Source organism: Triticum urartu, chromosome 3 (genome assembly GCF_003073215.2).
Source record: "Triticum urartu cultivar G1812 chromosome 3, Tu2.1, whole genome shotgun sequence".
Taxonomy (NCBI): Eukaryota; Viridiplantae; Streptophyta; class Magnoliopsida; order Poales; family Poaceae; genus Triticum; species Triticum urartu.
Window position 1 is genome coordinate 543239986 of NC_053024.1, and position 71615 is coordinate 543311600.

Consider the following 71615-nt stretch of genomic DNA (forward strand, 5'->3'; position numbering starts at 1 on the left):
AGGTTGAGTACTTCGCACGCACCCCAGAGTTCGAATCTATCAAGGGAATGCGGAGCCCGAAATCTGACAAGATCGATGGCAACTTCTAGGAGATAAAGCTTGTCGTGGAAGGACGGATTCAGAGCAAAGCTTCATGAGGGAGAGCTCAAGCTCCGCTGCCACATCATCATCACTATGGCCCGGGGAGAAGAAACTCAGAGCTATCACTCATAGAGCACTCACTATGTCTGCATGTCGCTTTATTTAGCGCCAATGACACCAAACACGGGATACCTAGGGTAATATGCATATATTTGAGGGACTCTGGGCCTCCCCGCCTCGTCTCTAAGGCAGCCGGAGCGACATGCGAAGGAGAAGGTCAGGGGAACCCTCACGAAGGATGGAAAACACTCACTTATGGGCAAGTCTTTTTTCTCTTCTATCTCAAACTTATTTGCAGTTAGTAATGTATTGGTGGATTGTAGGATGATTTCAGTCGATAAGTCTGTTTTAAACCTTGAACTCCTAGTACCTGAAATGGGCACCATGTAATTTGAACATGGTCAATCCCGACACTAGACCTGTTTGTCCCTCTGAGAGAGGAGGATCCCGATAGGGATTATTTTCCTAACTAATCATGCACACATGTCATAATCATCTTCTTCATTCCTATGTCCTTTGATCTCTTGAGTTGCCACTCACCCCTTCCCGTGCCTTGCGCCTAGCTACATGCACTCAAGCGGTCATGTGCACGAGCCAAACCACATGTAGAATTTGCCATCTCTAGTGGGAGCTCTTATTTGACACTCTTTGTTTAAAATAGACGTGCACAACACACGGGGCTCCTTGAATGAGCCGACCCAGTAACGAGTGGCACTCTGTAGTGCAAATAGTGGAAAATTCCAAAAATGTCGTGCAATGAACTTCGGTGTCTTGTAGGCAGCGTAGCAACATTGAAACTATCAAGACCGACAGATCAAAACATTTTTTGAAATGTCAAACAAGATTTTTTCTTTAAATGAAATATTTTTATAACATGAACTTTAGCGACTTTGTGAAAAACTTTTTAAAACGCAAACATTTTTTGGATATCTCAAATATTTTCTTAAAACACAAATATTTTTGAATCTTTGAACATTTCCTGAAATTTTGAAAACGCAGTCATTTTTGAGAAAAAAAGGGAATTTTTCTTAATGCTAACAAAATTTTAAAAAGCAAACATTTTTATATCTATGAACAATTTTTGGAAAACGTGAGCAATTTCTGAAATTATAATAATTTTGGAACATGAACAATTTTGAAATTTTGAACTGTTCTTTTAATATATTAAATATTGTTTGAAATTTGAAAAGAAAGAAATGGAAAAAACCCAAACAAACAGAGGAAAAAAAGGCAAAACCCAGAACAAAAACAGGAAAACCGGATTCTAAAACTAGAAAAAAGAAAGATTCACATGTTGCTCTAAAAGCTGGCCCATATCTCGTTCGCATGTGTGATCTGGCGATTATTTGATGCACGAAAGTTCCGGGAGCAACTAACTAATGGATGTCGTTGGGAGGTTCCCACAAGGGTCATTTTTCTGGACTGAAAGCACGTAAAGTGGTGCGTCTAGCCGCCTCCAAGTTTTGCATGCTCGGCAGTCCCTCTGGACTTTTTTTTCTATACACGTTTTTGGGTTTTACATGGTTTGGCTTTTCGGTGTTTGCCTGGTTTTCTCTTGAACGAAAAAAAGGATTTTCCTTTGAAAAGCAGTGCTTTTCTGCAAGAAGCACAACTATACCCCTTGGAAAAGGCAAATGTATGTCATATGCTTCCCGAAAAGGAAAAAAACAAGCATAGATGTGTTGCATGAGAAACCTGACAATTATACGTCACATGCTTCCGCGAAAAAGAGAAAAGCACAACTTTTGAAAACACAATTGTGCTTCCCTGAAAAGGAAAATTCAGTGCTTGTGTTTCCATGAGAAGCACAACTGTGTTTCCTCGGAAATGAAAAAGCAAAGCATGTGCTTCGCAAAAAAGGAAAAAGCACAAATATGCTTCCATAAAAGTTGAAAAAGCACAATTGTGTTTCTAGATTCCGGCTTTTTTGGGGGTTCTTTTTTCTGGTTTTCATTTTTTTATTCCATTTTATTTTTTGTGACAAAATTGTTGAAGCCTATGATATGAAATATAGTTTCGGAGATATCGACATGGGAAATGCAACGGTGAAAACGGTTCTTGATTTAGATGCATGATTCAAAAGATAAAAACATTTTAAGAAAATGAATCCACCAAAAAAAACTCTTAGGTTGCGACAACTGACGATACAATGTGTCATTTGTCAAGACCAGGGAAAGATGGAGTAACTTTTACAAGAGATACCTGTTAATCACTGATTTCAGGAAATTTCATCTCTGCTTGCCCACTCGAAGATGTGCAACATCACAACCGCCATGGCTGACACTAAGGCCCGTTTGGAGCCCAAGACCTGCTTAGTTCCTGCCGCAGCCCGGAGAGCTTCCCCAACGCCGTCACCCCACACCTGCGCTATCGATTTCTCAAAAACCTTCACTGTCGTGGCCGATGCAGCCGCCCGCCCGCCAAAACGCTTGCACACAGCGCGAGGGGCGGCACCGCGCAATGTTGGCTCGTAGTTTCTTTCTACGCAACGTTTTTTTTAGCATCAGTATAAACACAAGCGCTCATATACACGCGCATACATTCATCCCTATGAACGCACACACGCACACCTTATCTTTATGAGCACCTCCAAGAGACTGAGCTAGCATGTCATCTTGAGATTTACGAAGTCACCGTAGGCGCTTCGTCGTCGACGGGAACGTCTCCTCCCATTGAAAGCGCATCGCCGGAAATTTTAAAATAAATCTAGGAATAACGCGAGCACCAGGATTTGAACTCTGATGGGTTGGGGATATCACTGTCCACCTAACCAACTCAACCACAGGTTGATTTGCCTTTCTACGCAATGTTCGTTGTGTAGAATTTCTGTTCTTTCATAGTAGTATTAAAAACACGTACAAATAAGGTCATTTCCAATTTCCAAACCGTCGCGCCATTGCGGACAGTTCCATTTGCTGATTTGCGATCGTTATCGAACTGTTTATATACAACAAGAATAAATCAATGAAAAAACTGGTGGAATCAATGGACGTCTAGAAGCTAGTATTATCACGCACGCGTCACGCTCACGCTCGGCTCTCGAATGCCTCGCCCCCCACCTTGATGGCACCAAAACCACAGCCGCGCGCGGCCAGTCCGCCCGCCGCCGCGCCGCGACTCCTCTGCTCTGGACGTTTCAGCGGGCAGGCGCCGAACTCGCACGGCCCGTCCTCAGTGATGGTCACCATCGCCGGGCCCTTCCTCCCCGTCGGGACAGCCGCCGGGGCCTGGCTAAGGTGGACCTTCTTCTTCGCTGCCCCGACGACCGCTGGCTCGGGCGCGACGCGGCGCTGTCTGGATGCGGCGCGGACAAGGTCGTCGGCGCGGTCCGAGCTCTTCCGCAGGTGCATGGTCGTGGCCGACCTGCCGAAGCCGCGGCCGCCCATGACCGCCCCCGCCGGCATCCGGCGCGCGCATCCGGGCATGCAGCCCACGTAGAGGTCGCACGCCCTGGACAGCGCGCGCATCGGCGCGCCGAGGCAGAAGAAGCACCCGCTCGTTTTCCCGCCACCCTTCTTCATCCTTGTGCCTGCGTTGGCTTCGCACAGAGAAACACAAGATCGAGCACTGTAGCTTGCCTCTGAACTTATGGCCGACTGCGTTATGAGAGTGTACAATGGCACCTCGATCACCTCGTGATATATATACGCTTCCATTACGTCGACGTTGCCCGTTCCGCCCGCGTAAACCGCCGCCTGGTGTTGACCTTCTTGCGTTTACGTTCATATATCCGTGGGGTCGGCAGGTTTCTGTACCGGCGGATAAGAGGGAAATGGTCAGAATCTGCAATTATTTTGATGGATTCGCAGGAATTTGTCCACGGGTTTGGAGGATAGGGTCGAGCAACAGGTGGTATAATCGGCTGGCCAACTCGCACGCGCTGCGTCTGTTGATCCAGTGAATCATCATTGCATACGTGCACTACATACCGTACATGCATGTTAGCCGTTTTTTGCGTGCGTGTGCGTGTTTGCAATTCGGCCGGCAAATATACAATAAAACTTTTCTACCGTTGCTTGTTTCAGCGCACGTAAACCATAGGAAGACGGCGACCTCTACTGTTTCTATTGTCTGCTATAGTAAGCCATGTCTCCTAAGAGAAGCTGCCATCACTTTTCCTTTTTTATTTTTTATTTTCTGGTTAGTAACTTGCCCCTTAATTTTGGCATATAGAGGGCCAAAGAAAAAGCGGACGACAAAGACACACCACCGTTAGATTACATTTAGTACACATCAACCTAACCTTAAAGTATCTCCAACCGCCGCGCAACAGGTGGCGCGCAAAAAACATCTTTACAACATTGAAATAGTCAGTTTTTGCACACAGCTAAGCGTTGGCTCCAGAGGCCGCTACAAAATATAGCGCGCGAGCCGCTCCAGCAGGCGCTGCAAAAAAAAGGCGCACACGCCCAGCACAAACAACATATGCACTCCAAACAAAACAAAGAAGATTAAACACACAAAATCAATAATAAATAGTTCAATTTTATTACAACTCAAACAAATAGTTTATCTTTCAATACAACAAATAGTTCAACAATACAACATCAAACATACAAATCATCACCTAGAGCCAGGGCTCCTCCTCCTCCAAGAAAGAAAGTTAGGGTTCGTGCCTCTCGCCGGCGCCGATGTAGGTCCGCCTCGTCTCCGGTGGACCTAGGGCCATGGAGCGCGGTGGATCCTGGCAAGGCCCGGCGGGAGGGCTCCGTTTTTAGTCTTTTTTTCAATCTTGCTAAAGCTCGTGTCCTACTCAGGAAGGCGAGACGGCAGCGGCTCCCTGAAGATGGAATAAGGTCTCCTCGCCTAGCCCCCGTTCCGGCGGTGCGTCTAGCATCGTTGATGGGCGTGTGGAGGTGTTTCTCCGGCAGATCTATCTTTAGTGGATTTGCTCGGATCTCGTCGTTGTTCGTCTACGTTCGTGTGTCTTCGGTTTGGATCCTTTCGATCTACATTATTTTTCATCGACGGCGGTTGCTGTTGTGGGCTGTTGGATCTATGTGGCCTTAGCACGACGACTTCCCGATTGTCTACTACAACAAGTTGTACCCGGCTCTGGCGATGGAGGGGCGATGACGACGGCGCGTCTTCGGCTTGCTTCGGTGCTTGTAGTCGTCGCTAGGTGGTTTACGGATATGGATGTAGTTTTTATTTCTGGTGTTCGTTGTACTGCCATGATTGAAGATGAATAGATTGGAAATTTATCCTAAAAAACATACAAATCATCATGCTCTTTGTCGGCCATTTCATGCCGACAACTCCTCGATGAGACCCTTCTGAAGATCATCATGCGTTTCGGCACGTCGAATGGCATGATAGGAGGCAACAAATCAGGCCACCCTCGCCGCCCTCCGCCGCACTCGCACGGGATGTCCCAAAAGCTCATACTAAGAGTACTCTAAATCTTGACCACGCTCATTGTCGATGATCATGTTTTGCATGATCACACAAGCGTGCATGATGTACCAAAAGCATCTTCTAATCCCAAAATCTAGCCGGTCCTCTCACAATAGCAATTTGGGCTTGCAAAATCCCAAAAACTCTCTCCATATCTCAATATCAAATTCTTCTTCGAAAGAATCATATGACAAACTCATCTACAATGTTGAATTTAAACTAGTCTATAAAAACTACAAACAACATGCACCAAAATCATGTTGAAAATGTGAAGTTGAAGCAATACATACCTTGCAAGCGTTTTGTTGAACACCTTGTGGACGCCGAGCGACGGTGGGCAGCCGGGCGCTGTTCGTCGGAGGAATGGTGCGCGCGAAGGGCGGCGGCTAGAGGGAGACAGAGGAAGTAGCAGCGGCGCGAGGATAGGCTGGGAAGCGCCCTCGGGCCGCCGGAGCAAATGGGGTGGTGCGGGCGGCGGCGCCAGCGACTGGATTGGTGATAGGTGGAAGTCGCGGCGCGGGCGCTCGAGTTTGCAGTGCACGGAAGCGGGTGCACGAAATAAGCGGCGCGCGATGCCGTTTCGCCCCGTGCACTGAACCACTTATGTCGTGCGCGCGTTTTTTGCACCTTCACTGAAACGTCCGGAGCAGCTGTGCGCGTGCAAAAATCAGTATTTTTCTAGCACGGCGCTTATATCACGCGGCGGTTGAAGATGCTCTTAAACAAAGCAATTAGGGACGGAAGCGTTAACATATGGAGATGTGGATTTTGGAGGAGTGTTCATGTTTCTCGAGGTCAACTTTGAAAGTTAACCTTTCTTTATTTTCTTCTTTTTGACAATGAGCCTTTCTAAAAAGAACTTTGAAAAATAATCACGTTGCGGCCGTCGATTTTTCTTCTACTAGATGGATATGTGCACCCGTTTGCGAGCCAAAGCACTACTAGTTCTCTGATCTGCCGGCCGCCAGTCCATATCCCCTACCGCCTATTGTACATCACTTGACCAACCATCCACCCCACTCCACCCTCCACTGCGGCACGAGATCCCGGCGATGTCTTGGCTCACGCGCTCCATTGTGGCCACCCTGTCCTCCGCCCTCTCCGATGACGAAGACTACCACTCCGAGGCAGCCTCCGACCACTGCTCCAGTCGCCGCGACGATGGATCTCCCTAGGGAAAAAGGCATGCCCTTCCCTATTCTTCAGCCGCCAACTCTCTTCCTTCAGCTCAAGCTAGGGATTTGGCAACGAAGTGAGAGCAATGTGAGCTAGGGATTTGAGTGAGAGCGAGGAGAGAATTGAGGATTCTTACCCCTAATGTTTGTCTACAGAAGATGGAACTCCTTAGGGGAAAACATGTGCCTTCCCTATTCTCCGTGACCAATTCTATTCCTCCATCTCAAGCACGGATTTTTTTTTTCGCGGGCTCAAGCAAGGGATTTGACAGCATAGTGAGAGTGATGTGAGCTAGGGATTTGAGTGAGAGCGGGGAGAGAATTGATGATTTCTACCCCTAATGCCTATTTACAAAAGACCACCCCTCGGATTAAACTTAAGGGCTGTGTTGTAAACAGCGAAGCCTTCCCATGTGTTGTCTGTGAACCTTTTTTCCCGCAAACATCAATGACTATTGGCCCCACGCCGACTCAGCACGCTATGTTGGCCTCGTTACGATGAGAACTTGCAGAATGACCAATGTGCTCATAAAACAAGTAAAGTGACTACCTCATCACATTTTGAGAGAAAATTACAAATGGGCTCATCTCGTGAGAGTTCAGTTCTCTTCAACCAATAAGGCAAGCTCATTTCCAGTTTCAAACCGTTGCTCCATCACCGCAACGTCATGACCAGCTAGCATTTATACGACCTGTCCTGCCAGAGATTGGAGACAGTTCTATTTGCGTCCATTATTACAGTACTAGTTAAATGCCCGTGCGTTGCTACGGGCAACAATGCAAAGTGTGTGCATTTGTTATTCTACTTTGTTTGCTATGTGCAATAATTCGAAGTCAATGCGAAATATGTGTAGGTCTGTTATGTTATTTTGTACATATGTTTAGTTTATATTTACCTCATAGCTATATATGCAAACATATTTCATTTGTTCCCTCCCTCTTGCCATTATGTGTAAAAATACCCCACGTACATGTTGTGTATGGTTTCTAATAGCACTACGATTAGCTGATGGGCACGTCTTTATCTCCCTACCTACCACCCCTCATCAACAAATGAAAACTCCGACGACATTTAGCAAATGAAAACACTTGACACGCAAGGGAGCGACAGCCAACTACATTTATATGGAAAATCATTTTTCACCAATAAATAATAATAACAAATGGAAACTCCGACGACATTTAGCATTTTCGACGCTGACTCTCAAACCGTCTGTATCTTTCAGGATCGAGCGGTCCGAACGCATTTTACCATCAATGCGGTACCCCATCCGCCCATGGACCGGTCCGGACATTCGACTTTCCGCAAACCGAAACCCAACCCGGAGGGCTTTGCGGGCGTCCGGACCGTTTTCACCTAAGCATCCACACCCGGATCCAACCCAGAACCCTCTCCCGCAATATCTCATTTTACCATCAATGCGGTACCCCATCCATCCATGGACCGGTCCGAATATTCGACTTCCCGCAAACCGAAACCCAACCCGGGGGGCTTTGCGGGCGTCCGGACCGCTTTCACCTAAGCATCCGACACCAAGATCCAACCCAAAACCCTCTCCCGCAATATCTCTTCAAAGGACTTGCCGCTTCCCGTGCCGCATTCATGCAGGCCCGGAGTCGCAGCGGACGACAATGATGACGCGCGATGTGTCCGGATGGGAGGGCGCCCCTGACCGACACGACCAGACTGGCGCCACTTCAATGTGTAAGCGTTATCTCGAGAAACCAACTCCGGCCGCTGTGCCATATTGAAGCGGGCTAACCGCCTATTTTTCTGGCCGCATCTCTTTGAGCACGGATCTGGCACCATCCAAATTGCACTCTCCACATATCCGCGCACCACCCCCACTCCCCTCTTCCTCCACTCAACTGCGATTGGCAAGTCCTGGATCTTGGCACCGATGGGCGGATCCTGGCTCCACCGCCCTTGCTCTCGAGGGCCCTCTTTCTCTATGCGGTCGGTTCCTCGGAGAAGGAGGAGACCGTAATTTCCTCTTGCGACGAGCAGGACCAGCCACAACAACAGCAACCACACATGCATCCATGGTGGCCACGGCCGTGCGGAAGTAGAGAGGATAATCCGCGAGCGCCAACGGGCCGCCGGGAGACCCTGTCGCGACGCCGCGCCCTTCCGTCGCTAGAAGCCCAACTCCGACGACTCCGACGACAGCGCCCGACCGTCAGGTAGCCCAGTGATGCATATGAGGTCACCATCAAGTATAGGGTAGTTTAGATATTTTTTTATTTTATTTAGTTCACTGGACAAAATATCGTCTGGTTTTATGTAAAAATATCTAAATTTGAATGAAAGTTATTCACTTTGTTTAAATTCTATCAATTTTTTCTTTTCGTTAAATTTTGTTTAAAATGTGAACGGACGGTTGCGGCTAGCTTTGAATGACCGGCTCCCATATTAGTGTCCAAACATCTATCCGGACCGGTCCGCGGACAGATTTAGTGTCCGTTTTAGAGGGTCCATGTTGAAGTTGGAGATGCCCTTACTCTATTTTATAGTCTCACCTGTCACAAATCACGTGTCGATGTTCCTTAACCTTCTACACAAAACAAAATAGCGAAAAATGGTAAACAAATAAAAATGGTGCATTTCTTGTCCAACCAAGAATGAACACATTTTATCGTGATTGTTCTTGTTCATTTTTAGCTGCCGTATCAAAAAGTGAGTTGTTACCTGGACAATTTCTTGCAATAACATGATGGTGTTATGTTTATTTTCTGGGCACGGTAACAGGCAGTGATGGAGGAGGATTTGGAATATAAATAACCATGTTTAGTTTGGTGATTAGATGCATAATTATAGGGGTACATTAATTATCCTTCAAAAAATAACACACTGCACGATTGCAGCATGGCTTCCAAAAATAATTGGACGTGGTGTTTTCTTTAGGGCTGGAATCGACAATGCATATAGGAAGTAACAAATATATCAATTTTGTTAAAGCACATCTAGATGTGTCATAAGTATTGCACATCTAAGTCCTATATCATTGATACGCGAAGATTTGTGTGGATATTTTTTTTCCTTTTCCTTTTCATTTCTATGCTTATCTGTGTCACTTAAATGTGCAATAATTAAGACACATCTAGATATGTCTTAGACAAACCCAAAATATATACACCTACAAATTTGGAATTTCTCTCAAAAACCAATATACCTAATATTAAGGAGCGGAAGGAGAATATAATTCAGTGCAAACAAATGCAACCATTCTCGTTGCATTCAATGCAAACTACTTTGGTAATCATTCATCAACCGGGTACAACAATGCAAACTTCAAACATATACTCAGCCGTTTCCAAAGAAAAAAAAACATATACTCAGGAAAGTGCACACACCTTAATATAAAGTGTGTTTTCACATAAACTTGTTGGACCCTTGTAATTTATTTTTGTTATCCTTCCTGATGCAGTGCAGCAATGCGCCATGATGATTTCCAAACCTGACTACTGATCATGCATAAGCTCTCTGCTGCTCTAGCATTATATGCGCTAAGCAGAGATGCAATTAGCTGTTCATAATAAGAGTTATCTTATTCGTTAATATAAAAACCAAGAAGAAATGACTGCTGCTAGGACTCAAGTCAGTAGAAAATCTGCACAAACAAGGCATCAATCTCTTCAGCTCTATTGCTCTTAATAAGTGTACAACAAATGCTCTTAGAGAAGGGAATATACGAGTAGCAAAGCATTCAGATTCACATCCAGCACAATCAAGGAATTAACAAAGAGCAAAAACATATGTCCAGGAATCGCAGACAATGGTGATCTGTTCATACACATTTTTTTTAGAAAAGAAGGATGACCCTCGGCCTCTGCATCTAGAAGATGCATACGGCCACTTTATTGATTATTCTCGAGGACTTTACAAAGTATTACAACAATATGCCTGAATCCGTCATCTTGGCAACATATGCCACTACTTCTATCCATATGATGAAGGGGTGCTACCTGGGCCAAATACCCGGTCTACTCACCTAAGCCTATCGTCAAAAGCCAGAAGCCCCAGCCGAGCCACATACCGGGTCTGGGGCATAAACTGGTCTGACGCACTCACATGTATCGTCGCCGTCATCTTCCACATGTCCGTCTTCAGAGCAGATATTGAGGCTTCTACCTTGTCAGGACACTCCGCATCGACGCCACCTTGACGCCAGACAACTACCTCCACCTGTGCGAGTCCATCACCGCGCATCGGGCGCCGAATCTCCACTGCACCACGCCGTCGAGATCCGCCGTCATCAATGTGAAGGATGAAGTACCGCTCCACCAAAAAAGGCGCCTGCTGGTCCCTCAATCCCGTGTACGCCTCCAAGAATGACGCCCCCAAGGAGGAAACGACACCAACGCGTCGCCGTCATCCGATCAACTGATCTAGGGTTTCCCCCGGAGGTAGCGGATAGAGGTCTAGAGCTTCTCCACGGTGATGCCTTCAAGAAGGTAATGACACCACAGGGTGCCACCAACGCCGCTCTTGGCATCAAGCCGAGCACAAGGTTTTCACCCGGATCCGCTCGAAGAACCTCCATCACGTATTGTGTGCACGGGTCGCCGCCGATCTAAGCTGCCACACATGGAGCAGGCCGCACCGGCCAGATCAAATCTGTCCGGAGGGCACAACCCGCATAGTGCCGACCCAACCACCAGGCCCTCCATGCCGCCACCGCCGATCCGAGGTCAGATAGTGTGTCGCCGCAGACCCAGTCGCCGCCGCCGAACGCCGCCACGCAGCCCGAGGTAGGGCCGGCTGCCGCACCCCACCATCGCCACCCTTGTTCGAGGCAGCCGCCGCGCCGCCGCAGGAAGGCAGGCCCGCCGCGCCGCCAGGCCAGATCGGCCGTGCCACCCACGCCGCGGGGCTCCGCATCGCCCGCACGGCGCAGGCAAGAGGGAAGACCCCCGCCACCGCCATCAGCCCCGGGCTATAGCCGGCGGCGGTGGAGGGAGGGGAGGACGGATGGGGACCCCCGGCGGCTAGGGTTTTGGATCCCGCCCGAGTCGCCCGAGCGGGGGCGAGGCGGGGGCGGGGGCGAGGCGGGGGCGGGGGCGGGGCTGCAGTGAGCAAACTTGGCACTTGAGGACTGTAGTACGAACAATGGGGACTGAGATTGATTGACGATGTGGAGAGACAACGCGATAGCCAGGAGTCACAGACAATGAAGGACTTGATGACGATGGCCGCTCTCCAGGGCGCAGATCCTCTGACTTCCCTTCAGCAACGCTGCCTCTACCTTAGCCGAGAGAGTCATTGGATCAAAAGCTGGCAGTCCAGATCGAGCGAATCACTGTAGCGCATGCACTGTTCATACAACATTGTAGCTTGTGTACTGTTCATATCACTGTTTTCAGTGGTCCTGTTGCGCCAGATCTGGGCGGTCCGTTCTCAATCCAACGACTAAAAGTAGAGGAAAGGTAGAGGCACTGTTCCTCTCTGCCTTTGCCACAGCAAGGCAGAGAATCCACAACCCGCTCTCCATGCGTACACTACCGTGAGTTCCACTGCCGCGTCCTGCAGCTCGCAATCATGCCTCCCCGTGCCCTCTCCCTGTCATTGCATAATTAGATCGTCCTAGCTTGTTCCTTGAACGGCCATACGGCGCCCCGGGGACGCCAACCAATCCAGAGCTGCAAGATGTGCGGGATTCACCGGGGCGTGGCGAGCACGATAGACACGAGCCAAGAGACTCGATCGTGCGTTTGATGGTGGTAGAATTATCTTGGGTTCTCACGTAGGTATGCACACATGGAAGGCAGGAAGGGCCATGTGATTGATGGAATCAATCTCAGTCATTTCGTATGGAATGTGTGATTAATGCGAGATCATGGGAGAAGCGAAAACTTTGGTAGGAGAGAAACAAAAATGGAAGGAGGTAAGGAACGGAAGGACAGATTTATGTCTCCTTCCATTGCTACGGACGATTTTTACAGACATGATTTGTAGCAAAAATTAAGGCAGTTTCCATGATCTATTTATTAGGTGCCGAAAATCGATGGGTGTGGCCGCGTGGGGTTACGAAGGGTGGGGAGGTGCGGATGAAAACAACGACGTAAGAGGGGAAACGGAACCTTATGGTTCTTTTAGGTAGTAGAAGATAGATAGTAGAGATAGAGATAGAGATAGAGAAAAGATAGAGAAATGGTCGTTTGGTGGTTTCGAAATTTCGATGTAATTTTTATAATAAATCTTGTATCCTTTTTAAAAGAAATCTGTCAACAAGAAGTAATCAAGAGGGGGAGAGAACCGGTCGAAATTTCGATGTAAGTTTTATCATGCGCGTGTGTTGTACGCACGCGTCACGGTCGGCTCTCGAATGCCTCGCCCCCCACCTTGATGGCGCCAAAACCACCGCCGCGCGCGGCCAGTCCGCCCACCGCCGCGCCGCGACTCCTCTGCTCTGGACGTTTCAGCGGGCATGCGCCAAACTCGCACGGCGCGTCCTCGTCGATGGTCACCATCGCCGGGCCCTTCCTCCGTGCCGGGACGGCCGCCGGCGCCTGGCTAAGGCGGACCGTCTTCTTCGCTGCCCCTACCTCCGCTGGCTCGGGCGCGACGCGGCGCTGTTTCGACGCGGCACGGACAAGGCCGTCGGAACGATCCGAGCTCGCCCGCAGGTGCATGGACGTGGCCGGCCCGCCGAAGCCGCGACCACCCACGACCGCCCCCGCTGGCATGCGGCGCGCGCATCCGGACATGCAGTTCACGTAGAGGTCACACGCCCTCGACAGCGCGCGTATCGGCGCGCCGAGGCAGAAGAAGCACCCGCTGGCTTTCCCGCCACCCTTCTTCATCCTTGTGTATGCGTACGTGAAACACAAGATCTTGCCTTTGCACTCGATGGCTGGCTGCGTTATGAGAGTGTACAATGGCACCTCCATCACCTCGTGGTATATATATACGCTTCCATTCCGTGGACGTTGCCCGTTCGGTCCGCGTGAACCGCCGCTTGGTGTTGACCTTTTTGCTCTGGCGTTCATATCCGTGGGGTCGGCGGATTTCTGTACCGGGCGGATAAGAGGGAAACGGTCGGAATCGGCGAGTATTTTGATGGATTCGCAGGAATTTGTCCACGGGTTTTGGAGGATATCGGCTGGCCAACTCGCACGCGCTGCGTCTGTTGATCCAGCGAATCATTGCGTATGTGCATATGCATGTTAGCCGTTTTTTGCGTGCGTTCTTGCAATTCGGCCGGTAAATATACAATAAAACTTTTCTACTGTTGCTTGTTTCAGCGCACGTAAGCCATTGGAAGACACCAACCTCTACTGTCTCGATTGTCTGGTAGCTCCTGGTAAACCATGTCTCCTGAGGGAAGCTACCGTCACTGTTCCTTTTATTTTATTTTATATATGTTTTCTGATTGGCCACTTGCCCCTTGATTTTGGCATACAGAGGACCAAAGAGAAAGCAGAAGACACGGACGCACCACCACCATTAACATTTACATCATCCTTAAGCAAAGCAATTAGGGACGGCAGCGTTAACATACGGAGATGTGGACTTTGGAGCAGAGCAGAGCAATTATTCATGTTTCTCGGGGTCAACTTTGAAAATTAACCTTTAAAAAAAACGTTGAAAATTAACCAGATCGCCACCGTCGATTTTTCTTCTACTGGACGGATATGCGCACCCGTTTGCGAGCCGAAGCACTGGTCCTCCGACCCGCCGGCCACTAGTCCATATCCCCTACCGCCTACCGCACGTCACTTGACCAGCCAGCCGCCCCACTCCACCCTCCACTGCGGCACGCGCTCCCGGCGATGTCGTGGCTCGCGCGCTCCATTGCGGCCACCCTCTCCTCCGCCCCCGACGACGACGACGAAGACGACCACTCCGAGGCAGCCTCCGGCGACGAAACCCCGGATCACGCCGCCAACGCCGACGCCGAGGAGGACGAGCAGCCGGACACCCCCGGCCGCGGGGTCAAGGGCGACATCTCCGAGCTGACCGAGTCCCTCACCCGACGCTTCTGGGGCGTCGCCTCCTTCCTCGCGCCACCGCCGTCCGCCGGGGCCGAGGCCGCCGAGACGTCGACGGCGGCGGCTGAGGCGGAGGCGGAGGCGGAGGGAGAGCATGGGCCCCAGTCCCCGCGGGTCGCCGGGATCCGGAACGACCTGGCTGAGATCGGGGGCAGGGTGAGGAGCGGCATCTCGATGCTGTCCAACGCCAACGCCGTGGCGGAGATCTCCAAGATCGCCTCGTCCTTCCTGCCTTTCGTGCCGGAGGAAGAGGAGGAGGATGTGGATGCGGTGGACCTGACGGAGGAAGTGGTGGTGTTCGTCAGGCACATCTCGACCTCTCCCGAGACGTGGCTCGATTTCCCCCTCTTCGTCAACGACCGGCACGCCGATGGTAAGACCCAGTTGCTTCAGACTTTTCTGCTCGAGCTTTATCTGCACTAGACTATTATTTCGGTCTACTATGCACTTGTGTGGTTATGAGATGCAAGTGCAGCAGAAGACTCTGAATTCTGAAACTCAGATTATTAGTGTTGAATCAGGTGTTTTAATCTAGTAGATCTTTGCAGTTTTGCTCAAACTATGTTTATACTGCCTATGCTGTGGTTAATAGAATGGTGTATTTGCTAAGTGTGGAGACATGAGGGTGTAGCTTCAGGCCAAATCAATCACATCATGTTCAAACTGACTGTTTCTCCACATTTTTTAAGGGTTACCAAGGAATTGCATTGAATTAATTAATATGTTAGCACTCCATCTGATTACATTTGCTGATATCCAGTTCGACAGAGTGGGTGCCTGAAATGAGTTACTGTGTCTAGTCTCATTAGGGCTTTAATCGAGTTTGTTTGTTTAATTGAAGCGATATTTAGTAGGAAGTAATTTAGTGAGGAAGTTTTGGAGTATAGATTGCGGATTTTAATAATGAGAGAGAATGATAGTCCATGTTAGTCAGTGTGTTCCAGCTCTCAGTATGCACCTTCTCATAAATGCTCATGATGAAAATTTTGTCGTTTGCCATGTATTCTTAGTATCGAATTGTTACGAAGCTGCAATTTCTGCAAAAACATCAGGATTAACTATGCCATTTACTGATCTACAAGACCTCCCAAAGCTAGAGATGCATTAGAAAACACCAAAACACTGACAAAGCTAGATGCAGACTCAAAGCACATATACCAGCACCGTAACTTAACCTGATGATTCACGTAAACGACATCAAATAAGGTTTTTATAAAAAATTGCTTGCTTGTAACATTAAATTTTTACTTATTAAGACATACAAATGAAGTCCCTACAAATAAATGAGTTGTGTCAATTGCCCACGCACCTTTGATCAATAACTCAAAGAAGCACTTGACCTTGACTGCTTTCTATACTTACTGGAAGTTAAGCTTGTTTTCAAGGAATCAAGGTTCCTGATGATATCAGTACATGTACACAGTATAATTGAACCAAGTACATTTATCCAGCAATTTTTTTTTTAGATTTTAGCTTTTGTACATAGACTTATTGCCAATCTTCCTGTTGTTTACGGCGTAATCATAATTTTCCCTACCTACCAAACTTGCGGACCATGGAACTATCATTGACTACTGTACTTCTTTGCACTAACTTAGCGTAGTAATCAGTCACAAATGTGTTTTTAGAATGATCATGAATACTCCCTCCGTTCCAAAATAGATGACTCAACTTTATACTAAGGGAGTACTTATTACTATTTGCTTAACATCATGCTCTCCTTCTCTTCATTATGTGGGAGTAGCTATTCATGCATCTTGTTCCATCATGTCAGTTGTATGTTACATATCACGCCTGACTGTTGCTCAATTCCTTCGCTTATATCTGCTATGCTTTTGTGTTCAGATTTTGAACTGTCAGATACACAATGTGAACATGCATTGGCTATAGAGCGTATAGTACCAAGCTTATCATATCTCAGAACCGAACTTTGTTCGACCAATATGAGTGAAGCATGCTTTTGGAAGATCTATTTTGTGCTTCTTCACTCAAAGCTCAACAAGGAAGATGCTGAACTTCTTTCAACGACACAAGTACACTCCCTTCTCTCTGTCTTATTATTTCTGTTGTGTTTTCCAAACATTCTTAGTTACCATAGATTATCATGCCATCTTGTTGCAATGCATGCAATCCTACAAATAACTTTGTAAACAGAAACATGTGCCCATGCATTTGCCTGTGTTTACCTGTTTCCAAATGTGGCCTCTCATTTCCATATTCACCTGTTAAGAGTCACTTTTGGAGTTGTAGCTGTATCGATGACGATTTTTTATCAGGAATTCATCTTTTGATCCCTTCTATATCTGCAATACGTCATATTGCATGTTCACAAGAAAGAAGACATCAATCTGCATTCTCATTAAGCTTGAGATAGTGAAATTCCCCGATACTTTATTCTATGCAACTGTATGGAATTGGATCTGGATTGTTCATCCATAGTTGAATATGGGATTGAATCCATGATCTCATAATATTGCGAGACTTGTCTTAAACGTCTAAGCTGGGAAATCAGGTCGATTTATCTGAGTACTGTAAACGGGCTTCAGAATATCTAGAACTTGATAGTGGCCCTTGTTGACTTTCAAAAAAAAATAGTGGCCCTTGTTGGCTTTATGAACAAGGATTGAGTGTTTACATCCATTTCCAGCCAAATATCAATTATGATAAATCCACCATGTGCCATCATCATTGGTACAGTCTTGCTTAAGTTTTATGTTAGCTCTGAATGCTAAGTTGAGGATATTGTTAACTTTAAGGTCGCAAGCATAACAAAGCCCAGAAGTGGTATCTAATTATATACTCCCTCCGTCCAAAAAAGCTTGTCCCTCAAATGCATGTATCTAGCACCAAGTTAGTGCTAGATACGTCCATTTGAGGAACAAGCTTGGGACAAGCTTTTTCGGACGGAGGGAGTATAATTCTTTTTAGAGATTCTAATATGGACTACATACAGAGCAAAATGAGTGAATCTACACTCTAAACTACGTCTATATACATCCGTATGTAGTCCATATTAAAATCTCTAAAAAGACTTATATTTAGGAACAGAGGGAGTATGATCTCTCTTAAATCTTTATGCATATCCAAGCTCCATATTGTATTCTCATTGCAGATACGCTAAGTCACTCGTCATGTTAAATCTATCAGCTCATCAAGTTGAATATACTCAGCGTTGTTAATTTTTTCAATATTCTTGTGGTGGAAACAATTAGGATTGCTTAAAACTAAGATCTTCCAAATGGAAATATCAGTGTAAAATATAGGGTACTCCCTAGTCCCTACAGCAAACCTGAACAGCAGGAGGATATGTTAATGGGCCATTAGAATTTGGATTGTGAACTAAGATTATGTTATTTTGTCTAGTATGCATATGATTCATGGACAATTGTACCGTCAATATAGTTACAGAATGGTGACCATCATGCATGTGGAATGTTGTGGATCATATTATGATGTCATCGGTAGCATATATACTATCCTGTTGTCAAGATAACATATCAACATATGCATACTAATATATCACCCTTGGAAACTAACATTGACAACACCAGTGAGAATTGAGAAATGTCAGACTTCGTAGTAATGTTGGAAAGGGTTCTCGCGATGATCTTTTGCTAAATTTGACCTTATTGAGATATTTCTTTCATGCAGATCCTGGAAGCAAGAGAAGAGTTATTGCAAAGCTCCCCAAGGATGAAAAATGTAGCGTCTGAGGGTCCTGGGGGCCCATCAGAAAGCAGCAATGTTCTATCTACCCAAGCTGAAGATAGAGAGTTGTCACCCTCAAGCATCCAAGACAAGAGTGGAATGGCTGAAGCAACATCTTTCCAAGAACCAACTCCTGATTCTCTGCCAGGGGCTGAGGCTGACAAGCATCCCATTTCAACCAGCGAGCCGGAAATTATTGACAAGTCTGTAATTGAAGAAGAGCTGGTGGTGAAAACTGAAATCAAGAATCAGGGTGACAAACCCAACCTGTACACCCCGGAGGACGACGACGACAAAGAAGTGGAGGATTGGCTAGAGGACATGGACCATGCCGACAACAAAACAGGCAATATCACCTCGGTTGGGCAGGACGAAGACGTGTCATTCAGCGACCTGGAGGATGACGATGATGATTAAGGGTTGCCTGGTGGTAAATACCAAGCCCAGTGCCTGATACATATGCTCTGCGGCTTCAAGACATACGGTCGCTGTTAAACGAAGGATCGTGTCTCAGTAGCTACTACAAAGCGAACAACGCGGAAGCAGAATCACGACAAGTTGATAAGCGTGTGTCTCCGGGGTTTTGCTTTCTTGATTCGAGTTGAACGTTTACTTGTGTGCCGTCATGGTCTGTACATAGAAACAGTAGCCGCACGTCACTTGTAAGCTGTGTTGATGCAAGATTCTGAATGTAGATGCTAAAAACATGTTCATTTTTCTAGTGAACGCAAAATACGATACGGACTAAAGCTGTCAGATATCGTGTAACTGGTCAAGTTCAAGTAAACTCGTTTTGTTTCCGTATTCTACTTTCTTTGAGTTTGAGGAGCAGGCTGCTTTTTACTCTCCAGACAGAGTCTCAAATCTGAGTTGTTCGTCGAAAGCAAACTCGAAGTAGCAATATCTCCAGCACAATGCATGTCCTGTTGCTCGCATTCTTGTGTTTAGAGTTTGTCTAGTCCCTGATAGCCCGTGGTCTAAGAGTAACTCCAACCAGCTGACTCAAACTGTGCGCGTGTGTCCGTTTGGGTGTCGAAACGAATCAAAGTGTCGGCTCAACGCGTCCGTTCAGTGCCCATGTGGACGCATTTCTGACCCAAATTTGCATCCGATTTACGTCCATACTAAGAGCAACTCCAACCGGCCGACTCAAACTGTGCGCGCCTGTCCGTTTGGGTGTCAACATGGAGGTCTAGGGTTTACAGGGTAACTGGATGCGATCTTGGCTGCTGCCGCCCTTGCCTTGGGAAACATGTCTAGGTTAGGTTGGTTCCTCCCCTTGCTGGGCCCTGGTCGCCGGCCCATGCCTTCACTTGGTTGGGCTTGGTTAGCCACCCCAGCGTCATGGCCAGGGAGAACGATCTCAAGTTATCCTCGTGGTCAACATCTGTTTTCTTTGTACTGCAATATTATGTTCATCGTATATTTAAAAGATGTTCAATGTGTATTTTGGAGGAAAAATATACACAATATTATGTTTATGTATAATATAAGAAAATATATTCATCATGTATTTAGAATAAATATTCATGTCATATTCAAAAACATGATCACTATGTTTTTGAAAACATCAATGTGCACATATAACATATTTATATAAATGAAAAAGTAGGGAAGACAATGAAGATGGAAAATTAATAAAAGGAGAGAAAATAGATAAAAATGAAAAACCGTAAGAACAAAAAACAAATAAAACCGAGCTGACGGACTTCTTCAAGGGCCAGAGTGTCGCCTTTGACGCCCAAGGGCACAACCCATATAGCGACGTCTCTGATGGCCGCATCCTTCAGGTGGAACGGGGACAAGATAGGCTGAACCACTTAGGCTGGTCATAATGGGCAAGAACATAGTCTAGTAACTTACACACTTCCCTAGACTATGTTACTACCTTCACAGTGGGTAGGAACATCTATGTAGTGTCATGCAACAATGTATTTATTAGGTTATATACTCATTGTTTCTTGGAGTGTGTGATATTCCGGTAACTTAGCTAGTTACCACAAGCACCTCTCTCTTCATTAAATATGTGACACATAAGCAAAATTGTATTGGAGTGTGTGATGTTACTCATAAGTTCCTCCCGTTTGTGACCAGCCTTACGCATACAACCCTGGCTACGATGAAGACATGTGCAGGGCTTTGATATTCCGCCTGGCAACTTTCACATAGAGTCAGTGTGGCCGGCCACTCGGTTTGCAGTTTCATCACAAGTCTGGGGATCTATACGTGGCCGACGCCTACAGGGGACTCATGCGGGTTGGTCCTGGTGGTCGGGAAGCCACAATATTGGTTAATGCGGTCGATGATTTACCTCTCCGCTTCACCAACGGGGTTGAGGTCGACCAGGTCACCGGTCAAGTCTACTTCACTGACAGTTCTATGAACTATGACAGGACGCATCATGAGATGGTCACAAGATCAGGGGATTCAACAGGGCGTCTCATGAGGTACGACCCACATACCGGTGATGTTGCGGTGCTCCAAACACGCCTGGCGTATGCAAACAGGGTCGCTATCAGCACCGACTGTACGCATCTCATTGTTGCATCTACGGGGCCGTGCAAGCTACTAAGGCACTGGATCAAAGGGGCCAAGGCGGAGGCGGGGACGTCTGAGCCATTTGTCGATCTCCCCGGCTACCCCGATAACGTAAGGCCTGGCAAAATAGGAGGTTACTGGGTGGTGTTACATGGCGAGAAGAATGAATTGCCTTGTCATCCCAATAGTCATCTGCTCGCTGTGAGGAGGCAAATTTTCGTGTTTTGACCCTTTTCTGAAACCTATTCAAGATTTGACACTAGTTTGAAAAAAATTCGAGATCTGACCCTTTTGCTACCGCCAGAGTCCATGGCGGTAGGGTCTAACAGCGAGCGTAGGCTGTTATACCCTACCGCCATGGTCCCTGGCGGTAGCAAAAGGGTCAGATCTCGATATTTTTTCAAACTAGGATCAAATCTTGAATAGGTTTCAGAAAAGGGTCAAAACACGAAATTTAGCCCTGTGAGGATCGGAGCTGACGGCAAGATACTCGAAGAGATGAGGGGGCCCAAGCGCGTCAAACCGGCAGAAATCATGAAAATAGATAAACGGAAAACTTTACATAGGCTCTAATGACTTGTCGTACGTCGGCGTAGTTACACGCAAGTGGGGAGGCTGGAATTTTTTGTGTTTCGCAAATAAATAGAATTTCTTTATGCACATAGATTTTATAAGAGTTTTTTGTTGTTGTAATGGTTATCGATCGGTGAGTGCAGGGGGCAACTACTATAGAATCTGAGCCTACTGTGAAAGAATAGAAAAAATGAGTTTGGACCATTGGATGGCATATTGATGGCTCAGATTCGGGTGGAGCAATCTCTGACTACAAGTTTGCAAATAGGTCCCTGCCTGAGAGTTAATTTGCTCCCGTCGTCCTAATCATTCAGACCCAAACCCGATTCCCCGATGCACCGACACACGCACGATCTAAAATTCCTCCTCCTGCGGCGGCGGCGGCGGCCCAGATCCCTCAACCAAGAGCTGGGCGAGTACGACCAATGGAGGCGTGTTCCAGTGGGGAAGCACCTCAGAGCTGATCAGATCGGAGAGGAGCAGATCGGATGACTCCTGGCCGTTGTGTCGCCGCCCACCCGGTTATGCAGAGCAGATCCGAGCTCGCCGGCTACTAAGCTCCGCCCTACTTTGTGCTCGTCACTGGTCACTGCCTCCCCATCCGAGGTTCCAGGAGCGGTGGGTTCGTCGCTTCCTCCTTCACCTCGTCGGCTGCAAGCAGGTGATGCCATCTCCAGTTCTGTTTTCCTGTACTTTTCCATGTCACTGCTCATATGGGAAGATGCCATTTTATAACTTCAATTTGATGATGTATTGCTACTGTTCTTAGTGGTTTGGTAGTCTATTTTGAAAGTTCTGTTTCATCGGTAATTACTTAGATAACCAAGTTGGAAGGTTGCAGATGGGTAGATAAATCCCCGATTTTAGGACAACTCAATAAAAAATATAATTACTACCTGCGGTTGCTAAGTTTGTTGTCGCAATATGCAGCCATTGGTTGAAAACTTGATGGGACAGTAAGCTCATTTTTATTGTGAAGATGAAGATAGATTTTACCAGTTCATATAATAGATGGATTGTATTAAATTTTTCCAGTTCTAGGCACACCCTTCCATCTCTAAATTTGATTTTTTATAAATGCAATCTTGTGGTGATATGGCTAGAATCAAGAGGAACACATAAGCTTAACATTTGCATGCTTCGGTAGCAAACTTTTCAAGAGAATAGTCAGTGTACTTAAACTCACAAATGCAAAGTATGCGCTCCTGTAAATAGGCGACAGCGACACCACTGTACCTTTGTTGTACTTTGCGAGAAAAAGTTAGATGTATGGAACATCATGTACAATCACAGCAATGCTTCCATTAGAAAAAGTACTATAGAAATCGGCAGATGTAGCATAGGCCCTGATTTTTTATGTATCAGAAGTGCAAAACCAATCTCCAGCAGTAGACCCTTTTCATAGAAACGTTGGTGGAACCCTACATATTGTCCATTCTTCTGGAGTTCATGAACACCAGGCACTGATGGGTGAAATTTGCTGGCAGTAATCATTGATGCAAAGCTTGTTGTATAACTTGCGGGACGTACCAGAAGAACAACCTTCCATATACGTTGAACAATTCTAGCTAGAAAGTTTCCAGTTCCTCTGCAGAAATTAAAATCAAGACTTTAGTAAGACAATAAAGAAATTTCAATGCTGGAATACTGCAATGCGCACCATTTCAGGACTTGCTAGTAAGCATCTGTAATTGCACTTTCTTTAGGTGATAAATGCAAGTCATACCATCAGTTTTTAACCAATTTAAATAATGACAGTGCTGGATGCCAAGATAGATTTTCTCTGTACTGAAGTGCAATTAAAAGAAAAGGCGCATATATCTTGTAGCTTTACTTCTATTTCGTTTGTTCTTTCTCCTAGGGAAAGTAATATGGCTCGTGCCCTTGTTCTAATGCGGAAGGTACCCTAATTTCTGATTTCATTCATGCCATACTATCGGACGATGTAAGTTTATTCTCTAATCGATAATGTTTCCATGAAGGCTTTAGGCGCATTGCTTATTTTCTTAGCAGATACACTGAGATTAGTTCATTTCCTCCCTCTGATTTGTCATGCTGTGTTTGTGTTGTGTACCATGAAGATAGCAATGCAGTTCATTAGCAGATACAAACTGGGATTAGCAGCACAAGAAGCTCAATGAGCAAGAAGCATTCGGTGAGCATGAAGCACAAGATGCAAAGACTGTAGCTTTTATGTGATGTACCACCAAGATAGTAATGCAGCTTTTAATGGCCGTACTTGTTGGGTTGTGATTATTTTAGTCTACTTAGTCTTGCCCGTGTTGTAACAAAAGTAATCCTCTCATGCTATGTAGCATTTGATATGTATGTATCTCTTCTGTTTGTGTCTTATATGGGATCGTCAGGTTTGAAATGTATGCTTAGGTATGCTTGAAGTGGGTGGTTAAATTTGTCATGTACTTTCTAGTCACCAATATGTCTGGATTTCTTGCATATTTACTGATGTAGCAGAAGCTACTAATTAAATCAAATCTACAAGAAGTTTCATGCCGTACATATGTGCAATTTTTTTAAAACCTAAGAGACGGATACCTGTACAGTTTTGTACAATGTCTTATTTATGACAGGCATAATTATTGATATCTGAGGGTGGTTATTGCAAAAGTCATCCTGTATATGTACCTAATAGTAGGGGTTTTTCTTAAAATGTGCATTGAGAACCCTCTGCCTCCATCTGTACCAATCATGCTGCATCCGATGGTCCAGATTTCTTTTTCTATTTTTTCACAGCAAGCTCAGATTCTATAGTAGTTGTCCCCCATTTTTCACATGACAAACTGTTCATCAATATGATGCATGCTTTGACGATGATTTTTCGTGTTGAGTGTGTTTTGAACCACAGAGAACATTTTATGTAGCCAAAACTGTATATGAGAGCATTTTATGTGCAGCAATCATCAGAATAACTAGTACTAGTCGGTCCATCCGTTCAGACTTGTGGAAAGGTGGCAGAATTTTCCGTCGACTGCCACGTTGAGCTGTGTCCCGTATTCCATAAGGCAATAACTCGGATAGAAATAAAAAGATCGGTACGTGCGTCGATCACTTCTTGGCGAGCAACACGTCGGAGTTCGGAGCGGGCGCAGCACGAACGTCACCTTGGTCGCCATCGCCAGCTTGCACTGCGGGCACGGCTTGGCCTCCATGGTGGCCGTGGCGTAGTACCGGGCGCAGCTGCACATCTTGGCAGCGGGGTACAGTACAGGGTCGTCTATGACTTCATCATGGTCTTCAACTCATAGAAGGTGAGCAACTCATCTCCGTTGAGCACTTCAATCATGGTCTTCAACCTACGCAGTACTCGCCGACGTCCCGCCGGCTCAGCGTGTTGGAATTTTGCTAGTAGGCCTTTGGCCCAAAGCCCAACTAAAATTCTGAAATTTTCTTGGCCCATTCATGCACACATGTGAGTGGAGTAAGTGAGGCTAAAGTTTAGTCCCACCCCGGAAGTTGAGAGAGAGTTGCACCTCTTTATAAGGTGAGCTCTTCTACCACTTGTATGAGCACGAAAAGAGGAGACCTACACGCGCGCTCCTCCTCCTCCTCGCTCGCCTCGCCTCGTCACGACGCGCCGCGCCGCGGGTTGCGCGATTGAGCCGGCGGTGCTGCACCCGCTGCACCGTATGTGATTCTATCCCGGCGGTGCTGCACCCGCTGCACCGTATGTGATTCTATCCTTCCTGTTCGAGATCGTGATAGAATTCATGCTTCTAGTACGTGCCCTAGACGTGATATGTTCATCTGCTATGCTAGTTCGCATGATTAGTTTAATCTCTGCTGCTGTGGTCATGATTTATCTTCTGTTTATCCGGATTAAATCTCGTAGTAATTTGCTCATATTTCTAACAATCCAAAAACCTGATTATAGGCAACTTACTTCGAGTGGTTTTGCTGCGCATCTGAAGCCGCCTGCCTTTAAGGGGGCGCAATATAAGAGGTGGCGCACGAGAGCAGTCTACTGGTTTCAGACCATGGGCTGCTATGATGCCACCAAGGGCAAGCCTGAGGGTGATCTTAATCCAGCACAGCTGGAAGCTTTTGAGAAGATCGATACCCTCTTTAAAGGCGCTCTTCTGAGTGTTCTTGATAACTCCATTGTGGATTCGTATATGTCGTTTGACAACGGCAAAGACATGTGGGCTGCGCTCGAGGCCAAGTTTGGTGCCTCGGACGCCGGCAGCGAGTTGTACGTCATGGAGCAATTCTATGACTACAAGATAACTGATGAGCGCCCTGTTGTACAGCAGGCTCATGAGATACAGTCGCTCACAAAAGAACTTGAGTACTTCAAGTGTGTGTTGCCGGACAAATTTGTTGCCGGAGGCATCATTGACAAGCTTCCACCTTCGTGGAACAATTTTGCTACTTCCCTGAAACACAAGAGACAGGAGTTTTCCGTTGCGGATCTCATTGATACTCTTGATGTTGAAGAGAAGGCGAGAGCAAAGGACACACGTGCTCGAGTTGCTGAGGGAGGTTCTAGTGCCCACATGGTACAGAAGAAGAATTCCCAGCCCAACAAGTTCAAAAACAATAAGAACAAAACTCAGGGCAAAGGCAAGTTTGATACAAAGAACAAGCCATCACATTATACCAACTTCAAGAAGAAATCTCATAAGAAGGGGAAGGGACTTTGCCATGTCTGCGGTGATCCTAATCACTGGGCTCCGAAGTGTCTTAACCGCTTTGAGGAGCGCGAACATGAGAAGAGCGGCAAGTCCGCTAATGTTGTCATCGGTGATACTGATATGAAGGAATCAGGGTACGGTATTTTTCCTACCATCCTTTCAGTATTTCAATCCCCTGATTGGTTAATTGACACCGGTGCCAATGTACATGTTTGTGCTGACGCCTCCATGTTTTCTTCTTACCAGGCAACAGGGACTTCACCCGTGCTGATGGGGAACGGGTCACATGCCATCGTTCGAGGTGTTGGTATGGTCGATCTGAAGTTTACTTCGGGGAAGACTGTGCGTCTGAAGAATGTTCATCATGTGCCGTCCATCAATAAAAATCTCGTTAGCGGTTCCCGTTTATGTCGAGATGGTTTTAAGTTGGTTTTCGAATCCAATAAAGTTGTAATTTCTAAGTGTGGACAATTTGTTGGAAAAGGCTATGAGTGCGGAGGCTTGTTCCGCCTATCTTTGTCAGATATTTGCACTAAAATTATTAATAATGTTTGCCACAATAATGAGTCTGATATTTGGCATTCACGACTCTGTCATATTAACTTTGGTTGCATGACGCGGTTAGCCAATATGAATTTAATTCCGAAAATCTCTACTGTCAAAGGCTCCAAGTGCCAAGTATGTGTGCAAGCTAAGCAACCTCGCAAGTCCCATAAGACTGCAGAGGCAAGAGACTTGGCGCCACTAGAGCTTATACATTCTGATCTTTGTGAGATGAATGGCGTGTTGACAAAAGGCGGAAAGAGATACTTCATGAAGTTGATTGATGACTCCACTAGATATTGTTATGTGTATCTTCTGAAATCAAAAGATGAGGCTTTGACTTTCTTTAAAAACTATAAAGCTGAGGTAGAGAACCAACTTGATCGAAAAATTAAACGGCTTAGGTACGATCGTGGTGGAGAGTATTTTTCCAATGAATTTGATCTGTTATGTGCGGAACATGGTATAATCCATGAGAGGACGCCTCCCTACTCACCCCAGTCAAATGGGGTAGCCGAAAGAAAGAACCGAACTCTAACTGATATGGTTAACACCATGTTAGACACTTCGGGTCTATCCAAGGAATGGTGGGGGGAGGCGCTAATGACTGCGTGTCATGTCCTAAACCGAGTTCCCACAAAGCATAAGACCATGACTCCATTTGAGAAATGGGAAAGGAAAAGGTTGAAACTCTCTTACCTACGTACTTGGGGTTGTTTGGCGAAAGTCAATATACCAATTCCCAAGAAGCGCAAGCTTGGACCAAAAACCGTGGATTGTGTTCTTCTGGGCTATGCTTTTCATAGCATCGGCTATAGATTTTTGATAATAAAATCTGAGGTATCCGACATGCATGTTGGTACGATTATGGAATCAAATGATGCAACTTTCTTTGAGGACATATTTCCTATGAAGGATATGTCGAGTTCATCAAATCAGGAGATACCTACTCCATCTAGTGAGGAATTCACTGTAATTCCTGAACCCACCATTGCGATGGAACACGTTGAGAATCCTGTTGAGGGTAACAATGGAACTCCTATGAGGAGTAAGAGACAGAGGACTGCAAAGTCTTTTGGTGATGATTTCATTGTGTACCTCGTGGATGACACACCCAGGACTATTTCAGAAGCCTATGCATCTCCTGATGCTGACTACTGGAAGGAAGCTGTACGTAGCGAGATGGATTCCATCTTAGCTAACGGTACCTGGGAGATCACTGACCGTCCTTATGGGTGCAAACCTGTAGGATGTAAGTGGGTGTTCAAGAAGAAGCTTAGACCTGATGGTACGATTGAAAAGTACAAGGCACGGCTTGTGGCCAAGGGTTATACCCAGAAAGAAGGTGAAGACTTCTTTGATACTTACTCACCCGTGGCTAGACTGACCACAATTCGGGTGCTACTATCACTGGCTGCCTCACATGGTCTTCTCGTTCATCAAATGGACGTTAAGACGGCTTTCCTCAATGGAGAGTTTAAGAAGGAAATTTACATGTTGGGTTTCGTAGTAATTTCAAAAATTTCCTACGCACACGCAAGATCATGTGATGCATAGCAACGAGAGGGGAGAGTGCTGTCTACGTACCCACGCAGACCGACTGCGGAAGCGTTGACACAACGTAGAGGAAGTAGTCGTACGTCTTCACGATCCAACCGATCAAGCACCGAAAACTACGGCACCTCCGAGTTCGAGCACACGTTCAGCTCGATGACGATCCCCGGACTCCGATCCAGCAAAGTGTCGGGGAAGAGTTCCGTCAGCACGACGGCGTGGTGACGATCTTGATGTACTACAGCAGCAGGGCTTCGCCTAAACTCCGCTACAGTATTATCGAGGACTATGGTGGCTGGGGGCACCGCACACGGCTAAGGAATAGATCACGTGGATCAACTTGTGTGTTCTAGGGTGCCTCTGCCTCAGTATATAAAGGACTAGAGGGGGGAGGCTGGCCGGCCAAGGTGTGGCGCGCCAGGAGAGTCCTACTCCCTCTGGGAGTAGGATTCCCCCCCCCCCAATCCTAGTTGGAATAGGATTCGCGGAGGGGGAAAAGAGAGAGAGGGGGCCGGCCACCTCTCCTAGTCCTAATAGGACTAGGGGAAGGGGGAGGCGCGCAGCCCATGTAGGGCTGCCTCTTCTCTTTTCCACTAAGGCCCATCATGGCCCATTTAGCTCCCGGGGGGTTCCGGTAACCTTCCCGGTACTCCGGTAAAATCCCGATTTCACCCGGAACACTTCCGATATCCAAACATAGGCTTCCAATATATCAATCTTTACGTCTCGACCATTTCGAGACTCCTCGTCATGTCCGTGATCACATCCGGACTCCGAACAACCTTCGGTACATCAAAATGCATAAAACTCATAATATAAACTGTCATCGTAACCTTAAGCGTGCGGACCTACGGGTTCGAGAACAATGTAGACATGACCGAGACACGTCTCCGGTCAATAACCAATAGCGGAACCTGGATGCTCATATTGGCTCCCACATATTCTAGAAGATCTTTATCAGTCAAATCGCATAACAACATACGTTGTTCCCTTTGTCATCGGTATGTTACTTGCCCGAGATTCGATCGTCGGTATCTCAATACCTAGTTCAATCTCGTACCGGCAAGTCTCTTTACTCGTTCTGTAATACATCATCTCGCAACTAAATCATAGTGCATGCTTGCAAGGCTTATGTGATGTGCATTACCGAGAGGGCCCAGAGATACCTCTCGACAATCGGAGTGACAAATCCTAATCTCGAAATACGCCACCCAACATGTACCTTGGAGACACCTGTAGACTCCTTTATAATCACCCAGTTACGTTGTGACGTTTGGTAGCACAAAAGTGTTCCTCCGGTAAACGGGAGTTGCATAATCTCATAGTTCATAGGAACATGTATAAGTCATGAAGAAAGCAATAGCAACATACTAAACGATCGGGTGCTAAGCTAATGAAATGGGTCATGTCAATCAGATCATTCAACTAATGATGTGACCTCGTTAATCAAATAACAACACCTTGCTTATGGTTAGGAAACATAAGCATCTTTGATTAACGAGCTAGTCAAGTAGAGGCATACTAGTGACACTAAGTTTGTCTATGTATTCACACATGTATTATGTTTCCGGTTAATACAATTCTAGCATGAATAATAAACATTTGTCATGATATAAGGAATAATAACTTTATTATTGCCTCTAGGGCATATTTCCTTCAGTCTCCCATTTGCACTAGAGTCAATAATCTAGATTACACAGTAATGATTCTAACACCCATGGAGCCTTGGTGCTGATCATGTTTTGCTTGTGGAAGAGGCTTAGTCAACGGGTCTGCAACATTCAGATCCGTATGTATCTTGCAAATCTCTATGTCTCCCACCTGGACTAGATCCCGGATGGAATTGAAGCGTCTCTTGATGTGCTTGGTTCTCTTGTGAAATCTGGATTCCTTTGCCAAGGCAATTGCACCAGTATTGTCACAAAAGATTTTCATTGGACCCGATGCACTAGGTATGACACCTAGATCGGATATGAACTCCTTCATCCAGACTCCTTCGTTCGCTGCTTCCGAAGCAGCTATGTACTCCGCTTCACATGTAGATCCCGCTACGACGCTTTGTTTAGAACTGCACCAACTGACAGCTCCACCGTTTAATGTAAACACGTATCCGGTTTGCGATTTAGAATCGTCCGGATCAGTGTCAAAGCTTGCATCAACGTAACCTTTTACGATGAGCTCTTTGTCGCCTCCATATACGAGAAACATATCCTTAGTCCTTTTTCAGGTACTTCAGGATGTTCTTGACTGCTGTCCAGTGATCCACTCCTGGATTACTTTGGTACCTCCCTGCTAGACTTATAGCAAGGCACACATCAGGTCTGGTACACAGAATTGCATACATGATAGAACCTATGGCTGAACCATAGGGAACATCTTTCATTTTCTCTCTATCTTCTGCGGTGGCCGGACATTGAGTCTTACTCAACTTCACACCTTGTAACACAGGCAAGAACCATTTCTTTGCTTGATCCATTTTGAACTTCTTCAAAACTTTGTCAAGGTATGTGCTTTGTGAAAGTCCAATTAAGCGTCTTGATCTATCTCTATAGATCTTAATGCCTAATATGTAAGCAGCTTCACCGAGGTCTTTCATTGAAAAACTCTTATTCAAGTATCCCTTTATGCTATCCAGAAATTCTATATCATTTCCAATTAGTAATATGTCATCCACATATAATATCAGAAATGCTACAGAGCTCCCACTCAACTTTCTTGTAAATACAGGCTTCTCCGAAAGTCTGTATAAAACCAAATGCTTTGATCACACTATCAAAGCGTTTATTCCAACTCCGAGAGGCTTGCACCAGTCCATAAATGGATCGCTGGAGCTTGCACACTTTGTTAGCTCCTTTTGGATCGACAAAACCTTCTGGTTGCATCATATACAACTCTTCTTCCAGAAATCCATTCAGGAATGCAGTTTTGACATCCATTTGCCAAATTTCATAATCATAAAATGCGGTAATTGCTAACATGATTCAGACGGACTTAAGCATCGCTACGGGTGAGAAGGTCTCATCGTAGTCAATTCCTTGAACTTGCCGAAAACCTTTCGCGACAAGTCGAGCTTTGTAGACAGTAACATTACCATCAGCGTCAGTCTTCTTCTTGAAGATCCATTTATTCTCAATTGCTTGCCGATCATCGGGCAAGTCAACCAAAGTCCATACTTTGTTCTCATACATGGATCCCATCTCAGATTTCATGGCTTCAAGCCACTTTGCGGAATCTGGGCTCACCATCGCTTCTTCATAGTTCGTAGGTTCATCATGACCTAGTAGCATGATTTCCAGAACAGGATTACCGTACCACTCTGGCGCGGATCTTACTCTGGTTGATCTAGGAGGTTCAGTAGTATCTTGATCTGAAGTTTCATGACCATCATCATTAGCTTCCTCACTTATTGGTGTAGGTGTCGCAGAAACAGTTTTCTGTGATGTACTACTTTCCAATAAAGGAGCAGGTACAGTTACCTCGTCAAGTTCTACTTTCCTCCCACTCACTTCTTTCGAGAGAAACTCCTTCTCTAGAAAGGATCCATTCTTAGCAACGAATGTCTTGCCTTCGGATCTGTGATAGAAGGTGTACCCAACAGTCTCCTTTGGGTATCCTATGAAGACACATTTTTCCGATTTGGATTCGAGCTTATCAGGTTGAAGCTTTTTCACATAAGCATCGCAGCCCCAAACTTTAAGAAACGACAACTTTGGTTTCTTGCCAAACCACAGTTCATAAGGCGTCGTCTCAACGGATTTTGATGGTGCCCTATTTAACGTGAATGCGGCCGTCTCTAAAGCATAACCCCAAAACGATAGCGGTAAATCAGTAAGAGACATCATAGATCGCACCATATCTAGTAAAGTACGATTACGACGTTCGGACACACCATTACGCTGTGGTGTTCCGGGTGGCGTGAGTTGCGAAACTATTCCACAATTTTACAAATGTACACCAAACTCGTAACTCAAATATTCTCCTCCACGATCAGATCGTAGAAACTTTATTTTCTTGTTACGATGATTTTCAACTTCACTCTGAAATTCCTTGAACTTTTCAAATGTTTCAGACTTATGTTTCATTAAGTAGATATACCCATATCTGCTTAAGTCATCTGTGAAGGTGAGAAAATAACGATATCCGCCACGAGCCTCAATATTCATCGGACCACATACATCGGTATGTATGATTTCCAACAAATCTGTTGCTCTCTCCATAGTACCGGAGAACGGTGTTTTAGTCATCTTGCCCATGAGGCACGGTTCGCAAGTACCAAGTGATTCATAATCAAGTGGTTCCAAAAGTCCATCAGTATGGAGTTTCTTCATGCGCTTTACACCGATATGACCTAAACGACAGTGCCACAAATAAGTTGCACTTTCATTATCAACTCTGCATCTTTTGGCTTCAACATTATGAATATGTGTATCACTACTATCGAGATTCATCAAAAATAGACCACTCTTCAAAGGTGCATGACCATAAAAGATATTACTCATATAAATAGAACAACCATTATTCTCTGATTTAAATGAATAACCGTCTCGCATCAAACAAGATCCAGATATAATGTTCATGCTTAACGCTGGCACCAAATAACAATTATTTAGGTCTAATATTAATCCCGAAGGTAGATGTAGAGGTAGCGTGCCGACCGCGATCATATCGACTTTGGAACCGTTTCCCACGCGCATCGTCACCTCGTCCTTTGCCAGTGCCCGCTTATTCCGTAGTCCCTGTTTTGAGTTGCAAATATTAGCAACAGAACCAGTATCAAATACCCAGGTGCTACTACGAGCTCTAGTAAGGTACACATCAATAACATGTATATCACATATACCTTTGTTCACCTTGCCATCCTTCTTATCCGCCAAATACTTGGGGCAGTTCCGCTTCCAGTGACCAGTCTGTTTGCAGTAGAAGCACTCAGTCTCATGCTTAGGGCCAGACTTGGGTTTCTTCTCCTGAGCAGCAACTTGCTTGCTGTTCTTTTTGAAGTTCCCCTTCTTCTTCCCTTTGCCCTTTTTCTTGAAACTAGTGGTCTTGTTAACCATCAACACTTGATGCTCCTTCTTGATTTCTACCTCCGCAGCTTTCAGCATTGCGAAGAGCTCGGGAATAGTCTTGTTCATCCCTTGCATATTATAGTTCATCACGAAGCTCTTGTAGCTTGGTGGCAGTGATTGGAGAATTCTGTCAATGACGCAATCATCCAGAAGATTAACTCCCAATTGAATCAAGTGATCATTATACCCAGACATTTTGAGTATATGCTCACTGACAGAACTGTTCTCCTCCATCTTGCAGCTATAGAACTTATTGGAGACTTCATATCTCTCAATCCGGGCATTTGCTTGAAATATTAACTTCAACTCCTGGAACATCTCATATGCTCCATGAGGTTTAAAACGTCGTTGAAGTCCCGATTCTAAGCCGTAAAGCATGGCACACTGAACTATCGAGTAGTCATCAGCTTTGCTCTGCCAGACGTTCATAACATCTGGTGTTGCTCCAGCAGCAGGCCTGGCATCCAGCGGTGCTTCCAGGACGTAATTCTTCTGAGCAGCAATGAGGATAATCCTCAAGTTACGGACCCAGTCCGTATAATTGCTACCATCATCTTTCAACTTTGCTTTCTCAAGGAACACATTAAAATTCAACGGAACAACAACACGAGCCATCTATCTACAATCAACATAAACAAGCAAGATACTATCAGGTACTAAGTTCATGATAAGTTTAAGTTCAATTAATCAAATTACTTAAGAACTCCCACTTAGATAGACATCCCTCTAATCTTCTAAGTGATTACGTGATCCAAATCAACTAAACCATAACCGATCATCACGTGAGATGGAGTAGTTTTCAATGGTGAACATCGTTATGTTGATCATATCTACTATATGATTCATGCTCGACCTTTCGGTCTCCGTGTTCCAAGGCCATATCTGCATATGCTAGGCTCGTCAAGTTTAACCTGAGTATTCTGCGTGTGCAAAACTGGCTTGCACCCGTTGTAGATGGACGTAGAGCTTATCACACCCGATCATCACATGGTGTCTGGGCACGACGAACTTTGGCAACGGTGCATACTCAGGGAGAACACTTCTTGATAATTTAGTGAGAGATCATCTTATAATGCTACCATCAATCAAAGCAAGATAAGATGCATAAAAGGACAAACATCTCATGCAATCAATATAAGTGATATGATATGGCCATCATCATCTTGTGCTTGTGATCTCCATCTCCGAAGCACCGTTATGATCATCATCGTCACCGGCGCGACACCTTGATCTCCATCGTAGCATCGTTGTCGTCTCGCCAATCTTATGCTTCCACGACTATCACTACCGTTTAGTAATAAAGTAAAGCATTACATCGCGATTGCATTGCATACAATAAAGCGACAACCATATGGCTCCTGCCAGTTGCCGATAACTCGGTTACAAAAAATGATCATCTCATACAATAAAATTCAGCATCATGCCTTGACCATATCACATCACAACATGCCCTGCAAAAACAAGTTAGACGTCCTCTACTTTGTTGTTGCAAGTTTTACGTGGCTGCTACGGGCTTAAGCAAGAACCAATCTCACCTACGCATCAAAACCACAACGATAGTTTGTCAAATAGACTCCGTTTTAACCTTCGCAAGGGTCGGGCGTAGCCACACTTGGTTCAACTAAAGTTGGAGAGACAGTCGCCCGCAAGCCACCTATGTGCAAAGCACGTCGGGGAAACCGGTCTCGCGTAAGCGTACGCGTAATGTTGGTCCGGGTCATCTCGTCCAACAATGCCGCTGAACCAAAGTATGACATGCTGGTAGGCAGTATGACTTATATCGCCCACAACTCACTTGTGTTCTACTCGTGCATATAACATCAACATAAATAACCTAGGCTCTGATACCACTGTTGGCGTAGTAATTTCAAAAAAATTTCCTACGCACACGCAAGATCATGGTGATGCATAGCAACGAGAGGGGAGAGTGTTGTCTACGTACCCACGCAGACCGACTGCGGAAGCGTTGACACAACGTAGAGGAAGTAGTCGTACGTCTTCACGATCCAACCGATCAAGCACCGAAACTACGGCACCTCCGAGTTCGAGCACACGTTCAGCTCGATGACGATCCCCGGACTCCGATCCAGCAAAGTGTCGGGGAAGAGTTCCGTCAGCACGACGGCGTGGTGACGATCTTGATGTACTACAGCAGCAGGGCTTCGCCTAAACTCTGCTACAGTATTATCGAGGACTATGGTGGCTGGGGGCACCGCACACGGCTAAGGAATAGATCACGTGGATCAACTTGTGTGTAGGGTGCCTCTGCCTCAGTATATAAAGGACTAGAGGGGGGAGGCTGGCCGGCCAAGGTGTGGCGCGCCAGGAGAGTCCTACTCCCTCTGGGAGTAGGATTCCCCCCCCAATCCTAGTTGGAATAGGATTCGCGGAGGGGGAAAAGAGAGAGAGGGGGCCGGCCACCTCTCCTAGTCCTAATAGGACTAGGGGAAGGGGGAGGCGCGTAGCCCATGTAGGGCTGCCTCTTCTCTTTTCCATTAAGGCCCATCATGGCCCATTTAGCTCCCGGGGGGTTCCGGTAACCTTCCCGGTACTCCGGTAAAATCCCGATTTCACCCGGAACACTTCCGATATCCAAACATAGGCTTCCAATATATCAATCTTTACGTCTCGACCATTTCGAGACTCCTCGTCATGTCCGTGATCACATCCGGGACTCCGAACAACCTTCGGTACACCAAAATGCATAAACTCATAATATAACTGTCATCGTAACCTTAAGCGTGCGGACCCTACGGGTTCGAGAACAATGTAGACATGACCGAGACACGTCTCCGGTCAATAACCAATAGCGGGACCTGGATGCCCATATTGGCTCCTACATATTCTACGAAGATCTTTATCGGTCAGACCGCATAACAACATACGTTGTTCCCTTTGTCATCGGTATGTTACTTGCCCGAGATTCGATCGTCGGTATCCAATACCTAGTTCAATCTCGTTACCGGCAAGTCTCTTTACTCGTTCTTTAATACATCATCCCGCAACTAACTCATTAGTTGCAATGCTTGCAAGGCTTATGTGATGTGCATTACCGAGAGGGCCCAGAGATACCTCTCCAACAATCGGAGTGAACAATCGGAGTGACAAATCCTAATCTCGAAATACGCCAACCCAACATGTACCTTTGGAGACACCTGTAACTCCTTTATAATCACCCAGTTACGTTGTGACGTTTGGTAGCACACAAAGTGTTCCTCCTAAACGGGAGTTGCATAATCTCATAGTCATAGGAACATGTATAAGTCATGAAGAAAGCAATAGCAACATACTAAACGATCGCGTGCTAAGCTAATGGAATGGGTCATGTCAATCAGATCATTCCTAATGATGTGATCCCGTTAATCAAATAACAACTCTGTTCATGGTTAGGAAACATAACCATCTTTGATTAACGAGCTAGTCAAGTAGAGGCATACTAGTGACACTTGTTTGTCTATGTATTCACACATGTATTATGTTTCCGGTTAATACAATTCTAGCATGAATAATAAACATTTATCATGATAAGGAAATAATAATAACTTTATTATTGCCTCTAGGGCATATTTCAAGGGCATATTTCCTTCATTTACATGGATGAGCCAGATGGTTTTGTAGTACCTGTTCAAGAAGGAAAGATGTGCAAGTTATTAAAGTCTTTATATGGCCTTAAACAAGCTCCTAAGGAGTGGCATGAGAAGTTCGAAAGAACATTAACTGCTGCCGGCTTTGTAGTAAACGATGGTGATAAGTGCGTGTACTATCGCTATGGTGGGGGCGAAGGAGTTATTCTTTGTCTGTATGTCGACGACATATTGATCTTTGGAACCAAACTTGATTTAATCAAGGAGTTTAAGGATTTCTTATCTCGCTGTTTTGAGATGAAGGATCTAGAGTAGCTGATGTTATCTTAAACATCAAGCTGCTAAGAGATGAGAATGGTGGGATCACACTGCTTCAGTCTCATTATGTGGAAAAGGTCTTGAGTCGTTTTGGGTATAGCGACTGCACGCCTTCTCCAACTCCATATGATGCTAGTGTGTTGCTTCAAAAGAATCGACGGATTGCTAGAGATCAACTGAGGTATTCTCAGATTATTGGCTCGCTTATGTATTTGGCGAGTGCCACGAGGCCTGACATCTCTTTTGCTGTGAGCAAGCCGAGTCGGTTTGTGTCAAAACCAGAGATGATCATTGGCATGTGCTTGAGAGAGTTATGCGCTATTTGAAAGGCACCGCGAGCTATGGGATTCACTACACCGGGTATCCAAGGGTACTGGAGGGTTATAGTGACTCAAACTGGATATCTGATGCTGATGAGATTAAGGCCACAAGTGGTTATGTTTTTACACTTGGTGGTGGTGCTGTTTCCTGGAAGTCTTGCAAGCAGACCATCTTAACGAGGTCAACTATGGAAGCAGAATTCACAACATTAGACACTGCCACTGTTGAAGCAGAGTGGCTTCGTGAACTCTTGATGGACTTACCTATGGTTGAAAAACCAATACCCCTATCCTGATGAACTGTGATAATCAAACTGTGATCGTCAAGATAAACAGTTCTAAGGACAATATGAAGTCCTCAAGGCATGTAAAGAGGAGACTAAAATCTGTCAGAAAATTGAGGAACTCCGGAGTTATTACGTTGGATTATATCCAAACGTCGAAAAACTTGACAGATCCCTTCACAAAGGGTCTATCACGTAATGTGATAGATAATGCATCGATGGAGATGGGTTTGAGACCCACCGCATGAGTTGTCCATAGTGGTAAACCACTCTATGTGATCGGAGATCCCGTGAAGTAGAAGTGGGAGACAAGCTGTTGGTCAGCTGGGAGGAGAGTATCCCTATATTAATTATCCCACTCCGTGAAGATGCAATACTCTCCTGATCTGCATGGCAGGTTGATACTTATCTTAATGTGTTCCAAGTGGCTTATTCGGGTAAGCAGAGATGTTGTCCTGCAGAACATCTTCTGAGGAACACACCTATATGAATTTGACCGTTAACGTCGCATTCTGTGAGAATTGAGTGTTCTCTAATAAATTCATGAAAGGCCCTGGAGTATGACGTATATGCTCCACCCGCGGGGAAGCCTTGCGGCAGCCCAGTATCGGTCAAGAATTTGTGTGAAACTAATTTCACAGAAAACTTGTAGTTCAAGGCATAGTCCACTATTCAAGTTGTGATCTAGTGTAGCATAAATTTCTAAGTGAAAGTTCAACTTCATAGTCTCCACTAAGCACCGATATATAAAACAATGTTTTGGAACTAAATGATGAGATGTGCCAATAAAACTTTGTGGGGGATTGTTGGCGAGCAACACGTCGGAGTTCGGAGCGGGCGCAACACGAACGTCACCTTGGTCGCCATCGCCAGCTTGCACTGCGGGCACGGCTTGGCCTCCATGGTGGCCGTGGCGCAGTACCGGGCGCAGCTGCACATCTTGGCAGCGGGGTACAGTACATGGTCGTCTATGACTTCATCATGGTCTTCAACTCATAGAAGGTGAGCACCCCATCTTCGTTGAGCAGTTCAATCATGGTCTTCAACCTACACAGTACTCGCCGACGTCCCGCCCGGCTCAGCGTGTTGGAATTTTGCTAGTAGGCCTTTGGCTCAAAGCCCAACTAAAATTCTGAAATTCTCTTGGCCCATTCATGCACACATGTGAGTGGAGTGAGTGAGGCTAAACTTTAGTCCCACCCCGGAAGTTGAGAGAGAGTTGCACCTCTTTATAAGGTGAGCTCTTCTACCACTTGTATGAGCACGAGAAGAGAAGACCTACACGCGCGCTCCTCCTCATCACTCGCCTCGCCACGCCACGCCACGCCACGCCACGTCACGACGCGCCGCGGGTTGCGGGATTGAGCCGAGCCGAGGACAAAGCTATGCACGTTGTCTATATTTTTGCTGCATGGAAAAATTAATGAGTCATTAATTAATAATTAACGGACACGTTAATTACTGAACCGTTTCCGATTCTTTTGGATCATGACGACTCGGACGTGGGGTTTACTCCCACGACCTACCCGGCCCGCACTATATAGTCAGGCAGACGTCTACCCTAGCCGCCGCCGCTTCGTATGGTTTCTCACCACCGTTCCAGATCATTGCGCCGCCAAGCAAGTCTTCTCCATCCCTCCTTCCGGTGTGCACCGCGAGAAGGGACAGCAGGCCTCCGGAACCCCGCCTCTCGTGATCCTGTACGGGAGAGGGGCGATCAGGTTTTTGGGGAGCGCACTCGCGCGACTGCTGGCAACGACGACTTCGCGAACGACGACTTCTTCCCCGACCTCGGCAACCTCGTCCTCGACGACATGGGCGACAACGTCAACGCCGGCGGTGCTGCACCCACTACACTGTATGTGATTCTATCCTTCCCGTTCGAGATCGTGGTAGAATTCATACTTCTAGTATGTGCCCTAGACGTGATATGTTCATCTGCTATGCTAGTTCGCATGATTAGTTTAATCTCTGCTGTTGTGGTCATAATTTATCTTCTATTTATTTGGATTAAATCTCGTAGTAATTTGCTAATATTTCCAACACAGCGCTCGTCGGCGTGATGGTGCGATGAGAAAGCCCGTGTGCACGCGCACGCACGGTATATGTAGTAATTTTAAATGGCACGGCGGTTCTAAACAAATCCATGGTTCTCGTCTCCAAGTTCTGCTATATATATTCCGTCAAACAGGTTCACTGGTCCAAAATTTAACTCGCTCTTGTTGTCACCGTAGGAATTAGTTGCTGAAGTTAATCAAACACCATTCCCAGTTTGCTCGCCCAAACCAAAGATTCTCAGCAATAAATTCTTGCACAGAAGAGCTCCATCTCAATCAGCATCCAGTGAACTTGGCCAGAATTCCTATCATTAGCTTCCGGTGAATGGCTAGCTAGCTTTTGCTGCCGGTGCCATGCATGTATATATGCATGTGCGCGTGCTGAGTAGTTGATTCACATTTCGGTAGACCTGCAAAGAGGGTATAGCTCCTTGGCCGACGCAACTTCGCGGCAGTTTCCCTTTGTCATTGCCATGGGATGAGACCGTCACATGCTTGCTCGTTTACATGCCGAACCGCACCAGACTCTCCTCCTCACTGTGTGTGTGCGTGCGTGTGTGTGTGTGCTGCGGCTGCTCGACACGTAGTCGGTGTTGGGAGGCCCCACGCCGATCCAGTCGCTTTCCTTCCTTCTCTCTCTCGCTGCCCGGCCACACTTAAACAGCCCCGGCCGGCCTCCACCACCAGCGTCGTCGTTGTGCTCTGCAATTGCAGCTCGAGCCCCTTGAGGAAAGAAGCACACCAAGCGATCGAAGAACCTCGCGTGCATCCGACCAGTGAGCGACGGTGAGTCCCCTCCATCTCCGGCCACCTTGCTAATGTGCTTTTCTTCGGCCTTCCTTCCTGTTGAATGGCGACATGAAATTAGAGAAGGGGAACTAACCTAACCTACGCTGTTGCGGAGCTTGGACAGCCATGGACGCCGGCAAGACGCCTCATCCGCTGCCTCTGAGCGTGGCCCAAAAGCAGATCCGGGATGATGTCCCACTGGTCTGCGCATGGGCGCTCGTCAACGCCTTCGCCATCGCCGGCGGCCAAGCATCCCTCTACATAGCTGGCTACACCCACCTCCAGTGCATCCAGGTAACTAACTACCCCCCGTGTACTACCCCTCGGATGCTTGACATCGCGACCGATTCATCATGCGCCAAGTTGATAATTTGATATGGTGTCCTCTGCAGTCATCATCCATTCTGCCCTGCCTCTGGATCGGGATGCTGTGCTGCGCCGCAACCCAGTCGGCCGCGGCGGCGCTGGCGCTGCTGCTCCCATGCCACCGTCGCCGGGCCCGCCGTGCCCTCGCCTACCTCGCGCTCGCGGTCACCTTCCTCTTCCATGGCATGTACGCCATCCACTTCCGGATCTCCCTCGCCGCCTACCCAGGAGGATACGTCTTCGGCTGGATCTTTTACACCGTGGTCATTTGCTACATGGTGGTGCGCGACCTGACCTGCCTGTCTGACCTCCTTCGAGGTGATGGGTGGGGCAAGCAGTAGTGCAGTACGCGGTCTATTAGTTCAGCTAGCTAGCAGCAAGCTGCAAGGGAATAATTTAGGGCAGTATGCATTAATTCCGCAGTGACGATTGATGGAGTAGTGCCGTATTTGCGAATCTAGTAGCTGGCTGGTGTAGTGTTAATATCCAGATCGACTCTAGTATTTGGGCTATGCTTTGCTTGCTATATAATTAGACTGGATGGATTGTGGCTATCTTTGATGTATTCGACCTTAATTTTCTCCACATGTGATCATCAGACATGAGTTACTATATGCTTACTAGTAAATGCGCACGTGCAACACATGTTAATATTTAGGAATATATTAATTGCATGTGAATATTAGATATGTTATTATTTGTGTGTTAATCTATGATTAGTGCAATATTTGGTATGATATTAATTGCATGTTAAACATGTTTAACTCTCGTCATTGGAGCAGTCTAGCTCGTTGGATTAACTTAGTTCGATGGCCGAGATCAATTGGATCTGTCCCTTTAGGTCTTTTTATATTGGTATAGATTTAGCACCAGCTTCGGTATAATTGATGCTGCTGAAATTGCTGCTGCAGTGTATATCCATGTTGCTGCTTTGTATAATTCGACCTTTTAGTTTCACAGTTTTCCCAACCAAACAACTTTCAACTTTTCCACAGTTCTCACCTCACAACAACTTTCTCACAACTCACATAAGATTTTTCAAAATCCACAGCTCAACCAAACACACTCGAAGTCATGTTGAGGCTATAAATTCTTTTCTTATGACTAACGTGAGATCTTTATTGCTCATGTAAAGGGTTATAGTCAGCTAACAAAAGTTGCGAAATACAATCATGCATGCGGTAGTTGCTACCAATAAATGGTGCAAGCCTCGGTCCGATTGTAGTTAACCAAGACATGACTAACCCTATTCTAAATATAGTCGCAGGTGCTAACTCGATATCCATTGAATCGAAGACACACTATCTTCTAGTACAATCTGAAAAAGAAATTACCTTGGTTCCAGTCTGTGAGACAAATATCATGCATCCACATATGTTACTATCCTACTTGTGGTTAACTGATTGGGGAGCTTTTTCTTCTGAAACCCAGGACAAAACCTTTGCCTTGTTTTAATTAATTAACCCTATTCTAAACCTACTTGTGGTTAATCCTGCAACATTCTGCCTCAAGCATGACAACGACCGTCTCTGCTCACGCGGATGAAGTTGGGGCGGCGGTCCCAGTGCAGTAGCGGATGTTGCAGGATTGTTTGCACAGTTGTCGAGTGGCTGCGTCCAAGTCTTCTCCGCATCATGGACGACCCCTCGATGGTCGGGGTGGTAGTCTTTCATGGAAATATGTTCCACCCATCCACTAGTGTCAGTTCGACCTGGTGTAGAGTAGGGACTTGCGTGAAGACCGGAAGATTTGTTTTAAAGACGACAATTGAAACACCACTTTATGTTCGGGGTGAAAACCCTTGTTTTCGCCTTCATTGCTTGGACTCAGCAGCGACGAACTTGCATCGTTACCTTCTTGAAGGCATTGTCTAATTGCTAATGTGCTGGCCTTGATGGTTGATCTTGGCAACCAGGAAGAAAACCCCTGTCTCTCTCTCGAAGTAGGATTTCACCCCACTTTGTAAATAAAGTCAACATCACGTCCATATAACAAGTTTAAGTGCAACAAAATAAGATAGTCTGCTAGGGCACATGCACAAACATGCCCAAGAAATCATAAGAGAAAAAGGAAAAGGACCACCAAGTGGTCACAGAGTTAAGGGGCCTGCTGCGATGATAGTTGGCGAGCGGTGGTATGCAACACATCCATCATAAGTCCCAGACGCTTGTGGTCGCACTGCCTAGACGGGTGCCAGTGCTACAGAAATGAGGAATTCAAAGAATGAGTGACATGCATGTCTAGGGAAGGCCTTTTCAATCACCATCTTATTATGTGTCGCTCCAAGCTAACGCTACAAACAGAAGCTAGAATAGCCACCACTTCCTACCGGTCTGACTGGCTCTGGTTTGGAGATACCCAGCCAAGTCTATGGTCTCCCCGTCAGGCCCAAAGCTTCACAGAAAAAACTCCAGAGAGCTCTTGCCACCATGCACAACAAAAAAGATGTGGGTGCCCATGTCTGGAACACCACAATGGGGGCAAATCCCATTGCCCGCCCCGTGCCTCTTGATAGCCTCCGTCCCATAAGGGAGGCGATCTCTCTTGATAGCCTCCGTCCCATATGGGATGGGCACCTTCCATAGAGGAGATGTCCAGGCAATAGTCTGCCCATGGCATAGAGCATGGTATGCCAAGCCCGACAGAGAACACACCTGAAGGTGCAAGATGCCAAGAAATGGCGTCCAGAATATCCGCGAGCACCGGCGAAAGGGCAGCCCACAAGTTAGCCCGCTCTACGGTCTCCACTTGCCCAAATGACCGTCAGAACAAGATGTTCCACTAGCCATGGTGGGCAGTTGTGGAGAGGAGCACCACTGGGTCTGCACAAATGGCAAACAATCTTGGAAATCCCATACACAACTCCTTGAAGGTGCTGTTGTGAAAAAAGTCGACTTAGTCATAGGTGTAGCGGGGGTGCATTATCCGTGGGTGTTGAACAACCACACTCGCAAACTATTTGTGTTTCCTTCTTTTGATAAGGGTTAAGTTGAATTGGGATGACCAATGGAGCCTCACCTTTTATTCTCAATAAAGCTAAATAAGCCGATGAATGGGTGCGTCAAAAATCTAATCGATGATCTGTCAACAATGTAATTCGAAAGTGGATGTTGTACCCGCGGACGACCAAACAATTTAGTCAAATTATTATACTAGCTAGCTTCTCATAAAGTGGACGAACTAGGGTTATTACATGCGTATGCAGTATCCTATTAGGAATCACACTAGTTGGAACTTTTCTCAGGAAATTACTTGTATTACTTGTGTAGAGAATTACAATATCCAACAATCTCACCAGGCCAAAATTTCTATCATAAGCTGCCGTAAATGACTGACAAAGATTTTGGTTTCATCCTGTGTGAGTTATCGAAAAATTCCGTTCTTCCACGAGCAATTGAATCTCACCAACAATGAAGCTATGCCAGTTGAAGCTGACCGTGCTGCTACCCAATTAAAAAGAGCTGCCTAACTAACTAGCCTTTTATACTGCCATGTACGCATGTGCATGTGTGCCCGTGGTGAGACTGTCCACTGCAAAGATATTAAGCGTCCCACTGGCTAGCTAGCTTTCATGGTTATGTTTCATTCTCATTTTTGCACATCTGCAAAGAAACTAGGTCTCCCTCAGCATTGCCAAAGAGGGTATGGGTGCTTTATGCCTTGGTAGATGCATGTCGCTAATGTCGTTTTTGTTGATAAGGGTTTAGTTGAATCGTGTAGACCTTTGATGGAACTTCACCTCCCATTTCAACAGATTTAAACAAGTTGATGAATGGACCTAATAGATGACGGTTAACAATGTAAATCATCGTCAAAAAGGATTAACAATGTAATTCAGTCGAACAATTGTGTGCTAGCTAGCTAGCTAATCAAAATGCCGACGAGCCAACGCCAAGGAGTGGTGTAGCTGATCAAAATGCATGTGCGCGTGCTGAGTTCATTCACGTTTTTGTACACCTGCAAAGAAATGAGGCGTCCCACTCCATTGCCAAAGAGGGTATAGGGGCAACTTCGCGGTAGTTTCCTTTGTCACCGCCCTGAGATAAGATCGTCACATGTCGCCCTGTGTGTGTGTGCGCTCGCGTGTGCGTGTGCGTGTGTGTGCGTGTGTGTGTGTGTGTGTGTGTGTGTGTGTGTGTGTGTGTGTGTTGGGGCGGCCTCACGTCGCTTTTTTTGCTTCTCTCTCTCGGGCACTTAAAGACACTACCGTCGTCCTTGTGCCGTGTAATTGCAGATCGAGCCCCTTCAGAAAGAAGCACACACCAAGCAAACAAGATAGGAAGAAACTCCCGTGCATCCGATCGGTGAGTCCCCTCCATCTCCATCCACCTTGCTCATGTCATGTGTTCTTCTTCTTCCTTCCTGTTGACTGGCGACGTGAAGTTAGAGAAGGGGAACTAACCTAGGTTGTCCACTTGTCCTACTCCTACCTAGCTTGGATCTCCATTCCATGGACGGCAAGACCCCTCATCTGCTGCCTCTGAGCGCGGCCAAGAAGAAGATCCACGATGACGTCCCACCGGTCTGCACATATGCGCTCCTCAACGCCCTCGCCATCGTCTTCGGCACAGCAGTGGGCTACATAGCCGTCGACTACTTGGACGTGTCGTGCAGCCAGGTGACCACCTACCCCTCTCGCTCGCATGCTTGACAGCTTCACATTGCGCCAAGCTGATATATGGTGTTCCTCTGCAGCTCTCCTCCATTCTGCCGTGCGTTGAGCTGACGGACGCGGAGTCCGCCTGGTTAACCGCCCTCTCGATCGGGATTCTGTGCTGCGCCCCAACCCAGGCGGCCGCGGCGGCGCTGGCGCTGCTGCTCCCATGCCGCCGTCGCCGGGCCCGCCGCGCCCTCGCCTACCTCGCGCTCGCGGTCACCTTCCTCTTCCATTGCATGTACGCCGGCGCCGTCTGGACCTTCCTCGCCGCCGACCCAAGATACATCTCCGGCAAGATCTTTTTTACCATGGTCATCGTCTGCCTCATCCTGGCGTGCAACCTGACCTGCCTGTCTGACCTCCTTGGAGGTGATGGGTCGGACAAGCAGTAGTGCAGTACGCAGCCTACTAGTTCAGCTAGCAGCAAGCTGCAAGGGATCATGTTCGTGGTCGTGGATCAGCTCATGATGAGGTACTGATGAGAGCCTAGTTCTAGGGAATAATGTAGAGTATGCATTACTTCTGCTGTGACGATTGATGGACAAGTGCTGTAATTGCGAATCTAGTAGCTGGTGTGGTGCTTAATATCCAGATCGACTCTACTAGTATATGTACTCCATTTGGGGAATGCTGGCTATATAATTAGATTGGATGCATTGTGGTTATCTTTGATGCATTGGACCTTAATTTTCTGTATGTGATATGATACTCGGCCATGAGTTATATGCTTAAATTGCTCCAGCTTCGGTATAATTTGACGTTGGTGAAATTGTTGCTGCAGTGTATAATTCGACCTTTTAGTTTCACGGTTTTCTCAATCAAACAAGTTCCAACTTTTTTTAGCTAATTATCATCTTGATGAGTGAACCAACGGCTCTCGTACGGAGAGGCGATTTGGGAGGCGACCCCGATGGCGAAGGAGTGGGTGCCCCCTGCGGGGCCGCGGCGGAGGAGGTCGGCTGGACGGTGGTGCGTCCTGTCGAGGGGCACGCGCGGTGGAGCCCCGTGCCCGGAGGGCGGCCTCCTGGCCCGTCTTCCTCAGGCAGCCGGTTCTGGGCGCTGGCGGGGGTCGACTCCGACGATGAAGGCAAGGAGGGCGACCAGGTAAGCAGTCAGGTAAGTGGTGGTGGTTCGCTGAGGCCTCGTGAGGCGTGCTCAGCGGGTGACTTTGTCGCCCATGCGGAGGAGCTTGGGGGCTCCTTCGTGGCCGGTCGTCGGCGTGCTTTTGCTCCTGGTGGGCATGGCGGGCGTCGCCTGGCGGCGCAGATCTGGCGGCCGCCCAGGGGTGCGGATGCAGGTCCAGAGGGTTGTTCACGCGTCTTGTCGGAGGTGGGGCTGCGCGAAATGGAGGCGGCGCCGTTGTCCTCGGGCTCGGAGAGCTCGCCGGCGTCGACAGGGGTTGACGGCGGCGGCGGGATCGTCCCTGCCAGGGAGCCGCGGGACCAATCTAGGGTTTCGCCGGCTCGGGAGGACGGGCCTGTTTCCCAGCTGGGCCTGGCGGAGTGGCCCAGTTTGCCTGTGATTGGGCCAGGGGGGCCAGCGGGCGGCGCGCCAGCCTCTCGGGATGGGGGGGGGGTGCAGGGGCGCTCTCTCGTGGCTGGGCCAGGCTTTCCTGGGCCGTTGGCCTTATGTGCTCCGGTGGCAACGCTCGAGCCCACTGCGGTGGTGGACGCGCGGCTGCCCACTCCCCTATATAAGTAGATGTGGCTTGATACGTCTCCGTCGTATCTACTTTTCCAAACACTTTTGCCCTTATTTTGGACTCTAACTTGCATGATTTAAATGCAACTAACCCGGACTGACGCTGTTTTCAGCAGAATTATCATGGTGTTATTTATGTGCAGAAACAAAAGTTGTCGGAATGACCTGAAACTTCACGGAACGTCTATTTGGAAATAATAAAAAATCCTTGCAAAAGATGAAGACCAGGGGGACCACACCCTAGCCACGAGGGTGAGGGGCGCGTCCCCTACCTCATGGGCCCCCTGGAGCTCCTCCGACCTCAACCCCAACTCTATATATTTGGTTTTGGGGAGAAAAAAAATCAAAGAGAAGAATTCATCACATTTTACGATACAGAGCCGCCGCCAAGCCCTAAAACCTCTTGGGAGGGCTGATCTGGAGTCCGTTCAGGGCTCCGGAGAGGGGAATCCGTCGCCATCGTCATCATCAACCATCCTCCATCACCAATTTCATGATGCTCACCGCCGTGCGTGAGTAATTCCATCGCAGGCTTGCTGGACGGTGATGGGTTGGATGCGACCTATCATGTAATCGAGTTAGTTCTGTTAGGGTTTGATCCCTAGTATCCACTATGTTCTGAGATTGATGTTGCCATGACTTTGCTATGCTTAATGCTTGTCACTAGGGACCGAGTGCCATGATTTCAGATCTGAACCTATTATGTTTTCATCAATATGTGAGAGTTCTTGATCCTATCTTGCAAGTCTATAGTCACCTATTATGTGTTATGATCCGTTAACCCCGAAGTGACAATAATCGGGATACTTACCGGTGATGACCATAGTTTGAGGAGTTCATATATTCACTATGTGCTAATGCTTTGTTCCGATACTCTATTAAAAGGAGGCCTTAATATCCCTTAGTTTCCATTAGGACTCCGCTGCCACGAGAGGGTAGGACAAAAGATGTCATGTAAGTTCTTTTCCATAAGCACGTATGACTATATTCGGAATACATGCCTACATTACATTGATGAATTGGAGCTAGTTCTGTGTCACCCTAGGTTATGACCGTTACATGATGAACCGCATCCGGCATAATTCTCCATCACCGATCCATTGCCTACGAGCTTTCCATATATTGTTCTTCGCTTATTTACTTTCCGTTGCTATTGCTATCATCACTACAAAATACCAAAAACATTACTTTTGTTACCGTTACCACTACTATCATATTACTTTGCTACTAAACACTTTGCTGCAGATAATAAGTTTCCAGGTGTGGTTGAATTGACAACTCAGCTGCTAATACTTGAGAATATTCTTTGGCTCCCCTTGTGTCGAATTAATAAATTTGGGTTGAATACTCTACCCTCGAAAACTGTTGCGATCCCCTATACTTGTGGGTTATCAAGACTATTTTCTGGCGCCGTTGCCGGGAAGCATAGCTCTATTCTTTGAGTCACTTGGGATTTATATCTGCTTATTATTATGAAGAACTTGAGAGATCCAAAAACCAAGATTTATCCCTCAACTAAGAGGGGAGGTAAGGAACTATCATCTAGCTCTGCACTTGATTCACCTTCTGTTTTGAGTAAGTTTGCGACACCTAAACCTGCGTCTGCTATTCGTTCCGATATATCACATGTTATTGATGATGCCACTTCTCTATGCATGATACTTATGATGAAACTACTTCTATGCTTGATACTACTGTGCCACTTGGTGAATTTCTTGATGAACAACTTGCTAGGGCTAGAGAGAATGAAATTATTGATTCTGATAATATTGATGAAAGTGATGATGAAGACTTGCCCGTTATTCCTAAGGGTTATGTTTTTGATAAAGAAGCTTCTTTAGCTATTTTAGCTTGCAAAGATAGTTATGAACTTAAGAGGTTATTAGATAAATGGAATACACAATCTCTTAATGCTAGAATGAAACCTGACCCTGCTTTTGCTACTTCACCTATCTTTGTTACTGATAAGGATTATGAATTCTCTGTTGATCCTGATATAATTACTTTGGTTGAATCTGATCATTTTCATGGCTATGAATCTGAAACTGTTGTGTCACATCTTACTAAATTAAATGATATAACCACCCTGTTCACTAATGATGAGAGAATTCACTACTTTTATATCCTTAAAATATTTCCGTTCTCATTAAAGGGTGATTCTAAGATATGGTTTAATTCTTTTGATCCTGGTTGTGTGCGTAGTCCCCAGGATATGATTTATTACTTCTCTGCTAAATATTTCCCTGCTCATAAGAAACAAGCTGCTTTAAGGGATATATATATAATTTTGTGCAAATTGAAGAAGAGAGCCTACCACAAGCTTGGGGGAGGCTTCTCAAGTTACTTAATGCTTCGCCTGATCATCCTCTTAAGAAAAATGAAATACTTGATATCTCTTATAATGGACTAACCGATGCTTTCAGAGATTACCTGGATAGTTGTGCTGGTTCTGTTTTTAGGGAAAGAACACCGGATGAAGCTGAAATTCTATTGAATAACATGTTGACAAATGAAAATAATTGGACACTTCCTGAGCCAATTCCTGAGCCTATTCCTAAACCAACTCCGAAGAAGAGAGGTGTTCTATTTCTCAGTCCTGAAGATATGCAAGAGGCAAAGAAATCTATGAAACAAAAATGTATTAAACCTGAAGATGTTAAGAATTTACCTCCTATTGAAGAAATACATGGTCTTAATTTACCGCCTGTTGAAGAAACATATGATCTTACTCCATTACCTATTGAAGAAACTCGTGGCCTTGATAACCCGACACAGGTACTAAAGGTAAATTCTCTCTATAGATATGATAAAGCTGAAATCCCATTTACTAAGTTTGCTATCCCATGCTTAGATGAGTTTGATAAATTTATGGTTAAGCAAGAAGATTTTAATGCTTATTTTGGTAGACAATTGAAATACAATTCAAATATGCTTGAACACTTGGGTGATTATATGGCTAATGTCAAAGGTGAACTTAAACTTATTAGTAAACATGCTTCTATGGTTACCACTCAAGTAGAACAATTACTTAAAGCTCAAAATTATCTGCTCAATGAATTGAATAGTAAGAATAATGATAACGCTGTTAGAGTTATGACTAGAGGTGGTAGAATGGCTCAGGAACCTTTGTATCCTGAAGGCCACCCTAAGAGAATTGAGCAAGATTCTCAGAGAAATAATATAGATGCACCTAGTCCTTCTAAAAGGAAGAAAAAGAAAAATGATAGGACTTTGCATGCTTCTAGTGAACCTATTACTGAAACACCTGAGAATCCAAATGATATTTCTATTTCTGATGCTGAAACACAATCTGGTAATGAATCTGAAACTAGTGAAAATGCTAATGATAATGTTCATGATAATGCTCAACCTAGTAATGATAATGATATAGAAATTGAACCTGCTGTTGATCTTGATAACCCACAATCAAAGAATCAACGTTATGATAAGAAAGACTTTGTTGCTAGGAAACATGGTAGGGAAAGAGAGCCTTGGGTTCAGAAACCCATGCCTTTTCCTCCCAAACCATCCAAGAAAAAGGATGATGAGGATGCGCTTTGCTGAAATGATTAGACCTATCTTTTTGCGTATGCAATTAACTGATATGCTTAAAATGAATCCTTATGCTAAGTATATGAAAGAATTTGTTACTAATAAAAGAAAGATACCGGAAGCTAAAATTTCCACCATGCTTGCTAATTATACTTTTAAGGGTGGAATACCAAAGAAACTTGGAGATCCAGGAGTGCCCACTATAGCATGCTCCATTAAAAGAAACTATGTTAAAACTGCTTTATGTGATCTTGGAGCCGGTGTTAGTGTTATGCCTCTCTCTTTATATCGTAGATTTGATTTGAATAAGTTGACACCTACTGAAATATGTTTACAAATGGCTGATAAATCAACTGCTATACCTGTCGGTATTTGTGAGGATGTGCCTGTTGTGGTTGAAAACGTTACTATTTTAACGGACTTTGTTATTCTTGATATTCCCGAGGACGATAGTATGTCTATTATTCTTGGAAGACCTTTTTTGAATACTGCAGGGGCTGTTATTGATAGCACTAAAGGCAATGTCACTTTTCATGTTAATGGTAATGAGCATACGGTACACTTTCCGAGGAAACAACCTCAAGTTCATAGTATCAACTCTATTGGAAAAATTCCATTGATTATTATTGGAGGTTTTGAATTTCCTCTTCCTACTGTCAAAAAGAAATATGATATTCTTATTATTGGGGATGTGCATATCCCCGTTGAGGTAACATAGTGTTATTCGAAATTTCTCCGGTTCCATGTTATTCGGAATGAGTTCGTTAACAAGACTTGATCAACCTTGTTAGTGGATTCCTTTTGATGAGCATAAGATGGATGAAACTAGAAGGCACAACCTTCTGTACCCTATGTTTACTTTCTGTTATTTATTTTAAATAAAATAAAAATAGTATTTTCTGTCTGTTATCTGAATTATCCATGCAATATAAAAATACCCCGAAAATAAAAGTTCTCCAAATGCCCTGAAATTTAAATATGATTTTTTCTGAAATATTTGAGAATATTTGGCACTGAGAACACAGCAGGAGGAGCTGGCACCTAGCCACGAGGGTCAGGGGCGTGCCCTACCTCCTGGGCGCGCCCCCTGCCTCGTGGGCCCATGGTGGCCCTCCTCCACTTATCCTTGCACCCACACACTCCTTCTTCCTCCCACAAACACGAATATCCAACTCAAACCCGAGTCCAAGCTCGTTTTGCTGCCATTTTCGATCTCCTTGCTCAAAGCACCTCTCACAAAACTGCTTTGGGAGATTGTTCCTTGGTATGTGACTCCTCCATTGGTCCAATTAGTTTTTGTTCTAGTGCTTTATTCATTGCAAATTTTTGTTGCCTAGGTTACCATGTTCTTGAGCTTGCATGTCAAATTTATATGGTTCCAAGTAGTTTTGATGCATGATATAGGCTCTAGGCACTTGTAGGAGTAGTTGCTATCCATATTATTATTTTTTGAATGTTAAGACAGTAGGAAAGGCTCCTACTGCATGTATATATAAATGATCAAAAGAAAAGTTACATGGTGATTTTTACAATGGAATGTGAGGGGGGGGGGCTAGAACCAGAACACCACCCTAACTATGCTGAGGCAGACTTTGCAAGAAGGAAGAGACAACATGTCTCTTTTCACTAGGTAGTCTATATCTTATATTGCCAAAGTCTTCCTTGAATCTACTAAACCAAGAGGAAATGGAGGGTGCCACATGTCTAAAATAATTATTATTGCGCTCCTTCCAAAGGCTCCAGGCAGCAGTGAGAAACACTTCCATGATCATCTTGCGTGGGTGTTGTATCTTTAGGTTCTCCAGCAACCGCAACCTATCCCCTTGTGCAGCCCAAGATATACGTAGCAAGGTCCAACATTCCCTACTGAAGGTGCAGTGAAAGAAGAGATGCTCCACTGTTTCTTCGATATGATGCCCGCAAAGTAAACAGTCAAAGTTTTTACCAATATTGTAGTGTCGCCGCTTGAGCATATTCCTCATGTTGAGCCAGTCCGAAAGTAAAAACCAGCCAAAAACTTTGATTTTGGGTATGCATGTAGTCTTCCAGAGCCACTTGAAAGCCACGTGAGGAACCACGTCGCGGAAAACAAACTGATAGTAGGCTGTGGTTTTGAATACGGTTGATCCCCAACAATAGGACCAAACGTCATCATGATCTTCCAAAGTCACTGTAGTAATATCATTTTGGAGGAGCTTGAGTTCGTCATGAGCTTGCGCGAGAGTGGTAGATGAAAGGTTTCGTGAAGGGCGCGGGCAGTCAAAAACCCTTGCACGGACACGTCCTCATTAAGAACGTAGGAGAAAGCGCGTGGATATTGTTCTGCCAAGATGGACTGGTTCCAGTTATCTTTCCAGAATAGGACAGAAGCACCATGTTTAATTTGGACCTGAGAAATGCCACGATAGACTGGCATAAGACTTGCCAGGTCACGCCACCAAAAGGAGCCACAACTATCCGAAGCATGTGGGATGGAGTCAACATAGTAGGTTTCCCAGATGAGCCGAACCCAGGGGACATCCATTCGGTTGTAAAATTTATGTAGGAATTTGAGCAAAAGCGCGTCATTTTGAATTTTAAGATCAAGGACACCCAAGCCCCCACACTTTTTGGGTCAACACACCATGTCCCAAGCAGCCAAAGAGGTATGTTTGTCACCATCAGTCGTGCGTTTGTTCCAGAGGCAGTGTCTGCGGATTTTATCGAGCTGAGAAAGAATCTTTGGTGGCAATCGAAGAGTTCCCATGGGATAGATAGCCATCAAGGTGATGAGCGAGTTTACCAACGGTAACTTGCCCGCGTAGGACATTAAGGACATCGCAGTAGTGATTTTCCTTTCGGCTTTGCAGAAGAACGACGTCAGATCGAGGGCAGAGGGTCGGGTGGTACCAAGGGGCAGACCGAGATAAGTAAAGGGCATGCTGGCCTGGGTGCATCCAAAAAGGTCGGCCAGGTCATTGCACTTGCTTGACGGCATATTAATTGACACAAGTGTGGATTTATGGAAGTTGATCTTCAAGCCAATAGAGGTGGCATAATCTTCGAGGATTGATTTGATTCTAGCTACTTGGTCCATGCAGGCCGGAAGGACAATAATTGTGTCGTCGGTGTACTGGATTACAGGGTATTTAGCATCACCAGTAGGAGGGATGGGGTGTTTGATCAAGTCCTGCTGGAGCGCAGCATTGATAGCATTTTGAAGTAGATCAGCGGCAAGGACAAATATTAGGGGAGACATCGGATCTCCTTGACGCACCCCACATTTGCACAGAAACTGTCGACCTGGCACCCCATTCAGTAACACAAAAGATTTGCCCGACGAAAAGATGCTCTCCATCCAAGCCAGCCATTTTGGCGGGAAGCCCATGCTCTTCAGAATTAGGAGCATGGCAGAGTGCTCAACCGTGTCAAACGCTTTCGCAAAGTCAAGTTTGAGAAGAACAATCTCTCGTTTGGAGGCCTGACACTGATGAATATATTCGAAAGCCCAGGCAAGGCAGTCATGGATCGATCTGCCACGAAGGAAACCATATTGGTTTCGGTGTACAATTCGGAGTATGATTTTTTGGAGTCTATTTGCCAGAATTTTAGTGATCAACTTCAAACAGCAGTTGAGAAGCGTGATCGGCCGGAAGTCATTAACACATTCAGGCGAATTAACCTTGGGGATCAGAGTGATAAAACCTGCATTAATGCTTTCCAAATTAAGGCCGCCTTGATGAAACTGCTCACAAAGAAGATAAAAATCATTTTTAATGATTGGCCAACATGCTTTTAAGAAAGCTCCATTAAAGCCATCATGGCCAGGGGCCCGATCTGGTGGCATTGCAGACACCACATCATCAATTTCTTTGTGAGTGAATGGAGCAATGAGATCCGAGAAATCCACATCCTCCTTCAACAAGGTTTCTAAGTTGAATTTCATAGGCTGAGGATTTGCTTGGCACATTCGTTCTTTGAATGCTTCAAATAAAATGGACTCTTTCCCTGCATGGTCAGTGATTTCCATTCCAGCAGGGGTTTTGAGCGAGCTAATGCAGTTTCTTCTGAAGCGTTCGGTGGCAATGGTTTGGAAGAACTTGGAATTTTCGTCACCAAACTGAATCCATCTGATTGTACACCTCTTTTTCCAGTAGTGTTTTTGATGTTGCAGAAGCCGGAGCAAGTGATTTTTGAGAATGCGTCGAAAGTTTCTTTCTGGTGTGGTCAGAGTCCAACGATCCTCAATATTGTCAAGCTCCAAAAGAGCTTTATTGGTGTTTTCAATGGCTATTTTAAGGCGAGAGATTTTCTTGCTCCATTGTTTGAGAGCTTGACGAACTGTCTTGAGCTTTTGCTCGATTCTTGCCGCGCAGTTATGGTTCTTATTGAATTGATAGGTTTGTTCCAGGCATGTTCAACAACCTCCATAAACCCAGGATGAGCAAGCCAATATGTTTCGAACCTGAAGAGTTTGCTTTTTGGGATTGAAGTTTGGATGACCACAGAACAAGGAGTATGGTCAGAAACAGGTTTGCTTAAAGGATTCACCAGGGTGTTGGGAAATGTGGTAGTCCAATTCAACATGGTGAAAAACCAATCGAGTTGCTCAAGGAGTGGCTGAAGCTGCATATTCGACCAAGTGTAGGCACGCCCCTTGATGGGTAATTCAGTTAGGTTTTGTTCCCGAATAAAGTTGTTGAAAGTGAACATGTCTTGGACATTTGCATCTGGTTTGTTGCGATTGTCGGGTGAGCGAATGTAATTGAAATCGCCTAGTAATAACCAATCTTCAGCAGAGGGTATATTCAGATCAAAAAGCCAATTTGTGAATGTGACACGATGCTCACCCTGACAAGGGCCATATACGTTAACGAGCTTCCAACAGTGATTGGACTGCGTGGAGGTGAATTCAACACCTAACGCAAACTGTTCAGATAAAAAGACCCGACCCGTAAAGATACTGCTATTCCATACGGTTATTATCCCACCCGATGCACCTTGAGAGGTAATGTACGCAAAATGATCAAAACGCCGAGGGAAAATAGATTTCAAGACAACAGCATCAAAGAAAGGCATTTTAGATTCCTGCAAACAAATGATTGCGCATCCACTAGTATTGATCGCATTGCCAAGCGCTAAGTGTTTATCGGGCGCATTAAGACCACGTACATTCCAGCATAGTACGTTCCAGTTACACAAAAGCATTGAAAAGGTATGCAAGGTTCAGTAACGACAAAAGCAAAGATAAGAAAATCAAACTACTCTTCAGAGAAGGCCGAAGTAGATAGCTCTTCAGCAGGTATCGCACAGAGATTCATGCCAATGGCCTGCATACTAGGAATGGATGTGGGCGGAGGAGCTGCCGCATCATCAACTTCAACAGTAACTATTTCAGGTGAGGAATCCTCTCCAGAAGTAAGCTCCGAAGCTCCAACAGCAGCAGAAGGGATTATGCGAGGCTTGACTTTGGACTTGGTAGGATGAACCTCAGAAGTCTGAGGAACCCGGAAGCCATCGTATTTGTTGTTCCTGTTACTGCGTCGCAGAGTGGATGTATCAACAGGAGCTTGCATCTTACCTTTGTGTTTCTTCTAAGTTTGATTTGCAGTGGTCATGCCTCCCTGGTCATGGTCTGTCATAGCCATTGAGGTGCCTGAAGTTTCCGACAGAGCTGGAGTAGGGATGACATCAAAAGGTACTGAGAAAGCAAGATGGTCAACCTGCTGTTCGACCACAGAGTTTCTTGGCGCCACGAGGGATTCAAATGGTTCCCAAGTAAGAAGCAGAGGCGGCATGGCTGAAGGCACATGTGTATCAGTCAGAGTCCAAATCTGAATGTGTCTGAGGCAGCGCAGGCAGAACAGGTACAATCATAGAAGAAACAGAAGCAGGTCCCTGTTGACGTACCACTTGTGAGAACTGAATATCCCCCTAGACAAAGAAACCTGGATCTCCACCTAGAGAGAGCTCTGCTGCAAACCCAAGCCAGAGCGCCAAGGCCCAAAAGAAGCCATCATCGGGCGAAGGGCAGAGAAAATAGCACTGTTAAGCTGCTGGCGAGGAATAGTGTTTTCCAACAGTAAATCCATGAGAGCATCCCCATGAGCCGAGAGGCCAAAACGCAGACCATGGTTATGGAGTTCAACTGAAATCGTGAGCGATTCATCAATCAAAGGAACAACGAGAGCAACAGCAGGCACCTGAGCAGGAACCACCAGCAGGTCAAACGTAGAGCTGTCCGATTCCGTCTCAGTCTCATCAGAAGAAGTGATGGAGTCATGCCACGCCTGCATAGCATTGTCAGAGATGTTATTATCAGGCACAAGACCATCTTGCACTTGCAGACCCCGTGCAACAAGCCAGGCTTGAAAATTCATAAGATACGACGGCAACTGGGGCAGGGGAGGAGCAGCCGGCGCAGGCCATGCACCCCACCCAGCATTGTCCTGATCCTGTTGCACAGCAGGTTCTTCTGGAGCGCCATTGGGAGGTGCTGCATTCTGCACAAGCCAATTGTGCACCTGCTGTTGGTACAGTTGTTCCGCAGTCAGGTCCGGGCCAAATTGAGGATGCGGGATGCCATCAGGTGGTGGGGGTTCTTCCCCGGCAGGCAAAACTTCAGGCAGCAGACCATTCCAATCATTGCTTCGGAGGATAGTGATCTGCATAGTCCAACAATCACGAGCCCCCCTAGCTGCCAAACTACGAAGCTTTTGGGCACCAGGTTCAGACGCAGAACTCTAGCTTTGATCAGCATGAAACGGCGATCTTGGCGGGGGTTGTACCAAGAAACCAGAGCACCAAAACCACCAAGAGACTTATTGATGTAATAGTCAGTCTGGTAATCATAAGGAAAACCAAAGTACATTAACCAGATCTCAGGGCCAAAAGAGGTGGTGCGACGGTTTAGTGCTTCATTGTGAGGGATGAAAGTGATGAGCAGATCTTCATCCTCAAGCTCTAATGGAGTGGCAACCGCAGTATCTCGGATAAAAGAGTCCAGAAAACCAAAAATTCCTATACCGAGCGGATGATCGCTAACTTCAGTAGTGAAAAGCTGGGCCTCATGAAGCAAACCTCTGATGGCATGGCAGATGATGGCGCGGCGATGCAGAGGAACATAATGACTGGTCTCTGCAATGGCCAGAAAGTCATGATTGAGCGGCGGAAGAGGCCCGACCACCATGCCACTGCGGACGACACGGTCCGCCGGACCTTGTTCAACGGCGAAACCGGGCGGGAGGAACGGCACCGGATTGAGGGGATAGATCGCCATGGTGGTGGTGCGGATGGAGAGCGACTGAGGTGACGGGGGTGGTAGTGGTGGCGAATGGCTGAGGCAGGGCGGTGTCGTTTGGGGAAGCCGAGGAGAAGCGGAAGCGTGAGGGGCATTTTTGGTAGGTTGAGGATTTTTTAGGGATCCATTGCCAACGCTCACACCATCGTTTCAATCAACAAGATTTTGCCACGTGCCCATAGTGACTGCAGGCCTCGCATAGACGGTCAGTTTGCGGGTACGTTTGTGCACATGAGCGACCGGAGCAACGGAAATAGTGGGTAGATTGATATTACGAGGCTTGACGGCATCAGCCAGTCTAATTTGTTGCCAAGTACACCTAGTCGGGCAATTACTTACCTTGTGATCAGGTGCCGAGCACTTAATGCAAATCAGCCTAGCCGGGCATTGAATCTTTGGATGACCCCATTGTAAGCATCGAGCACACAATACCGCCCAATTATTAGCGAGGGTGGTAATTTCCACCTCAGAGTAGGAAGCTTGGGCCAGATCAGCCTTATGCTGGGCCGAAAGTTTAGGGGGCCAAAGAGAGTGGGCCGGTGCATATTTGAACGCCGAATTAAGGAAACACTGCGGCAGGACAGGATAAGGAACATTAATGGGGCATTTAAACCCACCCAAATTTAGACATGCCTGATTATGTTCTTCCTCCAATTCCGCTTCCCGAAGATATTTCTTCATTAATGAGATCCTCAGTGAATCCTGAATTATGGGCTCCTCAACCTGATTTGCCAAAAAAGATCCAAATTGAATTTGAGAGTCATGTGTGTTCTTCGGGATGGATGAAGATGAGGAAGCTTCCTTAGCATTTTTGTTGGAGAAAACCATATTATCAATAGGCCTCAATGAGAATTTGCCTAACTCATAAGAAGAAACAGACCCAGAAGGGTGTGATCTCAGAAATTCCAAATCCGATTTGATAGCCATGGGGTGTCGAGCTGAGATTTCTGGTAATTCCTCATCAGCATGCCAGGTATCATTCGACTTATAAACCCGGGCAGAACCTCCCTTGAACAGATGAAAATGACAAATAAAATCCGGCCAAATACAATCTTTAAGACCGTAGATAAAATGACCCACTTTATTATTGGCAACCGAGAAATGAAACACGCGAGGATTGATCTTGTGCACTCGAAATCCAACACCAATGCCACCAATGCAACATTGGAGAGCAATACTCACAGATTCTTCATGGAGAGGGAAAGAGGCTGAGGAGAAGGATACAACCAGAAAGAATTCCTTGTCGCCTCGGGAAGGAGAAAAATGCATAGTGGAACCGAATTTTCTTCTCACCTGGTCTGCAAGGGCTAAGCCAGGGGCAAAATCCCAGTGCAAAAGGCCTTCCATCTTGAATTACCTTAGAGATCGCCATGAGTTTGGGTGGAGCAGGTGGGAGAGGAGAGGAGAGGGAGGTGGGAGGTGAGAGCCATCTGCCGCTATCAATATTATTGAGTTTGGCTTACTTTTATTTTGAAGTTACTAAAAATTTTCAGATTTTTTCAGAGAATAATGAAGAGATTTTTGAGGGGATCATCGAGCCGAAGCTCAAAGGAAAAGCAAAATGAAGAAGCAATGAAGCCCAAATTTAATTTGCCTCCCACCGCGGAGGTTAGGCCGTGTGAATGGCCCTCCGATGAATTCTTGAGAGCAACCGGGATTTATGAGGATTTTTATGAATTGGCTAAGAATGCAGGCCTCACCGACTTCCTCCACGACCAACGCAAACAGTATCTCTTACCCACCAATAATTTTGTGCAAAACTTCTACTATTATCCTAGGGAATCACCTCCTTCAGTAGAGTTTCATTTATATGATGTGGTTAAGAAGATATCACTTTATGATTTTTGTCGGGTTTGTTTGATCCCTTTCGAGGGCAAAATAGAGGAACCACATCGTGACGCTGTGGATGGGTTTATTGATACCATCACTGTAGGGGAAACGAGGAAGGTTTCCGATTCACGAATCACTAGCATACATTTTCCTGTTTTACGTTACTTTACAATATTTGCTAGTCGTTGCTTAATTGGTCGCGGAAACTATGGAAACCTTAGTGTTCCTGATATTATCATTTTGTTCCATGGTTTATTCTGTGATAACTCTGTGAGTATGGGCAGTATTATTGCTAAACGGTTAAGTCTGAACCGTACAAAGGGTCCCATTTTTGGTGGTATCTATGCTTCATGCCTTGCTGCACATTTTAACATACCTATTAGGCATTATGAGAAGGAAGAAAAATTGCTGCCTCGTGTTTATTTAGATTATAAGAGTATGGTAGCACATGATTTCATTATAAAGAATAGGGAAGGGGAGCTTAAATACAAATTGTTCTTTGATAAACATCATCCAGAGACTATTACCTTGCCTGCGCCTTCCTTGTTTGATTTATCTGTAGGCCAGCACCTCGTCTAGCCGAAGGACATTCATGCCTACCAGAACCCTCCACCAGCCATAGAGCCAGAGTCGGAACCACAAGTTGATCCTCCACGACAGTCTAATTACCATTGGGATCCGGAGATGATTGCTAACCAGTGGAAGTCAGAGTCTTCTTCATCGCAGTACGACCCCAACTATTATTATGGGTATCCGCCAGGCCAGCCGTGGCCATAGACCAACTTAGGCCAAAAGCCTAAGCTTGGGGGAGTACGTATTTCTCACCGACATTATATTCATGTTCACACACTCATTGCTAGATGTCGGTGCTTATACTTTTTCATTGTATCATCCATGCTGGTTTATTTCCTTTTTATGCTTTCTCCTTGTGTGTTTAATAAACCTTAAGAAAAAACATAGTTGTAGCTTTTAATTAGTTTACTTTCCATGCTTGTAGTAGTAATTAAAAAGAAAACCCAAAAAGATTTCCTGTTCTTCTTTTGCTTGTTGGGAGCTTTCCCGTGTGAATAGTTTTATTTCTTTTCTTTTCTTTGGGGGGTCGATAGGAGAAGACCATGATTAAATTGTTGAAGTGGCTCTTATATGCATAATTGTTGATCTGACAAAAGAGCCCATATTGCCTTGTATTCTCCTCTTTATTGAATTCTTTTAGATTCCAGCTTAGTCCAATGCATGTGCACTATTATTATTATTCACACTATTCGGTCGTGCAAGTGAAAGGCAATTATGACGACATATGATGGACTGACTGAGATGAGAAAAGCTGGTATGAACTCGACCTCTTTTGTTTTTGTAAATATGATTAGTTCATCGTTCCTGATTCAGCCTATTATGAATAAACATGTTTGCAATGACAAGTAGAGATCATAGTTTCTTGTGCCATGCTTGATTAGCTAGGAGCTTATAATGGTTTACCTTGCGTGCCAACATGCTATTAAAATGGTTGTGATGTGGTATGATAGGGTGGTATCCTCCTCTGAATGATTTAAGTGACTTGACTTGGCGCATGTTCACGCATGTAGTTGAAACAAAATCAACATAGCCTTCACGATATTTATGTTCATGGTGGATTATATCCTACTCATGCTTGCATTCGGTGTTGATTAATTTTAATGCATGTTCATGACTGTTGTCGCTCTCTAGCAGGTCGCTTCCCAGTCTTTTGCTAGCCTTCACCTGTACTAAGCGGGAATACTACTTGTGCATCCAACTCCATAAACCCCAAAGTTATTCCATATGAGTCCACGATACCTACCTATATACGGTATCTACCTGCCGTTCCAAGTAAATTTGTATGTGCCAAACTCTAAACCTTCAAATAAATATCATGTTTTGTATGCTCGAATAGCTCATGTATCAACTAGGCCTGTCCGTATCTTCCATGTTAGGCGGGTTATTCTCAAGAGGAGTGGACTCCGCTCCTCACTGATGAGAAAATGGCTGGTCACCGGGATGCCCAGTCTCATGCTTTATGCAAACTAAATCAAAATAATTGCAAACAAAACTCCCCCTGGGACTGTTGTTAGTTGGAGGCACTCGTTGTTTCGAGCAAGCCATGGATTGATGCTTATTGGTGGAGGGGGAGTATAAACTTTAGCATTCTGTTTGGGAACTGCCTATAATGTGTGTAGCATGGAAGATATCTCCATCTCTTGGTTGTTATGTTGACAATGAAAGTATACTGCTCAAAATATTATTCACCTCTATTTCAAAACCGAGCTCTGGCACCTATACAAATCCCTGCTTCCCTCTGCGAAGGGCCTATCTATTTACTTTCATGTTGAGTCATCATCCTCTTATTAAAAAGCACCAGTTGGAGAGCACCGCTGTCATTTGCATTCTTTACTGTTAGTTTACATTGAGTATGACTTGACTGGATCTCTTTTACCATGAATTACAATGTCTAGTCAGTCCTTGATCTTTAAAGGTGCTCTGCATTTATGTTTTGCGGTCTCAGAAAGGGCTAGCGAGATACCATCTTGTTATATCATAGTATGATTGTCTTGAGAAAGTGTTGTCATCCAAGATTTATTATTATTGCTTGCTAGTTGATTATGCCATTGATATGAGTAAACTTGAGACCTAAGCGTTATTGTGAATGTGGTTAGTCATAATCATTGCTGAAAACTTGAATGCTGGCTTTACATATTTACAACAACAAGAGCAAACAGAGTTTGTAAAAGTTTTTCTTTATCACTTTCAGTTTATCAACTGAATTGCTTGAGGACAAGCAAAGGTTTAAGCTTAGGGGAGTTGATACGTCTCCGTCGTATCTACTTTTCCAAACACTTTTGCCCTTGTTTTGGACTCTAACTTGCATGATTTGAATGGAACTAACCTGGACTGACGCTGTTTTCAGCAGAATTACCATGGTGTTATTTATGTGCAGAAACAAAAGTTCTTGGAATGACCTAAAACTTCACGGAACGTCTATTTGGAAATAATAAAAAATCCTTGCAAAAGATGAAGACCAGGGGGCCCACACCCTAGCCACGAGGGTGGGGGGCGTGCCTGCCCCCCTACGGCGCCCCCTACCTCGTGGGCCCCCTGGAGCTCCTCCAACCTCAACCCCAACTGTATATATTTGGTTTTGGGGAGAAAAAATCAAAGAGAAGAATTCATCGCGTTTTACGATACAGAGCCGCCGCTAAGCCCTAAAACCTCTCGGGAGGGCTGATCTGGAGTCCGTTCGGGGCTACGGAGAGGGGAATCCGTTGCCATCATCATCATCAACCATCCTCCATCACCAATTTCATGATGCTCACCACCGTGCGTGAGTAATTCCATCATAGGCTTGATGGACGGTGATGGGTTGGATGAGATCTAGCATGTAATCGAGTTAGTTTTGTTAGGGTTTGATCCCTAGTATCCACTATGTTCTGAGATTGATGTTGCTATGACTTTGCTATGCTTAATGCTTGTCACTAGGGCCCGAGTGCCATGATTTCAGATCTCAACCTATTATGTTTTCATCAATATATGAGAGTTCTTGATCCTATCTTGCAAGTCTATAGTCACCTATTATGTGTTATGATCCGTTAACCCCGAAGTGACAATAATCGGGATACTTACCGGTGATGACCATAGTTTGAGGACTTCATGTATTCACTATGTGCTAATGCTTTATTCCGGTACTCTATTAAAAGGAGGCCTTAATATCCCTTAGTTTCCATTAGGACCCTGTTGCCACGGGAGGGTAGGACAAAAGATGTCATGTAAGTTCTTTTCCATAAGCATGTATGACTATATTCAGAATACATGCCTACATTACATTGATGAATTGGAGCTAGTTCTGTGTCACCCTAGGTTATGACTGTTACATGATGAACCGCATCCGGCATAATTCTCCATCACCGATCCATTGCCTACGAGCTTTCCATATATTGTTCTTCGCTTATTTACTTTTCCGTTGCTATTGCTATCATCACTACAAAATACCAAAAACATTACTTTTGTTACCGTTACCTTTTGCTACCGTTACCACTACTATCATATTACTTTGCTACTAAACACTTTGCTGCAGATACTAAGTTTCCAGGTGTGGTTGAATTGACAACTCAGCTGCTAATACTTGAGAATATTCTTTGGCTCCCCTTGTGTCGAATCAATAAATTTGGGTTCAATACTCTACCCTCGAAAACTGTTGCGATCCCCTATACTTGTGGGTTATCATAGTATTACTTTGGATGTCGTGTTGCCTTTGGAGTATTAGTGGCTAGTATTATTTTCATCATGATGCTAGTTGATATTATGTTTGGGAGTATGATGTTGGAGATGATGCTTGCATGTGGATCATAGTTGGATAGCTAGTTCTTGATATTTGAGTAGTAGTACTATCGTTCTTGGATTCATCATGTGTAACACCCCGGATGTAACTTGCCATATTTGTATCTCCGTCTCTTGCCATTTTCGGCTTTAAGTTATGAGATTCCCTTCGTGGTTGGGTTTTGTCTTCGTTTTGCATTTTGTTCATGTAATGCATTTCATATCATGTCATCATGTGCATCTCATTTGCATTCGTGTTCGTCTCATGCATCCGAGCATTTTCCCCGTTGTCCATTTCGCAATCCGACACTCCCACATGCACCTGACGCACCCCTCTTGTCTCTTTTCGTGAGCGGGAGTAAACCGTTCTCGGAATGGGCCGAGATTTGACAAGTGGCCTTGGTACATCACCCGTAGACCGCCTGTCAAATTTCGTTCCATTTGGAGGCCGTTTGATGCCCCAACGGCTAATCGGGTAACCGCAAAAGCATCTTTGGGTTGCAGCCCAACACCCCTTCAAAACTGCCCAATAACCCATCTAAACCACATCCATGTTCTCCGCCGTCGGATCACGACCGTGTGGGCGAAAACCGCACCTCATTTGGACACTCCTACCTCCTACCTACAAAATATGTTCCCCTCCTCGAAAAATTCATGGATGAAACCCTAGCCATTTCCCTCCGCCGCAGCCGGACACGTCCGCGCCACCACGCCCATGCCAATAGGAAGCCGCCACGTGGCCTAGTCGCCGCCGCCCACCGCCAAAGCCCGCCGGGTCCGAGGCCGGCCCCCGCGGGCCCATCCACCACGCCGCCGCCCGCGCCCTTCGCCGCGCGAGCACGAGCCTCCCGCTGCCGCCTGTCGCCCCATCGGGCTCCGCCCCGCTCCGACGCCGACCCTGCGCCGCGCCGCCGACCCTGCAGGTCGCCGCCACCCCGTCGCCGGCCTCCTCCGCCGCCCCGAGCGCGCCGACCGATGTCCCTGTTCAACTCCGGCGCATCTCCGGCTGCCTCGGGAACCGCGCCACCAGAAACCCTAAATCCAGATCTAGTGAGGTTGACCCCGAAATTTGCCAATGTCCCTAATGTTTTTATGTCCTCTTCTTCATGTCGTATCTCGGTGACCGTGGCTCCAAATCATGCATATGATATGTAAAAATGTTCGTCTTGTTGAGATCTTCATGTTAGTATCATTTGCATGCATGTTACTGTCCATTATGATGCCATTTTCATTGTTGTGAGAGTGCTATAAAATGTTAACTACTGGTACTTATCAGATCATGGTGATTTGCCATTTTTTTTGTTGCATTTGATGTGTGCACCCTATGAGCATGAGGTCTACATGTGTTTTGAACTACAACATGACATCTCTACAGAGGTGCAAGTCTTGTATTTTTTTGATCTATGTGGTGACTAGCACAAGAATGCAAAGTAGGCTCCATAATGTTACTGTTTTCAGGGACTTACGATTTTGCTAAGTCCTTTTCCTGCAGTTATTTTGATGCCATGTAAACTTGATGCTACTTTGAGATCCATGATTATTTTGGGATACTTCAGTAAGGATGTTTTGAACATGTGGTTATGCTCTAACCAGTCATGCCCCTGTTTGAAATTATGGAGTGCTCTAGCATGTCTTTGGCTTGCTCTACTTTTGCTATAACATGTTCCTGATAGATTGTTAACATGTTAATCAATTTTTCCATGGTTGTTGTTAGTGATCCATGCATCCTATAAACTTGCTCTTGCCATGTTTAGCTTCATGCAAATGTCTTTTTACTGTTGGTATGCTTGTGTTGTCATGAAATGCTTTGTGGTGAGTGGCGTGAGCTTGCAAAGTTGCTCTCATGAATCTGTTTATGCCATGCTCTGTTTTTCTTCCAAGTCTGAAACTGTTAATAAAACTTGCTATGTTTACATGGGTGCCACCATATTTTGTGTGCATTTTTGGCTCACGATCAGTAAGCAAGTTTTCTTAAGTGCATTTAGTAGAAGCATGTCGTGCTTTTGTTTTCCATGATATGTTCCTATAGCATGTTGTTTGCTTGCTCTAAACAGTGTTTCCTGATGTTGTTTTTGACATGTTGTATTTTCACCAAGTCTGTGAAGCTGATATCTTTTGCACTTTTGCCATGCTTGTTTGAACCTGTTCTAGTGTGATTTAGCCTTAGCTCAGTGTTCATGTTTTGTAAAGCATCTCTTGTAAATCACTGACATATGATTTGTTGCTATGTTGGAGTGCAGTAGCTTAGTTTCTTGTTGCATTCTAAGTGGCATCATGCTGTTAATCATAGACTTGCGCCATTCTTGTTTTGCTTGCCATTTGCAAACCGTGCATCCGTTTCCGGTGATCCTTATATCGATTTCAACCGAAATCACCTCATCTTTCCAGCGGCATACTTGGTTTGCCAAGTTGATGCCTTGATCATACTTTCCCTTCCGGAGCACGCATATGCACTACATATCATATCCTGCATATCATGCCATGTTTTGCATCATGTTGCTTATGCATTGCACCATGATTGATTGTTGTTCCATTGCTTGTGTTCTTGCCTTGAGTAGAGCCGGGAGACGAGTACGTGAACGAGGAACCTGTGGAGTACGCTAACGAGGATCAAGCTTTTGACAACTCTGAGAACTTTGCAGGCAAGATGACCATACCCTCGAAATCACTTCTATCTTTGCTTTCCTAGTTGTTGGCTCTATCGCTATGCCGCACTACCTACCACTTGTTATATCATGCCTCCCATGTTGCCATGTCAAGCCTCTAACCCACCTTCCTAGCAAACCGTTGTTTGGCTATGTTACCGCTTTTGCTCAGCCCCTCTTATAGCATTGCTAGTTGCAGGTGAAGTTGAAGTTTGTTCCATGTTGGAACATGGATATGTTGGGATATCATATTATCTCTTATTTTAATTAATGCATCTATATACTTGGTAAAGGGTGGAAGGCTCGGCCTTTTGCCTAGTGTTTTGTTCCACTCTTGCCGCCATAGTTTCCGTCATACCGGTGTTATGTTCCTTGATTTTGTGTTCCTGACGCGGTTGGGTGTTATGGGAACCCCTTGACCGTTCGCTTTGAATAAAAATCCTCCAGCAAGGCCGAACCTTGGTTTTACCATTTGCCTACCTACCACCTATACATTTCCCTTGGGTTCTGCAGACTCAAGGGTCATCTTAATTTTAACCCCCCCGGGCCAGTGCTCCTCTGAGTGTTGGTCCGAACCGGGCAACCTGCAGGGCCACCTCGGGGCAATTTGAGGACTGGTTTTACTCATAGCTTGACCTATCCGGTGTGCCCTGAGAACGAGATACGTGCGACTCCTATCGGGATTTGTCGGCACATCGGGCGGCTTTGCTGGTCTTGTTTTACCATTGTCGAAATGTCTTGTAACCCAGATTCCAAGACTAATTGGGTCTTCCTGGGAGAAGGTATATCCTTCGTTGACCGTGAGAGCTTGTGACGGGCTAAGTTGGGACACCCCTGCAGGGTTAAATTTTCGAGAGTCGTGCCCGCGGTTATGTGGCAGATGGAATTTGTTAATATCCGGTTGTAGAGAACTTGACACTCGACTTAATTAAAATGAATCAACCGCGTGTGTAGCCGTGATGGTCTCTTTTCGGCGGAGTCTGGGAAGTGAACACGGTCTTGTGCTATGCTTGAATGTAAGTAGTTTCAGGATCACTTCTTGATCACTCCTAGCTTCTCGACCGTGCGTTGCTTCTCTTCTCGCTCTTATTTGCGTATGTTAGCCACCATATGTGCTTAGTGCTTGCTGCAGCTCCACCTCACTACCTTCTCCTGCCCAAAAGCTTAAATAGTCTTGATATCGTGGGTGTGAGATTGCTGAGTCCTCGTGACTCATGGATACTTCCAAACAGTTGCAGGTGCCGAGGATACTAGTGCAGGTGATGCTACCGAACTCAAGTGGGAGTTCGACGAGGATTCGGGACGTTACTATGTTTCATTTCCTGATGATCAGTAGTGGAACCCAGTTGGGATGATTGGGGATCTAGCTTTTGGGGTTTATCTTCCTTTTATTCAGATTTGGCCGTAGTCGTTCTTTGAGTTTATTTGGATGAAGTATGAATTATTTATGTATTGTGTGAAGTGGCGATTGTAAGCCGACTCTTTATCCCTTTCTTATTCAGTACATGGGATTGTGTGAAGATTACACCTCTTGCGACAAAACTACCATGCGGCTATGCCTCTAAGTCGTGCCCCGACACGTGGGCGATATAGCCGCATTGTGGTGTGTTACATCATGATAGAGGTGTTATGCTATCCTCAGAGTATTTTGATATGTCGATAGTATGCCTTGGATTATTTGTTGGCTATTGCCATGACTTGGATTACAGGTTGGTAGATGATAGTGGAGTATTAGTTATCACTGTTATATGTTGGGGGATAAATTCCGTCATTAAGTTGGTCGGGTGCCACTGAAACAGGCTTTTTCCAGTGCAACCACATTTGCCTTTTATGGGAAGGCCCTAATGCGGTCTATTGTCATGTCTCTCGCCGGTGCCTCCAACGAGGGAAGGTTATGGGTGTGCGGTACCTTGGCCCGGTAAGCATACATAACCTTGTGTGCCCATAGTTGTTGTTAGGCACCATTTTGTCCCCGTTTGGGCCCATTTTTGTTTTGCCACGACGGTGGCCGTTGGTGCCTTTGGTAGGCACGGGGCCACCCAGGACTGAACCCAAAGGGGGTGTTGGTCGGAGCGGCTGGGAGAGTGTCATGGCAATAGATCGATTTTATTGGAATGCCGTTGGTCCACCCGAATGGGAGTGCGAGGCCATGGGTTCCGTGGTGTGGGTAAAGTGCGCTACCTCTGCAGAGTGTGTGTGTTTAATCTATCGGTAGCCGCGTCCTCGGTCATGGGCACAAGTTCGTACTAGGTCACACCGTTTGATCAACACTCACATGACGGAATGACTTATAGGTGATGTATATGTTGATATTGTGAGCTGTAACAGTTTGGCAGGATGATGATGATAAAGTTGGGATGATCTTGAGGATGATCATCCAGTTTGTGATGTGGTCATGAGGTGATCATGTGGATGTTCCGTTTGTGATCCTTGAATGATCATCGTTTGGTTACGAGGGAACCTGTTGAACCCAGTGTGGTTCCATTTGTGATCCATGAATGATCACCGTTTGGTTTTGATCACGAGGTGATCGAGATGGTATATTGCTTGGCTGGTTAGCCAAGAATGAGATGGTTGTTGAGATTAGAGATGTTGGTTTATCAGTATTATATTAGTTTCAGCACATGTTTAGCAGTTGCTTTTGTATCATGGTAGCTGTTAATTAATTAACCTGTTAATGCTATGTTGTTGTTTTGCCTTGATGCTTTTGGTTGTTGTGAGCTTGCAAGTACATTCAATGTACTAACCTGGCGTGTCATGCCAGATTGCAGGTGATGCCGTGATTGCTAGTCGAGGTTCGCCGCGCGTACCAGCTAGATCGTGTCCTAGACAGAGTCCCTGTGGAGTGGAGTTCACCACCTTCATCGTTGTTTCGCTGCTATAAGTATTCTACTGCTACGAGTTGTTCCGCTGCTAGCATAGAGCTAGTGTAGTATCACAGGCATAGTGTCATCACGCTGATGTGCTTCTTTGTAACATCAGACCCTTGTATTATTATTCTTGTAATAAGAGCTGATTTGTTCTATGTCAAGCAGTGTCGTATTCCAAAGACTTCTCCTCGATCTCTGGCTGGAATACGGGGCTTTCCGGTTTCTCTGAGCCGGGGTGCCACACACGTCATGGCACATATATGTCGTGGTAAAAACATTGCCAATTTGGGCCAAGCTTTATTACAAACCTCTTACAAACCGGAGCCTGTCGCAAGAACCCTCGTGGTTTCAATAGGGAAACGTGTCCCCTTGTGGGCCAAACGATAATCACTCCCTCTTGAGCCTTGTATTTTCTTCTACACGTGATACGGAACAACGGGAGATTCGCGCTGAACTTTGAAATTATTCAGGATTCGTTTGACCTTTTTTATTCATTAATTGAGTTTTAGGCATTTAATATCCATAATTCAAATCCAAACTACAAAAACATGATCCAGTGCGCCAAAATGGCTAGAAAAATGTACATGTTTCCTTGGGGTGCATGTTTAGGTCCCATCGAACGAATGGGAATGAATTCAACCGTCTTGCCGTCCTGGCTTGGGCACAAACATTGCGAATCTCGGTTTTTAAATCTCTGTAAATCCAAAACTCACCAGGAAATCATAAAACTTGGCATGGTGTCACTACATGGTACATATAATTGTCCAATTTGGGCGAAGCTATATTACAAGCCTCTTACAAACCGGAGCATGTCGCAACCCTCGTGGTTCCGGTAGGGAAACATGCCACTCTTGTGGGCGAAACGATAATTGCTGCCTCTTCTCGCCTAGAACTTTGTTTTCTACAGGCAACATAGAATAACAGGAGTGTCGGGCTGAAATTGGAAACTGTTTAGGGTTCGTTTGGCCATTGTATATATATTACTAATTACTAAGTTTTCTATGCATTTAATGTAGTCCATAATTCAAATTTGAACTACAAGAACATGCTCCAGTGAAGCAAAATGGGTGAGAAATCGTACATGTTTCATTGGGTGCATGTTTAGGTCTCATTTAAGGAATGAGAATGAATTACAAACTTGTTGTCGTCCTAAAACATTGAGAATCTCGGTTTTTAAATCCTAGTAAATCAAAAACTCACCCAAAAAACATGAAACTTCGCATGGTTTCATGACATGGCACATATATGCCGTGGTAAAAAATCGTCCAGTTTGAGAAGAGGCACATTGCTACCTCTTGAGCATTGCGTTGGTTTTCCCCGAAGAGGAAGGGATGATGCAGCAAAGTAGCGTAAGTATTTCCCTCAGTTTTTGAGAACCAAGGTATCAATCCAGTAGGAGGCTACGCGCCAGTCCGTCGTACCTGCACAAAACAAATAAATCCTCGCAACCAACGCGAATAGGGGTTGCCAATCCCTACACGGCCACTTATGAGAGTGAGATCTGATAGATATGATAAGATAATATTTTTGGTATTTTTGTGATAAAGATGCAAAGTAAAATAAAGGCAAAGTAAAGAGCAAAGGAAATAACTAAGTAGTAGGAGATTAATATGATAAAGATAGACCCGGGGGCCATAGGTTTCACTAGTGGCTTCTCTCGAGAGCATAAGTATTCTACGGTGGGTGAACAAATTACTGTTG

At 45.6% G+C, this 71615-nt stretch overlaps 5 protein-coding genes, 1 long non-coding RNA gene and 1 pseudogene across 6 annotated transcripts; 5 read left to right on the top strand and 2 right to left on the bottom strand.

Moving 5' to 3' along the window:
* Positions 1–2975: 2975 nt before the first annotated feature.
* LOC125548661 lies at positions 2976–3732 on the bottom strand. Its single transcript, XM_048712223.1, has one exon. The coding sequence runs from the start codon at positions 3660–3662 to the stop codon at positions 3168–3170; it is 495 nt and encodes a 164-aa protein (XP_048568180.1). The 5' UTR covers positions 3663–3732; the 3' UTR covers positions 2976–3167.
* A 9163-nt stretch (positions 3733–12895) lies between these two features.
* Positions 12896–13627, bottom strand: LOC125544880. The gene has a single exon (XM_048708661.1). It carries the CDS (start codon positions 13602–13604, stop codon positions 13023–13025), a length of 582 nt encoding a protein of 193 aa, XP_048564618.1. The 5' UTR covers positions 13605–13627; the 3' UTR covers positions 12896–13022.
* A 765-nt stretch (positions 13628–14392) lies between these two features.
* LOC125544879 lies at positions 14393–19222 on the top strand. The gene is made up of 3 exons (XM_048708660.1): positions 14393–15078; positions 16551–16738; positions 18357–19222. Exons 1-3 carry the CDS (start codon positions 14487–14489, stop codon positions 18828–18830), a joined length of 1254 nt encoding a protein of 417 aa, XP_048564617.1. The 5' UTR covers positions 14393–14486; the 3' UTR covers positions 18831–19222.
* Positions 19223–19757: 535 nt separating this feature from the next.
* On the top strand, positions 19758–21597 carry LOC125546940 (annotated as a pseudogene).
* A 221-nt stretch (positions 21598–21818) lies between these two features.
* LOC125544881 lies at positions 21819–23955 on the top strand. Its single transcript, XR_007299781.1, has 2 exons — positions 21819–22185; positions 23606–23955. It is a non-coding gene; the product is annotated as an uncharacterized LOC125544881 (long non-coding RNA).
* A 16444-nt stretch (positions 23956–40399) lies between these two features.
* LOC125548662 lies at positions 40400–41705 on the top strand. The gene is made up of 3 exons (XM_048712224.1): positions 40400–40685; positions 40813–40982; positions 41081–41705. Exons 2-3 carry the CDS (start codon positions 40815–40817, stop codon positions 41393–41395), a joined length of 483 nt encoding a protein of 160 aa, XP_048568181.1. The 5' UTR covers positions 40400–40685; positions 40813–40814; the 3' UTR covers positions 41396–41705.
* A 3463-nt stretch (positions 41706–45168) lies between these two features.
* On the top strand, positions 45169–46433 carry LOC125548663. Its single transcript, XM_048712226.1, has 3 exons — positions 45169–45358; positions 45489–45672; positions 45750–46433. Exons 2-3 carry the CDS (start codon positions 45505–45507, stop codon positions 46101–46103), a joined length of 522 nt encoding a protein of 173 aa, XP_048568183.1. The 5' UTR covers positions 45169–45358; positions 45489–45504; the 3' UTR covers positions 46104–46433.
* The last annotated feature ends 25182 nt before the right edge of the window (positions 46434–71615 follow it).

Coding starts and splice junctions, on each gene's coding strand:
- LOC125544880 (XM_048708661.1), bottom strand. CDS start 13,604: ATGGAGGTGCCATTGTACACTCTCATAACGCAGCCAGCCATCGAGTGC.
- LOC125548663 (XM_048712226.1), top strand. CDS start 45,505: ATGGACGGCAAGACCCCTCATCTGCTGCCTCTGAGCGCGGCCAAGAAG. Junction 45,673..45,749: donor TGGACGTGTCGTGCAGCCAG/GTGACCACCTAC, acceptor GTTCCTCTGCAG/CTCTCCTCCATTCTGCCGTG.
- LOC125548662 (XM_048712224.1), top strand. CDS start 40,815: ATGGACGCCGGCAAGACGCCTCATCCGCTGCCTCTGAGCGTGGCCCAA. Junction 40,983..41,080: donor CCCACCTCCAGTGCATCCAG/GTAACTAACTAC, acceptor TGTCCTCTGCAG/TCATCATCCATTCTGCCCTG.
- LOC125544879 (XM_048708660.1), top strand. CDS start 14,487: ATGTCGTGGCTCGCGCGCTCCATTGCGGCCACCCTCTCCTCCGCCCCC. Junction 15,079..16,550: donor CAACGACCGGCACGCCGATG/GTAAGACCCAGT, acceptor TTTTGTGTTCAG/ATTTTGAACTGTCAGATACA. Junction 16,739..18,356: donor AACTTCTTTCAACGACACAA/GTACACTCCCTT, acceptor TCTTTCATGCAG/ATCCTGGAAGCAAGAGAAGA.
- LOC125548661 (XM_048712223.1), bottom strand. CDS start 3,662: ATGAAGAAGGGTGGCGGGAAAACGAGCGGGTGCTTCTTCTGCCTCGGC.